Raw genomic sequence first — 72,089 nt, forward strand, 5'->3', positions numbered from 1 at the left:
ACCATTTCATTCCCCTACAGACATTGAAGCCTTTATAATATCTTCCTAGTTTTAACACTACATTACTTTAAGAAAGCCTGTCGTAACATTTCATACATCTTAGCACATAAAATCCCACCTCATTCGATTTGAAATCAAAAGAGAGGAAATCACTGTCATCTAGCACACAATAGCATATGTAATTTCAGAGTGTTTCTTCAACTCTATGCAAGAAAGTTTTCTTTTGCATCTGTGCAATCAGCTTTCTTTCCTAGTAGCAAATTCTTGAGAGAAATCGATTTCTTCTCACAGTTATGCAGCATAGAAGAGGCATGAGGTAAATGGTGATGGAGGGGGTTAAGAGAAGGTGAGGGGAGATCAGCAGAAGATGGCAGCGGTTCAGTGTGAATCTCTATATATCACGGGGGAAAGTTTACACCCAGAGATTGAATCTAAGTAAGCTTTAGCACCACAGACATCTCAGTCAGAGCAGAAAGACAGAAAACCAGCGCAAGAAAACAGCATGGAGCAGTGCCAGCCTTTCAGAGCCTTGAAGACAAAGCCTCCCTCCTGAACCTGAGCAGATAGCGCTTCTCAGCAGCGTAGACCTGCCAGCTCCAGACAGAGCCACACAGAGCCTGCGCAGCAAAAAGCCATCACCCTGCCATGGCATGGACCTGCCAGCTTCACGGAACCAGAAAATCCAGCAATTTGTGAGCAACTCCTTGGAGAAATTTCCACTTCTGCTCAAGGGGTGGCATTGAGAAAGAATCCCGCCCCCCCCCCCCACCAGCTGACAGCAGCACCATCTTGACTTCTGGCAAAGACCCTGCCAAACCAACTGGAGCCTGAGAAGTGGTGCTGGCAGCGATATCATTCAGAAGGGCAAAGGTTTTCCCAGAGGAAGCTTAGCTGGAAATCTGCCCCAAAGGCTAGTGGAAGTTCCTCCCCCTGGGGGGGGGGGCACACTCCTAGTAAACAAAGCCACTCTCAGCTCAACCAGTTTTTTTTTTCTGCTCAATCAAACAAACTGATCAGAAAAACCACAAAGGCAAATCGCAAGAGAAAAAGACTTTTTGAAGTGTTTGGATCCTGATGAATTTAGTGGAGACACAAGTCTCCGATCCCTTCCCCTCCCCTCAAAAAAAACCAAACTGAAGAATACACCCTTTTTATTTCTACCTTTTTTCATTTGCATTTTTATATGTTCATATTTTTTTGCCATTTTAACTCCACCTTTTTTTTAATGCTATGATTCATTGCATTTTTTATTTCCCACTTTCTTTCTGTAATTTTTTTTGTCTACTTGCCTTTGTAATAGTGGTCTTTCCTAGAATCATAGTGATAGCACCGGGGTCAGACTGGATACAAATGATACAGTCACTGCTTTTTAATCTGTTGGCTCTTAACCCTAGTATTTCTTATCTAGGAATTCACAATTGTGTGGAATCTCCTCCCACATTTTTTCTTTTTACTTTTTAAAAAATTTTTATCATTGAACTGTCCTATATACCTTCCTCTTTTCTTTATATATTCTTCTTATTACTCTTCTTATTTTCATGAGTTTATCACATTTTTTCTAAATTTTGTACTCAACTATTTTACCTTTCTATCACTTTAAGTCAATTATCCTTCAGCTATTCCTTTTTTTCATTATTATATTAATCTTACACTCCTACATTACTCTTTTCTTACCAGCCTTATGTCTTTCATACTATTTTTCTATCTCTGGTCCTCTGTTCATCCTTCAGCTTCTATAATGCATGGATCTACAGTTGATGGTTGTTGAGAAATACTGTATCTCTAGGTGTCCAATAATATTGAAGGTGCAAAGGGACTTAAACACAATAGAGATTGGATTGAGAGGGGTTTTTAGGGATCAGAAAACGCTGACTGGTGGTGGTATTAGATTTGTCTGCAAATGTACAAAAAGGGACAGAGAGTGATAATACCAATCTAAAATTGTGACCGTCTATTCTCTGGCTAGCTAAAGAGATCTAGGTTGTTTATATCTTAAAAGTTGTAATATTGTGCAGTATTAATCTTGCTCCCATTTTCAAACGGGCAGAACAAGAAACTCAAGAAAAATGGCAAATCAAGGAATAACATCTCCCACCCAATATAAACAAGAATGGAACAGTCAATGCCAAAACTAAAGGAGAGTCCTCTAAATGCTATACAAATGCAATTGATAAACATGATTAATGAAAAGTTTGAAAACATACAGAAAGAGATATGTGAAGAGGCAATATCTAAAAGAGATGAAATCATAAACAAGGTGATACATGAACATGAGGAAGCCATAATGGGGGCCAGAATAAAGGATTTACAAAGAAAAATGGAAGGATTCATAGAATCCTCAAACAAAAAACTGACTGAACTCCAACAAATATCCAATGAGAGTAAAGCTGCTGAGCTAACCACTCAAATGGAAATCAAAGAGTTAAAGGAGTCCATACATAATCTAAAACAAGAGATGCAAGACATCAAAATGACCAACTGGAAGGAAGGGAGATGAAGAATGAAGTACAAAGTATTGATAGCAGGTTAGGCAATATAGAAGAAAGAAGCTCCGGGGTTGAGAATAATCTAGTTGTTACAGAAAAAGAACAGAAAATGAGTCAAACCAAATCTAGGAAATATGAGAGAACGCTTCAGGAGGTCCAAGGTACAATTAGGAAGCTCAATTTAAGGCTAATTGGTACTGAAAAATGCCTGGAGAAAGAGGTCAATGTTATTGGAAATATATTTCAGGGAATAAGCTCAGAGAAATTCCCAAATATCCAGAAGGGCAGACCCATCCAGATACAAGAAGCTTTCAGAACCCCAAACAGACCTGACCAGAAAAGGACATCCCACTGCCACATTGTAATCTGAACAGGACCAATAGAGACCAAAGAAAGGATCCTAAAAGCAGCCAGGGAGAAGAGAACAATCACCTACAAAGGAAAACCAAGCAGAATAAACACAGATTTCTCAGCAGAGACCATACAAGCAAGACAAGATTGGAAGGATGTATGTCAGGCCCTTAAGACAAATAACTACCAACCAAGAATGCTGTGCTCAGCTAAGCTCTCATTCATAACTGAGGGAACAATTAAAACATTCCGTTCCAAGGAAAAGTTGCAACACTACATAGCAACCAAACCAGCCTTACAGAAAATTCCCAGAGATGTTCTACCCATTAAAAACCAACACAAACGTGATACTGACAAAGAAATGGCACCTAAAAATCATAGCAGCTAAGTACCGCAAGAACTGTCAAGCCACAGGCCTTAATGAAAGCTTTTAAAGCTGGCAGGAACTAGTAAATATTTTTCAATCTTAACTGTCAATATCAATGGACTTAACTCTCCAATTAAACGGCATAGACTGTCTAGTTGGATCAAAAAGCAAGATCCATCTTTCTGCTGTCTTCAAGAGACACATCTTGCCCAAAAAAGCAAGCATTTTTTTTTAAATGAAAGGGTGGAATAAAGTTTATCAAGCTAACAACCCCCCAAAACAGGCTCTATTTGCCATCCTCATATTAAATAAAATAGACTTCAAACTAAAATTAGTGGGAAAAGACAAAGAAGGTTATTACATACTAATAAATGGCTCTCTCCTCCAGGAGGACATAACCACCCTGAATATCTACACACCTAGTCCTGGAGCACTGAACTTCATCAAGCAAACTTTACTTTCACTAAAACCACACATAGATCGAAACACAGTGTTGTTGGTGACTTTAACACATCATTCTCACCTATGGACAGATCAACGAGGCAAAAACTCAACAGAGAAACCTCAGAATTGAACAACAGTACAGACCAACTAGATGAAACAGACATCTGCAGAATATTTCACTCAGCAACATCACAATATACGTTGTTTTCAGCAGCACATGGAACATTTTCCAAAGTAGACCACACTTTAGGACATAAAGCAAACCTGTGCAGGTCAGAAACACTGAAATATCCCAATCAAGGGTCCACTCCACTGATACTTCTTTGAACTAAAGACTACCTCTTACAGATTCTATTGACTCCCAATAGTGCAGCATGTTCACAATCAAACATTAAAGATATGTCTTTGAAGGATTGGGGGTACTAATCCAAATCATTGCAACCTCATAAAGAATTCTTTTAGATACTGGAGATAGGTGATCAGTAAGTGGGGAAATTATTTTCAGCATACCCAGAATATGTCTATTACATGTCCATTTCAGGTGTTTAGGCATTTAACAGATTTTTGAGTTTGTACCTTCAGTTAACAGGCTAACACATGTTGAATTCGGTATCATATTTATGAGCCGATCAAACTTGGTGTAGGTGGGTACATAAAGACTTTAGAAAGAAGCACCAGCATGGAACTCTGAGATATTTTAGTTAATCATCAACTCTCCTGGAAATAAAAAGGAAGAAGAGAAACAACAGAATAAAAGATGACATTGAAGAATTGAATTTACCAATAGATACTGGTACACTTTTAAAAAATTATGAATCTAATTTGAAAGGTAAGAATGGCTCTAAAATTTTTGGTTGATTAACTAAAAAGAATTGATTATGTTGTACAAAGCCCAGAACTTTTTGACATAATTGACAAAATGGATGTGCAAGTTCAAGAAATATATTCATTGTAATCAGCCTAAATACCATCCCTGTCTCCCTTCAATAAGACATCACTAAATCCATCAAAAAGTGATACTCTTTGTCATCTTTTAAACATTCTGTGCTAATGGATGTTCTTTGGAATACTGAAAATGACAGTGGGCCATGTTACTGTTGAGATGGCATTCCTAATATCTGGGGAAATGATGGATCACAGAAGGACAGAGACAGCCCAGGTCCCCAGGTTAAATCACCACAGGAAACAACACTAGTTATCAAAATGGTCTAAACTGTATGAATACTCACAATTTCTAACTTGCTTTTGTTTCCTTAAAAACACAGTAGACTCCACACTGAAACACTACCTGCATATCAATTTAAATAACAAAGTAACCAAATAAATAAAGGGCAAAACCTGACATTGAACTTGACATTGAAGGCAGTTCCCATACCTAAGCTGGACCCAGTGCTCCTTGATCAAAGGAGGATCATAAAATGGCCATAAAATGTGGGTGTATTTTTTTAAAAAATCCCAATAGAAAAAGTATTTACAATGAATATGCTATATTTAGGCTTTAGAATAGCTATAAACAATTAATAATTGAATTCTGTTATTAATAGTTTGACCATTTTTAATTTTCATTCCTTTCATTTTCACTTTTTCCTTTAATCCATACACACTACATACTACCCTCTTTTGCAATAACAAGAACTTTACATCACATGGAAGAATTTTTGCTCTTCACCCACATTCTAACCATCATAGACTCAAATCTAGGACTTCCATTTGGAAAAGCAGTACAAAGATACCATAAAAAACTGAAAATAGACACAATAAAGGCAGTTCTCAGAGGAAAATTTATAGTTCTGAGGGCCTACATTAACAAATTGGAAAAATCACAAACCAATAATTTAATGGTACACCTAAAGCTCTTAGAAAAAAGCAACAAAGCAATCCAGAGTCTAGTAGAAGAAAAGACATTATTAAAATTAAAGCAGAATTAAATGAATTAGAGTCCAAAAAAACCATAGAAAGAATCAACGAAACAAGGAATTGGTTCTTTGAAAAAATTAACAAAATTGACAGATCCATAGCGAACCTTACCAAAAAAAAGAAGGGAACACACCCAAATAAACAAAATCATGGATGAGAATGGTAAGATCATGACAGAAGTTGACAAGATCCAGAGTACCATAAGGAAATACTTTTCAAACCTTTATGCCAACAAAATTGAGAATCTAGAAAAAGTGGATTAATTTCTAGCCAATATTAACATATCCAAAATGAACCAAGAAGACCTAAACCAACTAAACAGACCTATTTCAAGTATTGAAATAGAAATGGCAGTAAGAGGCTTCCCATCCAAGAAAAGTCCTGGATCTGATGGATTCACAGCTAATTTTATAAGGACTTCAAAGCAGGGCTCACACCAATACTCCCCAAACTCTTCAATGAAATTGAAAGTGAAGACCCTCATCCCAAAACCAGACAGGGACTCATCAAAGAAAGAGAACTATAGACCCATTTCTTTGATAAATGTTGATGCAAAACTTCTCAACAAAATACTGGCCAAGTATCTTCAACAACTCATCAAAAATTCATACACTATGATCAAACAGGATTCATCACAGGGATGCAAAGCTGGTTCATACACACAAGTCAAATAATTTAATTCATCACATCCACAGGAACAAGGGCAAGAATCACATGACTGTCTCAATAGATACAGAAAAGGCATTTGACAAGATCCAATACCCCTTTATGCTAAAAGCTCTGGAGAAAGTAGGAATCCATGGAACATTCCTCAGTATAATAAAGGCTGTATATGACAAATCTACAGCTAACATTATAGTCAATGATGAAAAGCTAAAGCCATTTCCTCTAAAATCAGGAAGAACACAAGGATGCCCACTCTCTCCACTCATATTTAATATAGTATTAGAATTCCTAGCCAGAGTAATAAGGCAAGAAACAAGCATAAAGGGGATCCAAATAGGAAATGAGGAAAAGAAATGATCGATGATTTTATTTATATATGAAATCTAAAACGATTGTTGGCATGGAGCAAAGGTGGCTACCAGCCATGGAGTAGAGGATCATGAAGACATACTAGTCCGTTTACACAATTTTCAGTTCATTTGGGGAAAAGTTTCACAAAATCTGTTTTCTGCATGGTGACTGCAGTTAATAAAGCTGTACTATATTCTTGAAAATGACTAATAAAGTAGACTGCTTTACCAAACTAAATGTTTAAAAAAACCACAGTCTCTGTTCTTATTCTCTCAAGTCATTTTCAGACTGGCATGCTCTCCCCCAGAAAACTTAATTATATGAGGAGAAAAAAAATATTTGCATCTTTTCTTGATATGGACATAGTGTCAATATGGAAATCAAATTTTGAGTACTAGGTCTATCTTGTTTCTACGAGCTAAAAATCACTATTGTAAATAATTCACCAAAGTCAGAGGTCATGACAGCTGTAGTAAATGGAGGTTTCTCTTTTATATATTTCTTCACAGATTGACCCTTTTGCAATTTCTTAAACTTCTGAATATACAATCATAATTGATATACTCATTAGCCAGCTTAAATCAGAATGTTCATGGATGTTGACATAAGACTTAATACGATAGAATCATGAGGAAGTCCTGTCCGGGGCTTCCCCTTTCCATCAGGACTGAAAACCAAAAGCAGCAGCTAAATATATTAACATTGCCACCAAAAGCTTGAAAACGTAATGGGCTGATTTTCATAACATCCCATTTATCTTCCCAGTTTGCCTTACGTAGCTGATGAGTTCATGAATAATAAACCTTACCAAAGTGATGACTATACTCACAAAGGTTTCTTCAGCTGGAGTATCCTCCAGTTGTAAATTATCTGGTTCTTGGTATCAGCTATCAGTTTCAAAAATGCTATTCCACATAGTTTTACACTATGATTACACGTGGTTTACTCCCATGAAAAATAACCTAAATATTTGTTCTTTCACTTCAGAGCTACAGCAACTCTCCCAATGTCTAACCTAAATTTTTCTGCAAGGTGTCCAGTTATCTTTACATCCCACAGAAAATTTGATTTATTACATTGAAAACATCATATTGCTTAGGCCAGATAAACAAACTGTGACAAGCATCGCTATAATGGACACCAAAAGACAGAAAACAAATCTAGAAAAATACAATCTCACTACCATAGGACATGGTATCCATTGGTATAAAGCATCTCTGAAAAACCTTTTAGTAGCAGAAAACCGCCTGGGTGCCAAGGGCTCACAACTGAAATCCAAGATATTCAGGTGGCTGAAATCTGAGAATTACAGTTCCAAACCAGGCTGGGAAGAAAAGACCAAAAGATACTATTTTGAATTGGTCAGTCAAATGCCAGACTAAAGATAAGTTTCAAATGGTAAAGCACCATATGTGAGCAAAAACACTGAGTCACAGCACAAATCCATGAGAAGCACAAATTTTAAAAGTAAAAGGAAAGATTAAGTGTTACATCTTTTACTGGTCTATGCTACAAAATAGTCATTAGGTTCAGTTATTCTCATTTGATTTTAGAAATAGCATGTAAGATAATGGAGTGTGCTACTCCAACCCAGGTACTGAGTGGTCCAAAAGGCTGCTCATTTTCAATGGGCTTAAAGAAAAGGTAGATTGTGCTGCAGGTCCAGACTCTTACTTGCTACTCTGTCACTTGGGCCATAAGCACCAGAAGGTTTAGTGCTACTCAAGATGTCAAATAAAGATGCCATATAGAGATACTAGCAGGCCTGAAAAAGGTTCCCAAGATTTTTGGGAACCAAGTCACATTATTTCCCATACAAACCTCTTCCCGTTTCAAGATAAATGTCATGCTGTTATCCAAAGATGAATAAGGTGAACACAGAAAAGCTACAACTTCCTTTATTTACAGAAAACACAAGAGTTCACTCTTACTTGTTTAATGGGTGACTCAAACTGCCCAGTCTGTTAACTCAATAGAAATATACCGGGAGAAACTGCTCAGTCTGAAACTCACATTTATATATCATTCTGAATGGAACAATAATCTTGAATACAACTTTACAGTTTAGGCTAACAAGATACTCTGTCAGAATTTACCTCAAAATATGTGTTGAAAGATAATTGAGTCCAGTTCATAGTGTGAAGAAATTCAATCACAATTAAATCTAATAATGGAGCTGATGAGTCTGATTAAGGTACATTGTATGAATACATGAACATGTCAAAATGAAACTTCTTTGCACAACTAATGGATGGTAATAAAAACTGTGACAACTAAACAAGAAATATTTTAAAGGCAGGGATATTGTACTCAAGAGATAATCCAGTGTTGTTTGATCTGCACAGTTTAAATGTAAATATTGTTTCACAATAAAAATCTTCCAAAGATTGTAATGTTAATAATTCAGTTTGAGCCACTTTTTCTTGAAAAGCTATTTCCTTGAAAAGTACACAGAGAATACTAAAATATGTACCAGTGACATACAAGCATATGCACACACACACACACACACACACACACACATAGTGCTTCATAAGTATATTTGAAAGCATAACCTTTTATTTTTAAGTCACCCATGGTAAAAAAAAATTGTTTCTGTGAGTGTCAAAATTAGCAAACCACTGCTGCATTTCTCCAGAGATGGCTTACTTTATATTACATGATTTATCACTTGAACGTGAAGGGCATTCCAGGGAATCAGCAACATCAGCTTTTGAATCTTTGTCCCAGGGCTTGAATGAACTTCCGTGTGTGCCTTGTGGCATGCAGGTGTCTCAACAACTTACTTGATTGGGTCCCAAGGGCACTCTTGTTTAAAAAAAAAAAAAGGTTAGAAAAAGATATGGTAAACAGTGGGAAAGAAAGGGAAGTTAATTAGACCAGGTGAAAGGCCACCAGATTCTACTTTAACACCTGCAAAACTATGGTGATATTTATATAACAATCTCCTGGGATTTATGGGAGCTGTCAATTTTTAAGACAATCTACCTTTCCTTTATTTTTTACTTCCAGCCATCTGTGAGTAATATGTGCCGAGAGGGGATGATCTGACAAAGCATGAAACACAACAAACAGTAAGACTTTGAGCCTTGTATAACAAAATACAAAAACAAAGATCAAAGACAGAATGCACACTGGATGATTGTTTGGTTTTCTAAAAGAGCAGCCCAAAGCAAAAAGGAAAAAAAAATCTCCAACTTCTAAACAACTAGAGTATCAGCAAAACATAAATGAAAGTATATTTACCTTATGCTTACCATGGAATCTCCTGTGTCACTTTCCTGTTTAAGCCTTTAGCCAGCTGGATACATACTAAACTGGGCAGCCTGCTTTAATTTGTTCAGAATGAGAAATGATTTTGAAGTTCTTGTGGTACATTTTATGAAGTCAAATCAAATATACCAACTCACATGTGTGAGAATCTACAAAAATTAAATATACAATCAGATGGAAATTATGTGAAACAACAACAACTTCCTAGCAAATTTAGATTCTTGTGCTAATAAAGGATTTCCAAACTTTGAAGAGGAAATTTTTACTCTGTATAAAGATATTTTCATAATGTTACTGGGTGTTTATGGTCTTTGTTTCCCCACAAGGTTAATGTGAAATAAAAAAGACACACACTTTTTTTCTGATTATGATGGTAGTGTTCTCACTTAGCCAGGCTTGAAAATACTGCATTGCTCAGTTCTTTTGCCCAATCTTTTATAGAATAACAAAATAACATTTTAATCCTATGCTCTAGAATCAAATGTATATATACAGCTTGAGTCTTTTTCCATCAATTCTCTGAAAGGAACAGTTTCATGTGTCCAGAGAATTGAGATAAGAATGAATAATGTAGTATCTTTGTCACACTAAACACTGTGCTCTATAGTTTTATATTTATTAATACAAAGACCATGAAGCATAAAGTATATAGTATGTGACTTATGAACAGAATTGCAAAATTTAATACGTTGTCATTTTTTAAATTTCTAATCATGGTTTTGTGTGGTTTGCTGTAAACAAAGAACATTTTTCAGACCCGATTTTATCTTTTCTTTTCTTTTCCATATATTTTTATTGTAATTAATAGAAGAGTTACATTATGTTCACCAGATGGAAGGTGCATTACTTCACATACATTGATACCCTTTCTCATGTCTTTGTCCCCATTTCCCTCCCCCCACCACCACCCCTCATCTTGTTTTCCTCCCTTTCCTATCCGATTTCAAATAACCAAATACACATATATACAATATATCAGATAACAAGGTGAAATACTGAAACAATATGAAATAGCCAATGAAAGGACCTCCAGGATAAAGAAACAAAAGCCACATAATGAATGATTGATGTCCTTAATGTACTATGTTATCTCTCATCTCTTGCTATCCCAATTTTATCTTTTAATCCAAATAAACTTTAAAAGAATCTTTTGGTCTTTTTCCTCCTTTCCACTTCAACCACTATTTGATCACCACCTAGATGTTTTGACTTCACTACATCTGTAATTTCTTCCTAATATTTTTGAAGCTAAAGCTAAGTGTACCAATGGACATCAATATACTATTTTATCTAAATATCTATAAGTCATAAATCAAGCTAACAAACTTTTGAATAAGATATATGTAGTCTTTCCTAGTAATCAGAAAAGTCAAGATATGGAACCTGCCCAGATGCCCCTCAGTAGATGAGAACTGAGAAAATGCAGTATATATACACAATGCTTCTCTCAGAAAGAATGACATAGCCTCATTCATAAGGAAATGGAAAGACGTAAAAACAATCACATGAAATGAGATAAGCCAGACCCAAGGGAACATAAACTCTTCATTTGTAATAATCAGCATATGCCCAAGGTAGTCACAGCAGAGGATTACAATAGCTCAATAGCTATGTACATATGACCATATGAGATGATGCTAAGCAAAATGACCTTTAAGATATGGTTGTTATTTTTAATGTATACTGTGTGAAGTTATTTCATGTTTCTCTCATTTTTCCCTCCATTCCCTATGTCATTGTATTTGATTTTGGTATCCAATGTATTATATATACATTTTTCTGAATTAGGGAAGGGAAAGGTGACAACAAAATAGTGAGGCAAAGGACAAACCGTGAACCAATGCAACAGAGATACTCACAAGACAACTTGTTGGAAATGAACTTTTCAACGTGGGGCTGGGAGTGGCCGGGGGAGGAGAAGTGGGAGAAGTCATTTCTTTGAAATGTGAACCAAGTTTTAAAAACCTAACTAGGATTTAGTTATTTTTCAATAAGTAGCTTAAACAATACTTCCAACAATGCCTGGCTTATTGTTATTACAAATCAAAGATTAAAATATTATATCTAGGTGTTAGTGGCTCATGTCTGCAGATCTGAATACTCAGGAGAATGAGATCTAAGAATCATGATTTGAAGTCAGCTTGGACAGGAAAGTCCATGAGTCTCATCTCCAATTAACCAGGAAAATGATGAAAGGAGAGCTGTAACTCAATTGATATAATGTCAACCTTGAGTGAAAAAGCTTAGGGAGGGAGAAGGAAAAGAGGAAAAAACATGAGAAGAGGTATTAAGGCACCTACTACCTGACTAATGTAACTGTAAGCCCTCTATATATTACCCCATCAATAAAATAAAATAAAATAAAATAAAAAACAAGCTTAGGGATACCACCCAGGCCCTGAGATCAAGCCCCAGAACCAGCACAAAAATAAATAAAGGAAAAGGAAAGAAAAAAGAAATTATGGGGCCAAACGAGTCAGCAAAGATAATAAATTTCACTATAGAAATCATGCAAACTTGTTTTACATACCTCAATATATGACATTATTAGAACTACTAATAGATTTTTCAATGCAAAAGTACTAATTCAATGCATGGCTAATGTTTCTAAGAAAAGAATTAAACATAAATAAATATGTGCCAGTGTTGTACCTCATGAATATTCATCAGGTCAGCTTTGCTGTTTTGTCTCCTCAGAAGGGAAGGAACACTTGAAAGTTACTTGAATATGTTTTCTCCCACTAAGAAAAAAGTTCTATTTTAAAAAAATAGTTCTATAAAGAGTATTGACAGCCCAATATGTATTGAAATGGGGAATCACCCCAATGCTAGAAAACAGTACTAGCGAATTTGAGTTTTTTAAAAAGCTCAGTAAAAATGAGTGTCGTACTTTAATTTAAAATAAGGAGAATAATTTATTATTGTAGTTCTGGATAATTTCTAGACAAGAGTTTCTCTTCACAATTTTAAAATTTTGGCCTGGAGCTCAGCTTAGCAGTAGAGTGCCTTTTATGCATGAAACCCTGGGTTCGATTCCTGTGTACCACATACACAGAAAAAGGCAGGAGTGGTGCTTTGGCTCAAGTGGCAGAACATTAAACTAGAGCAAAAAGTGTCCAGACAGTGCCCAGGCCCTGAGTTCAAGCCCCAGAACTGGCAAAAAATAATTTTAAATTTTTTAAGAAAATTGTAATTCAAAGCCAGGCCAGGCAAGGAAGTTGAGACCCTTATCTCCAATTAACTACTTCAAAAAGCAAGAAGTGGAGCTGTGGTTCAAGTGTACAGTGATAGCCAGCCTTGAGCACAAAAGCTCAGAGACTGTACCTGAGTTCAAACCACAGGACTTGTACAAAAAGAAGAAAAGAAAGGAGGTCATTAGAAATTCATTTCCTTGTGTGTGTGTGTGTGTGTGTGTGTGTGTGTGTGTGTGTGCATGCACGTGTGAGGCACTTAACTAAATGTCCTACCACTTGAACCACTTCACCATATCTGTAATCAGTAGTTTCCTTACTTCAGCATTTGTTAATGGATGTGTGTATAATGTGTATAATTTATATTAACTGACTTTCTTCACAAGCACTAACAGATCTTAGCTTTTCTAGGAAGAAAAGGAAAAACATCCCTGACTTGCTGACTATATGAAGAGCAATAACACAGAATATAAAGCAAAACCTTTAGTTGAACAGAAAAAAAATTCTATGAAGGAGCAATTAGTGTTATTTTTCAATAGAATAAAAGAATGGAATTGTTCCTAGTATAGTCCAAGAATGGGACTTGTCAGTCAGAGGTCTGGCATGTTTAATAATTTATTTTGGTAAGAATAAGTGGAAAAGGAAGGGGAAGCAAGAAGACAAGGAAGGGAAGGGAGTAAGAGGACAAGAAGAGAGAAAAAATTAAACAATGAAACATTTTCTACTGAATTATGTATTAAAGACATTCCCATTTTTGCCCAAGAATGGTACATGTTTATAATCTCAGTATTCAAGAAACAGAATCTGGAAGGTAGTAAGCTCAAAGCAAGCCTGGGATAATAGAGTGAATTCCAGTTCACCTTGGGCTACACAGAGGACCCTAACTCAAAAAAGATTAAGAAGTAAAATAAACCGAAGTATTGTGGTTTTATCCATGTAAGCTGTGTTGAATTCTAATCCATCCATAAAATTCTTTCTATCACATTTATATTCTGCATTTGTAAATTCTGTCTGACATAAAATAAGCAATTGGGTGTAACATTAGAAAACTTTTATAAATACTGTTGTAATTGCTCTATATTTCTGAATCCTTCTGTTTGGATTCCAGATAGTGATGTCAAACATTATGAGAGTATATTGCTTTGTAGTGGACGGAAAAATTACATGGCACATGCATGCATTTCAGAGTCTTCTGAAGTTAACTCTTCTACAGATCCGCCCTGTATAACTCAGTCACATAGAATTATAGGTACTTTTAGTTTTTAGATCAGGTTAACACACAAAGATGATCAGTTTCACAAAATAATTATCAGTCAAATTCTTGATTTAAAGAAATATTTAACCTAAATAGAAAGTTGTTACTTATAGTTCCAGATGGATTCTGAAATTATTATATTCCCAGCCACAGTAACAATCCAAAAATAGTGCTACACTAGTAATATAATTCACTCTTTTTAAGAGGGAGAATTCTTAGAAGGCATTAATTCTTTTTAGCTCTAGCTTTTATTTATCTAATAATTTTTTCATTTTCCCAACAAGTATTTATTACATTTCTTTTGTTAATCATAGTTTATTGTCAGAGTGATGTATATAGGGGTTACAGTTACATTCATCAGGTAGTGGGCACATTACTTCTTGAACTTTGATATCCCATCTCATGTTTTTCTTTCATTTTCCTTCCCCCCACCCCAATGGCATGTTAGAGATGTCAATGTGTTCCTGCTCCTATGAGCTGCTACATTTATCCTCCCCCTTTAAAAAGAGACATGGGCCGGGAGTTTGGCCTAATCATAGAGTGCTTGCCTAGCATGCATAAACACCTGGGTTCAATTCCTTGGTACCACATACACAGAAAAAGCGGGAAGTGGTGCTGTGGCTCAAATGGTACAGTGCTAGCCTTGAGAAAGCCCCAGGACAGTGCTCAGGCCCTGAGCTCAAGCCCAGGACTGGCAAAAAATTAAATAAACAAACAAATGAACAAACAAATAAATAAATGAGACATGCTCTCTAACTAGAAAACACTCAGTATACAACAAATAAGACAATCCTATGAAGAGATTCTCTTTTACCTTTACCAGGGCTCATTCACTAAGAATTAAAACTCCTCATGCCAATTTTTGTACTTTATAATGCTTGTATGTACCTGTATTGCCACAATCAAAAATAGTTCTACTTTTGGAATTAATTATGTTTTCTGGTCCAGACATCATTGTTTTACTTTCTCACCTCTTGACTTTTTATAACAAATGTCATTCCTATAATGAAAATTTTAATGTCCCCTAATCTATTTTTTACAATATCAGTCTACTTTTTTTTCCTCCTTAACTAACCAGCCTGTAGTATATGATCCATCATAGTCCATTACTGATTTCTATTCTACCTTAACCTTGAATAGATTCAGGAATCTGTGTTCCTGTCATTATAAACAATCCATGCCCTGGATAACAAAATAAAATAACAGGATTCTATTGATTTATTTCGTTACAAAAGAAGCATCTCCAAAGCCACTTAAGTCATCATCTCGAGGTAATATACTTCATAACTGCATAAAATACTTCCTTCGTTTCCCTATGGTTACAGTAATATTTCAGAATATATCTTTCTAATAAGCTCAGATGTCCACTACTTATTACCTTAAACACTTCAAATGTATTTTTAATTTTCACAGCAGGAATGCTTTTAGTTTCTCATCTTTTAACTTCATCTATAATCTAATCTATCCTTTCGTTCAATGCTAAATCTCCACCCTCCTCCCCTCATGTATGGCTTCATTGTCTTCATACTCCCTCTCAACTTCTACTACTACTTTACTATTTATCTCATTCCAGAGTCTCTTCTGTCTTACTAAGCTTTCTCTTGACTTCTGGATCGCATACCTCATCATCCTGTAATTTGTAAATTACATGAATACTTAACTAATACACAAAAGTCAAACATATCGAGAATCGTGTGATATTGTAATGTGCATAGGTGGTATGCCCATATTAAATGCATCTATTCTCTCAAATATTAATGACTTCTTTTGAGAGCAACTGCATGCCATATATTTCCTGATGTTTTATCTTGAAGATTCTCAGATCATCTTGTTAGTAGCTTTTGCTACTAGGCCAATATTTATAAGCCTTTTCCAACTGGCGTTGCTCAAAATGACTTCCTGGATGGTTAATTTAACTGAAATATTTGGTTAAATACATTATCACATAGTATATAATAACCACAGCTACCTCTATTAATAACTGTTTGAGTGTATATTCCTCCTTCATTTTCATGAACCCACAATTTTTTTTATTTTCTATCCTTCCTTTCAAACCATTCTTTCCTTGCTGTTCTGGGAATCAAACCTAGACTCTTGAGCTAGTAAACAAGAGCTCTATTATTGAGCTTCATCTCCAACTTTCCAACTATTTTATTTTCCCCTCCAAATACTCTTAAGTAATGCCTTTTCAGCATTCTCTTTCCTACACTTCTTTAAGTTTCACTCCCCTTTAGCAAGCCTTTGTGTATGATATTCCATTTTAATTTCAGTCATATCCAGGATTTCATTTAGTACACAGTACTGATGACCTCAATCTATACAACTACTTTAGCTTCAGCCACATTGCCCTCTTGAATTAACAGACTCATGGATTCTACTGTTAATAACCAAACACATTCTAAATAGTGAATTTTTTAAGGAGTTTAAGGAGTTGATTTATGTGTTCTTTACAATAACTCTTTGAGGCAAGCACTATCATTATCTTTATTGTATACACAAAACACCTGAAGCAAAGGGAGCTCACCTAAGGCTATATATAGAATATTAATGGTAAGGTTATTTTAGATGATAAGGTAAATTGTCCATTTCAAACTCCAGCAATACAACTTTGGAGACACTTAAGGCTAAATGACCATCTTCTATATCCTGAATTTGCTGATACTAAGTACAGCTTAATAAATTCTCTTAAATTTTTTTAACGCATCTTGCTAATTAACTTCTTAAGTCCAAGTTAATATGCTATTTTGTAAATATACAAAACCTAGTATAATTTGTCACACATTAAAAAGTATTTAATTTTAGGGCCAGGAATTTGGCCTAGTGATAAAAGTGCTTGCCTAGCATGCAGGAAGACCCAGGTTCAATTCCTTGGTACCACATACACAGAGAAAAAGCTGGAAGTGGTGCTATTGCTATGGCTCTAGCCTTGAGAAAGAAGTAGAGCTCTAGCCTTGAGAAAGTACAAGGATACTGCTTGGGCCCTGAGTTCAAACCCCATGACTGGCAAAAAAAAAATTAAGTATTTAATTTTAGTTGAGTAAATTTATCAAAATGATTGCCATGACATTTTTATCCACTTTGTTGACCCCTATTGTTAGTATATGAGATATCACCTAAATAAATTTTCTTGTCTCCGAGAATAAACTTTTGTCTATTTAATTAATTTATTTATTTTAAAGTTATTTCATTCCTTTTTTGTTTATTTAGTACTAAGGAATTGAACTCAGGGCCTCATGCATGCTAGGCAAGCATTCTACCCAGTTGATGAAACAATTCTTTAAAAAATAATGGACATTTTGTTTGTTATGCTTAAATGAGCCAAAGTAAAATAAATAATACTATATTATTTTGAAGTTATTGTTTAAACATTATGTTGTACAAGTAACAAGTCAAAAGAAGAAATCTTATAGTTCAATAAATGTATTTGAAACTTAGATCATTTTCTCAAAAACATTTCATACATAGTAGGCTGAGATACAGTAGCCCTTAGATTCCAATCTAGATTTCAATTTGATTAATTAAATCTTTAGATATGTAATTAATTCTTTAGATACGCCATTTTCCAAAGACTATTTCCAATATTGCTGAATGTTGGTCAGAAAAAAACATGCATAATTAAACATATATTACATATAGAGAGAATAAAAGGGATATTGTACTTTACCTAACTCATAATGAAGGTGCGTTTCTAGAGGGTAGGATTAAGAGTTGACTCCCTAAATTATAAATATTAATTTCATTTCCACTTTTATAATGCATGGATCTACACTTAATGGTTGTTGAGAAATACTGTATCTCGAGGTGTCCAATAATATTGAAGGTGCAAAGGGACTTAAACACAATAGAGATTGGATTGAGAGGGGTTTTTAGGGATCAGAAAATGCTGACTGGTGGTGGTATTAGATTTGTCTGCAAATGTACAAAAAGGGACAGAGAGTGATAATACCAATCTAAAATTGTGACCGTCTATTCTCTGGCCAGCTAAAGAGATCTAGGTTGTTTATATCTTAAAAGTTGTAATATTGTGCAGTATTAATCTTGCTCCCATTTTCAAACGGGCAGAACAAGAAACTCAAGAAAAATGGCAAATCAAGGAATAACATCTCCCACCCAATATAAACAAGAATGGAGCAGTCAATGCCAAAACTAAAGAAGAGTCCTCTAAATGCTATACAAATGCAATTGATAAACATGATTAATGAAAAGTTTGAAAATATACAGAAAGAGATATGTGAAGAGGCAATATCTAAGAGATGAAATCATAAACAAGGTGATACATGAACATGAGGAAGCCATAATGGAGGCCAGAATAAAGGATTTACAAAGAAAAATGGAAGGATTCATAGAATCCTCAAACAAAAAACTGACTGAACTCCAACAAATATCCAATGAGAGTAAAGCTGCTGAGCTAACCACTCAAATGGAAATCAAAGAGTTAAAGGAGTCCATACATAATCTAAAACAAGAGATGCAAGGCATCAAAATGACCAACTGGAAGGAAGGGCGATGAAGAATAAAGTACAAAGAATTGATAGCAGATTAGACAATGTAGAAGAAAGAAGCTCCGGGGTTGAGAATAATCTAGTTGTTACAGAAAAAGAACAGAAAATGAGTCAAACCAAATCTAGGAAATATGAGAGAACGCTTCAGGAGGTCCAAGGTACAATTAGGAAGCTCAATTTAAGGCTAATTGGTACTGAAAAAGGCCTGGAGAAAGAGGTCAATGTTATTGGAAATATACTTCAGGGAATAAGCTCAGAGAAATTCCCAAATATCCAGAAGGGCAGACCCATCCAGATACAAGAAGCTTTCAGAACCCCAAACAGACCTGACCAGAAAAGGACATCCCACTGCCACATTGTAATCTGAACAGGACCAATAGAGACCAAAGAAAGGATCCTAAAAGCAGCCAGGGAGAAGAGAACAATCACCTACAAAGGAAAACCAAGCAGAATAAACACAGATTTCTCAGCAGAGACCATACAAGCAAGACAAGATTGGAAGGATGTATGTCAGGCCCTTAAGACAAATAACTACCAACCAAGAATGCTGTGCTCAGCTAAGCTCTCATTCATAACTGAGGGAACAATCAAAACCTTCCGTTCCAAGGAAAAGTTGCAACACTACATAGCAACCAAACCAGCCTTACAGAAAATTCCCAGAGATGTTCTACCCATTAAAAACCAACACAAACGTGATACTGACAAAGAAATGGCACCTAAAAATCATACCAGCTAAGTACCACAAGAACTGTCAAGCCACAGGCTCTAATGAAAGCTTTTAAAGCTGGCAGGAACTAGTAAATATTTTTCAATCCTAACTGTCAATGTCAACGGACTTAACTCTCCAATTAAACTGCATAGACTATCCAGTTGAGACCCATCATTCTGCTGTCTTCAAGAGACACATCTTGCCCAAGAAAGCATTTTTTTTGAAAAGGAGAGGTTGGAGTAAAGTTTATCAAGCTAACAGCCCCCATAAACAGGCTCTATTTGCCATCCTCATATTAAATAAAATAGACTTCAAACTAAAATTAGTGGGAAAAGACAAAGAAGGCTATTAGATACTAATAAAGGGATCTCTTCTCCAAGAGGACATAACCATCCTAAACATCTACACACCTAGTCCTGGAGCACTGAACTTCATCAAGCAAACTTTACTTCCACTAAAACCACACATAGATCAAAACACAATGATTGTTGGTGACTTAACTCACCACTATAACCTATGGAGAGATCAACCAGGCAAAACCTCAACAGAGAAACCTCAGAATTAAACAACAGTATAGACCAATGAGAACTAGCAAACACTTGCAGAATATTTCACCCAGCAATATCACAATATATGTTGTTTTCAGCAGCACATGGAACATTTTCCAAAATAGACAACATTTTAGGGCATAAAGCAAACCTGTGCAGATTCAGAAACACTGTAATTATACCCTGCATTCTCTCTGACCACAAGGGCATAAAATTGGGACTGAACACCCATCTCCACCAATGAAAATCCTGTAACTCATGGAGATTGAACAACACATTGTTGAATCACCAATGGATCATCAAGGAGATCAGAACAGAAATTCCACAGTTTACGAAATTTAACAAAAAGTAGCACACAAAGTACCAGCTCGTTGGGACACAGTAAAGTCAGTTCTCAGAGGAAAGCTACAGCACTGAGTGCTTACATTAACAAATTGGAAAAATCACAAACCAACAATTTAATGTTGCACCTTAAACTCTTGGAAAAAGAGCAAATAACCAACCCTAATCCCAGTAGAAGGAAACAAATTATCAAAATCAAAGCAGAATGAAACAAATTGGAGTCCAAAAACTATAGAAAGAGTTGTTTCTTTAAAAAAATTTACAAAATTGACAGACCCGTAGCAAATCTTAGCAAAAAAGACGGGAGCTGACCCAAATAAACAAAATCACAGATGAGAATGGTAATATCAAAACAGAAGTAACCAAGATCCAGAGCATCATGAGGGAATACTTTTCAAAATTTTATGCCAACAACTTTGAGAATCTAGAAGAAATGGATGAATTTCTAGCCAATATTAACATACCCACACTGAACCAAGAAGACCTAATTCAAGTAAACAGACCTAATTCCAGCACTGACTAGAAATGTCAAAAAGAGACCTTCCATCCAAGAAAAGCCCAGACACAGATGGATTCACAACTGAATTCTATAAGGACTTCAGAGTAGAGATCACACCAATACTCCTCAAGCTCTTCAATGAAATTAAAAAATGAAGGCTCTTTGCCAAATTCATTCTATCAAGCCACGATAACTCTCATCCCAAAACCAAAAGAGATTCAACAAAGAAAGAAAACTATAGACCCATTTCTTTGATGAATATTGACGCAAAACTTCTTAAGAAAATACTGGCCAACCGTCTTCAGCAACTCATCATAAAAATTATACACTATGATCAAACAGGATTCATCACAGGGATGCAAAGCTTATTCAACATACCCAAATCCATTAATATATTTCAACAAAACAACAGGAGCAAGGACAAGAATCACATGATTGTCTCAATAGATGCAGAAAAGACATTTTACAAGATCCAACACCACTTTATACTAAAAGCTCTGGAGAGCTTCCTCAGTATAATAAAGGCTGTGTACGACAAACCCACAGTTAGAAATATACTTAATGGCAAAAACTAAAGCCATTCCCTCTAAAATCAGGAATGAGACAAGGATGCCCACTCTCTCCACTCCTCTTTAACATAGTATTAGAATTCCTAGCCAGAGCAATAAGGCAAGCATAAAGAGGATCCAAATAGAGAAAGAGGAAGTGAAACTTTCCCTCTTTGCACATGACATGATTCTGTATTTAAGGACCCCAACTCCCAAACTGCTTGAGCTGATTCAAAACTTTGGCAAGGTAGCAGGGTATAAAATTAACCTTCAAAAATCAACCGCCTTCCTATATGCCAACAATGACAGGAATGAGGCAACAATCAGAAAAGCAACTCCTTTTGCAATAGCCTCAAAAAAATATAGTACCTAGGAATTAACTTAACTGAGAATGTAAGGGACCTTTTTAAGAAAACTTTAAAACCCTGAAAAAGGAAATTAAAGCAGAACTGAAGAAATGGAAAAACCTCCCATGCTCCTGGGTTGGAAGAATTAACATCGTGAAAATGGCAATCTTGCTAAGGGCTATCTGCAAATTCAATGCAATACCCATCAATATCCCAATGTCATTCTTTAAAGAAGTAGAAGAGGCAATCCAAAATTTCATATGGAATAATAAAAGACCCCATAGAGCAAAAACAATTCTTAGCCAAAAGAACCGCGCAGGAGGAATTTCAATACCAAACGTTAGATTCTATTACAGAGCTATAGTGACCAAAACAGTTGGTACTGGCACAAGAACAGGCCTGAAGACCAATGGAATAGAACTGAGGACCCAGATATTAAACCACAGACCTGTGGCCACCTAATCTTTGATAAGGAAGCCAAAAAAATAGAATGGAAGAAAGACAGCCTCTTCAACAAGTTGTGCTGGCAGAACTGGTTAAGCACTTGCAGAAAACTAAAGTTGGATCCTTCTTTATCACCCTGTACCAGGATTTACTCCAAATGGATCAAAGACCTTGAGGTAAAAGCAGATACACTGAAAACTTTACAGGAAGGAATAGGAGTTATATACTAGGTCTCCTTGGCACAGGTTGAAATTTTCCTTAATAAGGACCAAGAAACAAATCAGAGAAAGTCTGGATAAGTGGGACTGCATTAAACTGCAGAGCTTCTATATGGCAAAGGACATAGCTAGCAAACTAAGTAGAAAGCCTACAAAGTGGGAGAAGATCTTCACTAACCATACAATGGAAAAAGGTCTCATATCTAATATACATCAACAGGTCAAAAAATTGAATCACTCCAAAACTAATCTCCAAAGAAACAACCATCCCTTTAAAAGATGGGCCAAAAACTTAAAGAGATTCTTCTCTGAAGAAGAAATAAGACCCATGAAGAAATGCTGGACATCTCTGACCATAAAAAAAATTCAAATCAAAGCAACTCTAAGGTTCCATCTCACTCCCGTTAGAATGGCCAGGATCAAGAAAACGAATAACAACAGATGCTGGAGGGGATGCGGCCAGGAGATATCACTACTACACTGTTGGTGGGAGTGCAAACTCTTTCAACCACTATGGAAAGCAGTATGGCAGTTGCTCAAAAAAACTAAACATACAGCTCCATTATGACCCACCAATTCCACTACTCGGCATTTACCCAAACATGCAGAAACAAGGACATACTAAATCCACTAGCACAACGATGTTCATTGCAGCACTATTTACCATAGCAAAGATATGAAACCAACCCAGATGCCCCTCAGTTGATGAGTGGATCAACAAGATGTGGTATTTATACACAATGGAATTCTATGCTGCTGTCAGAAAAAAATGATATTGCCCCATTTGTAAGGAAATGGAAAGTCTTAGAAAAAAATCATATTAAGTGAAGTAAACCAGACTTAAGGAACACAGGCTCAATGGTTTCCCTCATTTGTCATAATCAGTAGAAACCTTGGACTCCTCTAGCAGAGATTTATAATAGAACAAAACCTAGATACATAAGGCCATATAGTGTGATGCTAAATAAAAGGACCTCTAGGATATAGAAACAAAAGCCATATGATGAGTGATTGTTGTCCTTAATGTACTATTTTATTTCTCATCTCTCTTGCTGTCCCTTGGTTATCTCATATTTTTATATTATTTCACCTTATTATCTGCTATATTATATATATGTGTATTTGGTTATTTGAAATCAGATAGGGAGGGGGGAAACAAGTTGAGGGTTGGGTGGAGGGAAATGGGGCCAAGACATGAGAAAGGGTATCAGTGTATGTGAAGTAATGCATCCTCTATGTGGTGAATATAATGTAACCCTTCTATTAATTACAATAAAAAATATATGGAAAAAAGAAATTGTTAGTAAAAGGCTTGCTGCAAGAGTTTTCTTACATGCAGTTCCCATAACACTTATTTTTTTAAAAAATGCAGTTGACATGGTATTGGAAATATAAACACAACTACATAGACATAAAAATCTGTGACTCTATAGACATGTTTTAATACATAGATTAATATATATCTATGACATACAAACTCTCAGCCTAATTTTAACTGTGTTCTAAAATCTAAATGCCAGTGATTGTATATAGAAATTCCCTTCTTGAATACTTATTTGTTAAATATATGACGTAAAAATCAATGTTAATAAATTCTTTAATAAGAAAATGAAAAAAATCCAAACAGTGGTTTAAGGTTCCGAATCATCAACAATGTGTTTAAACCACAAAGATAAAAAATTAAAATACATTTCCAAACAAATATTTCAAAATCAATTTCTTTCATGTTTACTCATCAATTCTTCATTTCTGGATTTTATGGGTTTCCAGAAACAGTTGATACTTTTGCTTTTGGTATTGAATAATATAGGATGAACCTTCCTGGGGCCATCTGCTGTTCTGTGCCCTCCCATGGCAGTGCTGAAGCCTTAGGAGCTGCATTGTATGGTTTCTTCCTAGGGGAGCAGAGCATTTTCTATCACAAACCAAGCCTCAGTGAGGTCCGTTCCTTACGCATCAGGAAGCCGCTATAACATCAAGCAGGTCAGGATGGTTGTTGTTGTTGTTGTTGTTTCATTATGTGGAATATTACTTGAAGGTGTAACAGAAGAGAAGGTACACTTTTCTTATGTGTCTTTTATTTTTTATGATTTATTTAGAACATTCCTTGCCACATGGATCCTGTATGCTATTTAACACATTATAAGGTTTCTTCCACTTCATTCTATGAGTCACTGTTGATACTTATAGCCAAAATCTGAATAAAGCCACAGTTCTATTTATTATTTTTAATAAGCTTTAGGCAACCAATATAGATGACTTTTTAAAGAAGAAGGAGGCTTCAGAGAAGAAGGCTGCTTTCGACGTAAAAATCAATGTTAATACATTCTTTAAATAAAAAATCCCTTAACTTAATCTTAAAAAATTCAAAATAATAGGAATTAAATAACTATGCTATGAGCACAATAAAAATCATGCTGATTAAGAAAAGATTACAGTCATATATACTAAATTGCAAACAATTTAATGATATATATTAGCATAAAGAATATACTAAAAGCTAGTATGGAGTCTACCCTAGGATTCCTTCTACTCTTCGAAAATGCATTATAATTAAGCAGCAGCATACAGTTTATCCTCAAGATTTTATTGTGCTCATTTTAAACAAAAGATAAAGCTCACAAAAAAGTCACTATATCTTTCCCCTTTTTATTTCCTTCCACATTAAAATGTTTCCATCTCAAATTGTAACCCTTTTGTAAAACAATAATAATAATAAATGTTTCCATCTCTAAATAATCAGCTTTCTCTTAGATCTGCAACTGTGCTCAGCCCGCCAAGCTTCTACATAATCTTTTTTAATATTTAGTATTTTCCAGGAAATCAGCTTAGTCTGCCCACTCATGGCCTCTAAGCTTTCTGTTAATATGCTGCTTTCTTTGGCCATACAGAGAATCCTTTCCCTGGCCTTCTTGTTCAGTGTCACACTTCTTACAGAATACCTTTTGATTACTACAAATATCCACCATGCCTGTAGGAGCTCAATCAGTGCTTCAAGCCCTAATTTTATTATTTACTTTGGTGTATATATACAATTAGTGAATTGCTTCAAAATATTTGTTCATTAGATTCAACTATTTATAGAATGCATACCACAACTCATGTACCATAAATTATGAGATTATGAAAAAAATAACAATGGTCTAGAAATCTCCCAAAGGAAGTAGAGGTGACCTGTTAAAGTTCAGAAGAAAATTTAATATGAAATCACTGATACAGTTATCTCCAGAAATAGTGTATTTTACATATGCTTACATATGAAATCACAATGACCTATCTAGTGGGAAGCTAAGACTGTTCCCAGGATTCCGTCATGATAACCAATGTGCCTTTTGACTCAGCAGACAAGTGAAATAGAGAATTAAGCAGCTAAATAATTTTAGTATAATTTGTCTAACACAATTATTACCTTGTTAAAATAGAAAAGCTATAAACCTAAGAAAAGCAATGCGGAGGAGTTGTTTTCCATCTATTATATTCTGTATATCCAAGGAAACAGACCATGGTGCTAGTAAAAGCATGGCTCAGACACTAAATATTCACTGAAAAAATCAGTTCAAGTTTTCATTTATTCTGAATCAAATACAATCCTCAAATCATTATAAATTCTTTGCCTCTTTTCATTTAAAATATTGTTTCACACCTAGAAGGCGATATCCAAGATGGATGACTCTATAAAAAAAACTATGCTATAACAAACTAGTTAGCCCTATAACTTATAAAAACTTTATTGAGTTCAGGTAGTATATAAAGATTCAACAATAATCCTATGAAAACAAATTGTACAATGTTCTGATCTAGGTAGTATTTATTATTAGAGGTAATCTGAAAGGCTTCTCTCCTCCATGCCAGATGTTAAACATATGCCATCTCTTAATGCCACCGTGCAGTCACAAGCCATCAAGGCAGAGGTCAGCTCCCAGGAAGATAAAGCTTAATAGAAGAGTTACATGTGTATAATTAATTGTATTGTATGCAAGACAGAAATCTTAGGCTATCACATATATTCAGGAACCATGAAAAAATCTGACAAGGAGATTACATTTTACTGAAGAAATAATGGAAGCTTGATAAAAGAATTAGTCAAACATATTCTTCAGTATTATGTCATTGAGCCAGGATTTGAATATTAACAGAGTAGAAGAAAAGTAAATGCTATGGTAAAAATAAAAAGAATGTCATGAGCAAAACCTGTCCTGTACTTAAGTAATTCAGAGATGGCTATTTGACATTCTACAATATAACAGGAAAAGAAGCTAACCAAAGTCAATTGGCTTGAATCTAAACTAAGGGCTATGAATTTTATAAGTAACTGGGAAAAAGACTGTTTCTGAACATGGATACTGAAAATTAGGTCACATCTCTCCTTCTAGAAGTTTTGTCTGGCAGTCAGTAAACCAGACCAATATTAGATAATAAAAGAAGCAAGTGACAGGCTGGGAATGTAGCTTATGGTGGTGTACTTGCCCAACAGTCATGAAGCCCTGGGTTCAATTCCTCAGTACTACATAAACAGAAAAAGCAGTAAATGGTGCTGTGGGTCAAGTGGTAGAGCACTAGCCTTGAGTAAAAGAAGCTCAGGGACAGAGTCCATGTCCTGATTTCAAGCCTCAGGATTAGTTGGGCCGGGGGGCGGGGAGGGGGGGCGGTAATAAGCAAGAGGCAAGTTACTGTGACTAAAGTTAATAAGGACATGGATTGCAGAGTCCTAATATAAATAAAAAGGAGCCAAAACATGCATCATTAATAATTCAGATAGTAACTTAATGATTTTGTTGATCTACCTTGGATAATCAAACCCTGATATTAAGGTACAGCCTTTGATTATAAAGACTGGAAGCTAATATCACCATAATAATTTGATATTCTATGCTGATAATCTGATATGAGCCTCAGAAATAAGGAGAACATGCCACTGTCGATATATCTTGTATCACCTCATTATTGTACGTGACAGATCACTAATCTTTCTTGTTTGATGAACACGCAGCTTGATATCTTTTCTCCACTGAGAATGAGAAAGTGACTGAAGAAATACTTCATCAACTAGCACTGAGGAACGGGAAAGCTAAATGGGATCAATGCAGGGCTCTGCTGCTCCGACCGGTCTCTTCCATGGTTCTCCTGAGTGCCTTCATGAGCTGGCAAAGAATCTTCACAAAGGGTTGAAATGAATTATATATACCAAATCTTCCTCAGAATACTATTGTTTCACATATTCATACTCACTATGTGCCCGATAGAATATGAAGCTCTCATTAATCTGCATATGAACTCAGTGTGAAAAAAGCAATGACAAGACAACTAAAGCAACTCAGTGCTCTGTTATAGCAGAACATAAAACACATTGGGCCTGCCTATTATAAACAGGGAGGATGGGATCAAGCATACAGAAAGTTTTTCCAGCTGAAAGTATATTTAGGTAGCAGTGGAGCAGATGTGCTACTCAGAGAGTGACAGAGAGGAAGAGAAAGTGTTTAGGAAAGGGGCATGGTAACTGTAGAAAAGCAAAGAGGAAAGATGAGAAAGCACCTATCCAAGATGCTCCATTTGTTTCAGAAAGAATGGCTTTGGGGACAGGTTAGGGAAAGTGAGAAAATTAAAGCTGTTGAGGAAGGAAGGTAGGTAATAAGAGGGCTGCACCAGATGACACAGAGCACAGAACTGAAACTGACATTTAATTTGTTTGTCCATCTTTCTCAGGAACTAGAAATAAAAGCTAGGTCTCCTCAAAGTATTCTTGAAATTGCTGTTTCATTATACTGTCACTTAATTGATCAACAAAAACTTGAAACAGCTAAGCTATTGTCAACTTCTCCTTCTGTAGATCTGATCTTGAACAACAACACTATCAACCTGACTGGCATGCTTTTCTCCTTCCAGTCTGACTGGCTGCCACATCCTGCTAACTCTATTTCAGCTATGTTTTGGTTCTATACCCAACCTCCTCATTATCCTACATGACATTGATCTAAATGCTTGGTATCCTTCCTTGATTACTGTTACTTCAAGTCTGTCCTTCAGTCTAACCACCTACTTGCTTTAGAATGTACTTTCAAAATGAGCACTTGTATCATTATCTCCTAGTTCAAAGTCCTGCAGGGACTGATGATTTACCTGAGTACAAGGGTCTGAGATAATGCAAAACCTGGCTCCTGACATGCTACCCACCCATGCCTCTCCACAAACCAGAGTGTGGTTTCCTACTCATACAGTGATGTTTTTTGCCCCTTTTATCAGCTCCCTTTAGAATGTCTTTCTCTTCCTCATCAGAGAGCTAACTTTGGCTGTCAAGGTACTCTAAGGTAAAACTTCCTCTGGAGAGTTTTTACTAGTACTTTTTAATAATATTTTATTTTGTTGGGCACGGTGACTCACACTTGTAATCCTAGCTACTCAGGAGTCTGAGATCCAAGGATCACAATTCAAAGCTAGCCAGGGCACTAAAGTCAGTGAGACTCTTATCTCCAATTAATCACCAGAAAACCAGATGTGGTGCTGTAGCTCAAGGGGTGGAGCAGTAGCCTTGAGCTGAAGACCTCAGGGAAAATGCCCAGGGTTCAAGTCCCATGATTGATCATAATAATAATAATAATAATAATGTCTATTTTATATTCAGGGGGTTACAGTTACAGTTACATAAGTAAGGTAATTAGTACATTTCTTGTCAAACATTGTTACCACCTCTCTGATTTTTCTCCCACTTCCCCCCTACCTTCCCTCTCCCCTCACCTCAAGTTGTAAAGTTCATTTCCATCGTAGTGCCTTGTGAGTATTGCTGTTGCATTGGTTCATTCTTTGTTCTTTGTCTCATCAATCAGATAAGCATATATATAAGACACAGGGAAACAAAATCAAAGCCAGTGACAACAGGGGATAAGCTGTCGAGGGGGGGAGAATGAAAGAAAAAGAAAATAACTTCACATAGTACATTAAAAACAAAACAAGCTAGATGTGATGGCTCATGCCTGTAATCCTAACTATTCAGGAGGCTGATATCTGAGGACTGGGATACAAAGCCAGCCGAGGCACTAAAAAGTCCATGAGACACTTATCACCAATTAATCGCCAGAAATCTGGAGGTGGTACTATAACTCAAGGGGTAGGGAGGTAGCCTTGAGCTGAAAAGCTCAGGGACAGAGCCTAGGCCAAGAGTTCAAGTCCCATGACAGACAAAAAAGAAAAACACTTGCTTCCGTATCTTGGAGTTCATTTTGATTAGCATTATTTTATATGGTCATGCTATTGTGAGCCTCTGCTAGCACTATCCTAGACATGTACTAATTATTACAAATGAGAAAAAACATGAAGCCTATTCTTTGTGTATGACTTACTTCACTTAATATGGTTTTTCCAAGTCTTTGCATTTCCTTAGGAATAGGGCAATGTCATTCTTTCTGATGGAAGCAAAGAATTCCATATGTATATATACATGTGAGTGTGTGTGTTTGTGTGTGTGTATGTACTTATGTGTGTGTGTGTGTAGCATTTTCTTTATATTTGTTCTCTATCTTAGCTATGGTAAATAATGCTTCAATGAGCATAGTTTTGCTGATAGCTTTAGTATGGCCTGTTTTTGTGATCCTTTGTATAAATGCCAAGGAGTGGGACTGCTGAAACATAGGGGAGCTCAATGTTTAGTCTTTTGAGGAACCTCCATACTGCTTTCCAGAATGGTTGAACCAGTTTCCATTCCCACGAACAGTACAGCAGTATCCTGAACACACTCTTTAATGAAATAAAAAAACCAATCCAAAAATTCATATGGAATACTAAGAGACACTAAATAACAAAAAAATAGTAATCCTTAGCAGGAAAAACAATGCTGGAGGAATATCAATACATACATCAAATTGTATTATAAAACCAAAATTATGAAAAGCTTGGTGCTAGCACACAAACTAGTCTAAGGAACAATGGAATAACATTGAAGACCCACAGACCTATGGCCACCTAAACTTTGATACAAGAGCCAAAGTCATCAGATGGAAGAAAGACAGCCCGTTCAACAAATGGTGCTGGCAGAATTGGCTATACATGTGTAGAAGACTGAAGTTAGATCCTTAGATAGCACCCTGCACCTGAATCAACTCCAAATGAATCAAAGACATTTAGGAAAGAACAGACGCCCTAAAATTTTATAGGAAGGGATAGAGATTACACTAGGGCTCCTTAGAACAAGTCGAAACTTCCTAAACAAAGATCCAGAAACACAACAAAACAAAGAAAGGCTGGACAAATGGGGCTGCATTAAAGTGAACAGCAAGCTTTTGCATGGCTAAAATACACCTAAAGCTCAAAAAATTAAACCCCCCAGTAACAAACCCTCAAAGAAACAACCACCACATTAATATGTAGGTTACAAATTTAAAAGAGGGCAGCCTCAGAGGGTGTCTGGGCTATGCATGTGACCGGAGGAGCCCATCTGTGGAGACAGCTGAAGAAGCCAAGGAACCCTCGGAGACTGACATCACTGAGCGCTGTCTGCCACAACATCCTGCCTTGACATGTTCTCCAAAATGGCCACATACCTAACATGGGAGCTGACAGCCACAAGTGAAGACCATGAGCTCCTGGACAATATGAATAAACTAACCAGCTTGAAGTATCTTGAAATGAAAGATATTGCTATAAACATTAGTAGAAACTTAAAGAACCTAAACCAGACATATGCTGAATTGCAGCCTTATCTGGATCAGATCAATGCACTTGAGGAGCAAGTAGTAGGTCTTGAGCAGGCAGCCTGCAAGCTGAATGCATATTCAAAAAATAAAAACTGGAAGGCAAGTATAAGAAGCTGGAAAAACAAGGAAAACTTATTTCTATGGGATAAAACCTTTTTTTTAATGTGGAAGAACGTTTTATAACCTGTGAATCTGAGGCTCATAAATTACCCAAAGCTCCTCAGAAGAATCTATTGGTCATCCTAGAATATCCCAGTGACGGATAAACTGGAGGACTGTGGCTGCTCCTGAATCTTCTTTGAGTCAGTATCCTTCAGAAACTCCTTACATTTTACTTGAATGCATCATAATTCAGAACAAAGACTTTCAAAGTTCAGCATAAACCTGGGCTTGCCAGTATAACCAAATGAGGACCTGTTTTTGTCTGATAGGATTTGATTACTGTATTATTCTTGAGTTCATTATTGTGTAAATAGTTGTTTTACAACTATTTGTTAACAATATTCTAAATTAAAAAGGGAAACAATTGTTTTTTTGTTTTCAAAAAAATTTTAGAAGAGACTTCTCTGGACAAGAAATAAGAATAACCAATGAACACATGAAGAAGTATTTCAACATCTCTGGCCCTAGAAGAAATACAAATCAAACCTACATTGAGATTCTACCTCACCCTAGTTAGAATGGCCATGATCAAGCAAACAAATAATAACAGATGCTGATGGGGATGTGGCCAAAAGGGAATGCAACAACACTACTGGTGGGAATGTAAACTGATTTACTGGTATCCTTTCAATGCCTCAAGGTACTAGGAGTGGCACATCTAAGTTCAAAATGCATCTTGAGCACAAATCAATCAAATGTTGATGTCTTCATCACTGATTTAAAGGTAGCACTAGAAATTGTAAGCATACATAATCTACTTTGGGCCAAAGAAAAATTTTTAAATGGGCAAATAAAAGGATGGATGCATGAAGGAGTGTATGGACAGACACTAGAAAAATGATTTGGCCACAAAGCCCAATACCCAAGAGAAATACATGATACTTTCTATGTTTGATTAAAAGTATAGAAATATACTTATGACCCAGAATGGTTCTGTTGGTCTGAATGGTTGCAACTTCACCTCCATCTTACTGTGGTTCTCCTTTTGAAGATGCTGCAGTTCTCAACATAGTAATTTTTCACATAGCAGACCTAAGATGCTCTTATATGATTTTAATTCACTAATGAGTTCCTTGTTACACATCTCATGAATAGACAATGTGGGGTTTTATCTTCTGTGACCATTGCTGCATGCAAATTCTATCTAGTTCTTCCGCAGAATGTATGAACTCATCCTGAAAGATAACAAGAGATCACGAAGGGAATGGATAGAAGTTTCAATCAAGAGAAAAAATAGTTGTGTCTCTCACTATTATGACCTCTGGCTAAATGCCAGACAAGACACTTTATGTGACCTTTTCAAGTACTGATTAGGTATTTTTAAGCTTCTATGAATGCAAATACATTTTGCCACTGCCCTTCCTATGATGCAGTATAAGGCATTAGCAAAGCAAAATAAATTTGATAGTGAAGGTTTAATTGCACAGTTTTTGCATACACTTTAATAGGCAATGTAAAACCTTCTCAGCAGGTGCATTATGAAATGGAGTGATTTTTTTCATGAATAATTCATTTTTTTATTTTTAAAAAGCACTTCTGCTAAGATAATATTTGCAATAATGCTTTTTGAGAAAGATCGGTGACAATCTTCATGAGGCTGTCACTGTGAATTTGTTTTAGTTCAGATCCAAAAGGTCACTCGCTTGACACATTACAACTGAAAAATGCCATTTCCTTCTTCCCACGTCCACATGTTACATTCCTTATTTTCCATCTAAACTTTACATTACCTAACAAATTTGTGCCACCTCAGAAGAAAAAAATAGAAAACTTCCCGAATAAAGGATCAGAATTTAAGTTCAATAAAACTCCTTAGGAAAATGGAAGTCATCTCAGGAGATCCTACTATAAAATATCCAGAAGACTTTGTATTAAAAGTATCATCTTTAAAAAAAAAATAGCACATTCTCAACCTCCCTTCAGTGATAGTAACATTGTTTAATGGAAAACACATTTGACATATAAGAGCTCTAAATCAGAATTTTTCAACCTACACACACACACACACACACACACACACACACACACACAAATACATACATCAGTGGTAATAGCCAAAAATGTCTGCAAACACTGCAGGAGTCCTGCAGTGTTCAAACAAATCACCCCTCTTTCCCTCTTAGGCATACTTCTCCAAAGATTTGACTTAGACTTTTTCTCCTAAAAAAATGTCATCTTAACCTATCAGGGACAAAATAGATCTGTGTTTCAAACCATAGCCTTGTATAGATTTCGATTAGCAATGAACAAACTGAAGACTATTCAAAGAGGAAGGAACCTAGTTCAGGGGGAGGGTGAAACTGAAAAAACAGGGTGATGGGAGAATTATTACTATTCAAGTAACATCACGCATATGTGCAAATTGTGTATGTGGCTCAAGTGGTACAGAACCAGCAGAGAAAGAATGATATCTTAAGCTAAATCCCTGGAAAATTAATAAAATGTTTTTAAAAGTTGAGAGCAGAACAAGAAGCAGCAGTTAAGGGGATAGATTCCATCAGAGCACATTATATGTATATATGGAATTATGACAAAGAAACACCTTTGTTGTATTAACTGAAAATGGTATTTTCAGGCAAGAATCCTAACAGTATAATTCCTTAGAATGGCTACCTCACAGTTCGACAAAACAAACACCAAGAAACTAGGATTAGAAAGGTGACGATGGTGTCAAGAGGAGAGAGTTAGATAAATGAATGGTGGAAAGGGATGGAGAATAAAGTCATAAGATGCATATCCTACAAACTTTAAAAAAAAAGTAAAGCGAGATACAGTTGGGAAGGATAGAAAAGAATAACAAGATGGGTAACATCAATCCAGATGCATTGTATTTATCAACTGTTTTTGGTGGCCAGGAGTTTGGCCTAGTGGTAGAGTGCTTGCCTAGCCTGCATGAAGACCCAGGTTTGATTCCTCTGTACCACATACATAGAAAAAGCCAGAAGTGGTGTTGTGGCTCAAGAGGTAGAGCTCTGGCCTTGAGAAATCTCGAAAACAGTGCTCAGGCCCTGAGTTCAAGCCCAGGCCTGGCCAAAAATGAAAACAAATAAAATAGAAAACTTTTTCGTTGAACGGTAACTCCTTTGTACAACTACTTAAATATAATAAAAAAGAAACTCATTTGTTTAATTAATAGATGACCATCATCATCATGATTATGATTATGATCTGAAGAAGAATTTCATTATTATAGCCAGGTATGGTAGTGCATGCCTAAAATCACAGCACTTGAGAGGCTGAGAATAGAATGTGAGGCCATCTTATAATACACAGCAAAACACCTCAATACAAAACACAAATGAAATGAAACAAATGTTACTGTTATCTCACATGCAGTATACGATTCCATACTCAAGATTTCTCCTAAAAAAGTCAGAACAGATGATAACTTCATGTAAATAGCATGACATATTCTAGGACAATGTGGTCACAAGCGTGAGCTAAGTAGCGAAGTCAAGAAAAATGAGTAACACACCTTTAGTGAGTGCTGTGGTTGACTGGGAGTCTAGAATTCCTATTCCTGTGTGGTTTCCTCTTATACAAAAGACATTTGAATTATAGGTGATAGATTCCATGCTATGTGCCAAATGCAATAAGAAACATGTTCTTTCTAAAACTTTATTTTTAGGTGGTAAAATGAAATATAAGCCATTTTCTCAATACATATACTCTGTATTTTTTAATTCATAAAATATAAAGTTTGTGATGTTGTATTCCATATTTCTATTTCTTCTGTACTATAATTATTTTTCCTGGGCGGGGGGGGGGGGGGGGGGGGGGGATGGGACAGTGTACATAGGTACTTTAAATCTTGGCTGTTAATTAACAAAGGCCTTAAAAACAAAAGAAAGTTCAATAGATTTCAGCTCAGCCTAACAGTAATATAAAGAATCCCTTCCAGGATATCAAAGAATAGAAGTGACTTTTGTTTTTGTCAGGAGAAGGAAAAAGAAAACAAATATCAAGTAGCCTGTTTAAATAGGCGCTGATCATAACATTTGTCTCACCTTTCCCTAATTAGCCTGATTAGGAGGGCGGAAGAGATATGTTTCAAACCTTGTTGTCCTGGAAGTTGGCAGGAGGGATTGAAAATACTTGTCTAAACTCCGTGCACCGCATGGGTTTTCTATTATCAGTGATCTCAAACCATGGCAATCTGCATCCTCCACAAAGCATTCCCCTCCCCTTCAGTGCCACATTCTCTATTGGCTTTCTTCCCAGAGTATTCCAGTTCCTTCAGTCCAAGAAAGTGGGAATGTTTTCCAACTTGGGGACCCCAACTCCCTGTTCCACACTGTGACTTGGACGCAGGATCTAAAACTGTCTTCTTGTTCACTAACCTTTTCTGTTTCTGCTCCCTGTATTTTCCCCAGTACCTGACTCTTAACAAGCACCTGTGCAAACAAAACCAGTAATTCAATGAAATATTTATTAGAGTTTCAACTCTTTCATTCAGTCCCCTTTTTAAGCTTCTTGGATTCTAACTTCTTGGGAAAAGAAATCTTTAAAACTAGCAAGAGGTTAACCAGGGATTCCATTAACCTATGTCCTGACTTCTGTGAATCCAGATTAGCACTTGGTTACAAAAATAAAACAAAACCTTACTGCAGAATTCTTTTCTTTATTCTACCACATTCCTCTGTCTTCTTCATCATTCTTTTGGTTCTGAGTGATTCCTGAACATAAATCTGACCTATTAAATCTCCCTGGAGAGATTAGGATAGAATCCAAATTTTATTCCATTTTGTAACAATAGGGTACAACTTTGTAAATCTAAGTCCATAGTGATGCTTTGCAGATAGTTGTTAAATTGGTTAAATAAAGGAAGAGGTTACAATATGTGAACATTTACAATGTCATTAGGCACAATAAAAATATAAAAACCACAAATCATTGAATGTGTTCATATGTTTACAAACATGAACTATATGAGACAAGAAATCTACAAATGTCTCTGAATCTTGCAAAACTCACCCAATTCTCATTGCCATCTTCCAAAACTAAACTGCCATTCAGGAATACCCCCTCTTGCATTACTGTATTGCTGTATCAAGAAATTAACATAATATTGCTAGCATTGTCTGACTATGAAAGAGTGTTTAGAAGTTATCTCTCTTATTTCCTTAAGCCGAACAAAGATTTAGTAGCTTTAAAGTAGAAATTACCTACAATGTTTTACCAAAACATTCTCTTAACCTTTGTCAATGTATGAAAGACTTATTCTTGTGACTTTTCCTCCAGTGTTTTGTAAATACAGGTACACATTCAATGATATCTGATGAAAAAATAACATTTAATGAGCTCTGATTGTTTCCTAATGACTTTCTTGGGTTGAATTCATGTAGTGATCATAAAAATTCTATTACTTCGGGCCAAGAGTGTAGCCTACTGGTAGAATGCTCGCCTAGCATGCACAAAGCCCTGGGTTCAAAACCTTCATACCACATACACAGAAAAAACCAGAAATGGGGCTGTGGCTCAAGTGGCAGAGTGCTAGCCTTGAGCAAAAAGTGTCCAAGGAAGTGCCTGAGTTCAAGCCCCAGTACTGGAAAAAAGAAATGTATTACTTTATGATCTCTACTTGAACTGCTAGCAAGAAACTTGAAGTATTTTGCATGAACATATAAAACTCACTTTTGTTAAACAATATCATTGCTGTCATACATGCACAGTGTCAGAGAACGAGATTTATCGATCAGAAGACTAGATGTGAAATCTTTAAGTTAAGGGACAGGAAACCATATGATGTACTAACTGGCTTATATTTTTTGTGTTCTATACTGATTATTCAGCCTAAAAATAAGACACTGGTGGATTCATTAAACATAACAGCTGTACCAACCTAGAATAAAAGAATCATTCTTTGAGAAACTGGAAGTAAGGTGTCTGGAAACTTCCTCTAATATTTTCATTAACTTTCCTAAATCTAAAATGCAATTAAGAGCTAGAGACATAGTTCACATGGCAAGCTAAAGATCCTGAGTTTAATCCTTAGAATCACAACAAAGAAAGAAAGAAAGAAGAAAGAAAGAAAGAAAGAAAGAAAGAAAGAAAGAAAGAAAGAAAGAAAGAAAGAGAAGAAAATGCTTCTGAAATAAAAGGTAGTCAATTGGCTCAAACTTACCTAACATTTATGAAACTCTGGCAATGCCCAATACTATAAAAAAATCAACTTTAGAAAAGTGTAAGGGAAAGTTTTACAGTCTTGAAAACTAGTAATGAAAAATACTTCATAAACAAATTTTGCTATGAATGATTTGAGCTTTATAATGTACTAACTTGGCAAAGCTGAATTACATTCCCCAGAATTCCCTTTATTTATTTATGTTTGGGTTGGGCCAGAAAATAACTGAAGACCTATGCAATGGGAATCCTGTTATGGTCCCCAGCACACCAGACCAGTAAGGCCAGCCTGTCTCAGGACAGGCCTTTTGAGAATGCTGCCCTAGCAGGTTTCACACTCCAGCTTTGCCCTACCAACATCTTAATGATATTAAAGAAACTACTCCTTAAAGAAAAGTTGAAGGCACTTTGAAGAGGGAAAGAACTAAAAGACAGAAGGCACTTTTTTCTAACACACTAGGAAGAGAAATCCGTTCCATCATCTTGGGATAGTGTGTTGCCTTAAGAGTCACTAGATCCAACTCACACTGGAGATGAAGGAGATTACCCGTTATCCAGGGATCGGTCTTTGAGAGTGTGTTTGTTTGATGCCAGCACTGGGGCTTGAATTCAGGGCCTAAACTCTGTCCCTTAGCTTTTTCTGTTCAAAGCTGACTACTCCTTGAACTACAATATCACTTCCAGCTATTTTTTGCTGGTTAATTGGAGACAATTTCAAGGACTTTCCTGCCCTAGGTGACTTTGAACTGTGATTTTCAGATGTCACCTTGCTGAGCAACTAGAATTAGAGGTGTGAGCTACCTGGGTCCCGTTCATGAAGGCAGTTGTAGAAGCTGCTTATAATTTGCCTGTGGCTCTCTAACTCACAGCCATCACAAATACAAAACATGCAGACTTCTCTTAAAGCTCTCGAGTCTCATCCCATTATTACATAAGCTCAAATGTTAGAAAATAGCACTCTCTATGTTAATTTTGTGTATGAATAGAGACTCCTCAAGTATAACAAGTTTCCCACCCCCCCCATGTTTAAGAATTAGACATGCTTATTCCAACATGGTGATGTGTACATGTAATGCTAGCACTTAGAAGTTGGAAGAAAAAAAAGGATATGCTTGTTTCCTAAATTTAAAATCTGAAAAAGCATAATTAAACACTTCTCTTTTATCAGCTAATGTGACATCATCATATGTGTATGCATGTATATACATGTGTATATGTGTATGCATATATATATTTCAAAATTAAAAGTGAACATTTAAGTGTTGAAGAGGAGACAATTTTGTGAGAGCCTAATTAACAATTGTCAGATCCAGTGATTAATCCTGACAAATGTCTTTATCAAATGTTAATGAGAATTCAGAAGACACCAATGTGTTGTGAGAATGGTTGATACATTAAGATTCAGATGCTAAATTAATCTTAATTCTTTCTGTCCTTTATTTTGTGACTAAAATGACATATGTGATATTTTTTAACTGACATCAAGAGACAAGGAGGAGAAACTTTATCATGCTCTCCAAGGTAGTTGGAACTCTTTCTTCATGAGTGATAGAATCTTACTTCAAAATATAAGCAACAGAGAAGTGAGGATTTTATTGGTTCATGTATCTAGCAAAGATAAGTCAATGATGAATGTGTATTTCATATGACCTTTTTAATTTCCCTTTCTTCCAGCTCTCAAAACTACCTCTGTGAAAATGTTAGCAAACTTTACATCCCATCCAGGAACCATAGAGCAGATAGATAGGTCCCTTTTTTTTCAACTGCCAATATTCAAAACATGAGAAAGGGATACAACTGCCCTATCATGCATCAAATGACCAGAGGGTCAAGAAGCAGAGTATAATAAACTCACCAAACTTGGGTAACATAGAACATTAATTCCCCAAAGAAAATTAGGAGCAAGGAAATAAAAGAAAGAGCAATCTTAAAATGGAGGAAAGAAAAATATGGGGTAGGCTGACAAAAATGGATTTCATCATATTACCTTAAATTTTAAGTGTAACTGAATTGTATTAATTATATATTATAAAAACACATCTAAACAGTATAATCATACTAAGATATCCATTCAGGACCCATTACTTGCACAAAGATTTCTCTGCTCTTGAAAATTAATAATCTTTGTAGCCAGGTATGTCTACTATGCATTTAAACTTTCAAGTTCTTATGATTTAATATTTAACATTTTGATTTAAAAAAACAATTATATCTTTGTTCTTTTTCAGAGATAATTTATGTCAGTATAACTTATGTTACTATTGTAAATGTTAATATTGTACTATTGTGTTAAAATGTTTAAATGTATGTCTCTAATTTAAAATTTTCTGTAGAATAACTCTTGAAATGAAAATGCCTAGTACATGCAAACTCAATGTTTATGAAAGTAATCTATATCCCATAAGAAAATGATATCACTGATAGGTTTTTATGTGTTGTTTTGAATAATATTTTCAACATTTTATTTTAAACTAAAATTCATACAAGCATAGAGAAAAAGAATTTAATGGGTTATTTTAAGATGCACTCACTTGTGAGTACCACACAGATCAGAAAGTAAACTGTTGCAAGTCAATAGTAAACCATCCTTGTAATAGAACACAGTAAGTCTCTCATTTCTCCCAATTTAGCCACTATCCTGATGTTTACCACTACTTCCTTTTGTTTCATTGTTTTTTTTTTCATCCATGTATGCATCCTTGTGGTCTAATCTTGCCTACTTTTCCAAGTTTTATTTGTGTTTAAATGTCTTTTAGTCTCTATGTTCCTTTTTTGCCCCTTTATATTACTTGTAGTTTACATGATCAAGGACCCACAGCATTTGATTTATGAAATATCCCAATAAGTTTCTTTTGCAGTTTCTTCATTTTATATCTGTTTATTCAGTACATCCAATGCTTGTCAGAGTGGTTGATACTCTTTATTAAATCATTTTCTGTTTAAAATACTCAATTATACCTACACACACACACACACACACACACACACACATCGTATAGGATGAGAATGGAAACTATCCATAAGAGAATGCTTAATACAGTTTTTATTTAAAAAATAATAAATTTTCCAGGAACTGATGGTTCACACCTGTAATCCTAGCTACTCAGAAGGCTGAAATCTGGGGACCACGATTAGAAGCAAGCCAAGGCAGAAAACTCCCCAGGAAATTCTTATCTCCAATTAACCACTCACAAAGCAGAAATAGAGCTGTTGATCAACATGGTAGAGCCTTAGTCCTCAGGCCCTGAGTTCAAGCCCCATAAATGACAAAAAATAATCTATATTAATGCAAGACATTTTACAACTTAGTTTAGGAATGTCTTATAAAAACCAAACACTTCAAATCATTATAAATGTATTTATCACTTGGTACAGAAGCAGACAGAAATCCCTGCTACTGGGATTATAATAGGCAAGAATATCCACTAAGATAGATGAACATGTTTCCTTACATATGTGAAATTTAGCCAAATTTAGATTATTACTAATTCTAATAAAATTAGAATTCTAAGAAGTTAGAATTCTAATAAAATTAGAAGTGGACTCTAATGTACTATAAATGTGTGCATATTACTTATAATGTACTTGTTTATAATGCATTATAAATAGTGTACATATTAATAGCAACATATAAGATTAGTAATTTATCTTCATATTCATTTTCCAATTGTCATATAGTTTAAAATGGAGAGAAAAGACCTAAAACACATACAATAATCATAACAAGAAACAATTTATAACTATGGAGTTCCTTTAATTTGATTAGGTAAAAATTCAACATGAATAGGTACAAGTTTAACTAGAGCTAAAAGCAGTAATCAAGACATGACAAGCAGTGCATCATCATCCTAATGCAATATCAATATGTTTAGTAGTATGCAAGTGTACACAAGTGTATTGATTAAAACACACTAGATTCAAAAGATCTCAAATAGAGTAATTCCTTAGATAGGTAAAAATCAAATCTCAGCAAAATAAAACACCACGAAGCAGATACTCAAAAGGGTTGTGGTAGAGTTCAAGGGCAGAGGTGAATGAATAAAGAGGACAGGTGGGGAGGGGGGAAAATGTACACAAACATTGGCTGTATATCCTACAAAATTAAGAGTGAGGGAAAGCGTGGATAGGAAAGGGATGGGTGAAGAATGAAAGGGATGCCATTGATAAGGAAATATTATATTCATAAATTGCTTTGTTATATTTTTTGCCAGTCGTGGAGCTTGAACTCAGGGCCTGAGCATTGTCCTTGGACTTTTCTCAAGGCCAGAGCTCTATCATTGGAGCCACAGCACCATTTCTAGCTTTTTTCTATGTAGGTGGTACTGAAGAATCAAACCTTGGTCTTCGTGCATGCTAGGCAAGCACTTTACCAATAGGCCAAACTCCCAGCCACTAAATTTTTTTGTTAAATGGCAATTTGTGCAACTTCTTAAAGATAAAATGACTACCTCAGAGCAAATCTCTCTATTCCAGGCATTCAAAGAGTCCCTTGTGTTTTCCTTAAAACTAAAACTCACTTATACTTTAACGTATATCCACAAAACACTAAAAGACAAAAGCCTACAGCAAAAAGTGACAGATATGTGACAGGCATTATGATATTCATAGAAACTCCATCTTTCAGACAGATATTCATTTAATATTGAACTCTTTTCAGAGGAACTGTGTAAAGATTCAGTCTTTGTCAACTCAAGGCTCCAGGCAGCTAGCATTAATTGAAGAGTTATAAATGATTCTTGTGGTTAAGTTCAATTGACTTCTTTCACTCAAGTATATAGAGAATAGGATAACCTCAAACTATTTGCCAAGAGATAAATCCCCAAATTACTTAATAATAAACAATAATATGTACTATCAAATTTTCTTTGCCTTTAAGACAAAGCTAGAATTAAATAATTTCTCACCACCTCCACAGCTCTTTGTTACCCTATTTGTCTATAACCTTTTCACACTACATATCATTTATCACTTGTTAGCTTACTATATGTAATTATGCTGATTGATAGTTCTGATCCAGTGAAAGCAAACTCCATGACTTTGGGATTTTTATTCCCAAAACACCAAGAATAATACCCAACAGAAAGTAGTCTTTCAATAATTACTTGATGAATAAATGCATTAATTAATAAATTATTTCTGAGCCTATTCTTTATTAGATTATTGCTACCTAAAAAGAAAATGGCAAGGAAGCTAAATTTTTATTCCATATTAAAGTAATCATGTAACATGAGCTGATAGGAGTTTTAAATATATTACTCTGACCTTTTATGGAGATTATAAGGAGCCTGGAATAGCAGTGGAAAGGTAACCAAAATCCATTGGTTAAATATGTAGCAGAAGTTCATGAAAAGAAGTAATTTGAAGAAAAAGACATGCCATACCAAATCTGACTGGTTTCTTTTAATAGTATTTGAACATAAACTAATCTTTAACAATTAGGATAATACTACAGCATTAACACTCATATTTGGTCATTGCTACTTTACATGAGCATTGTATAATGAGCACATGACCTTGTGTACATCCTGAAATTTCTCCCAGGAAAGAAAATTAAGTCCAGATAAATGCAAATACAAATGGGACACATATTGCTTTTGTAGTTTCTGGTGACAAACTGTTTTCAATATCATATGTCTTATGTCATTCTCCATCTAAGCAGAAAAATAATTTATCATTTAATAAAGTGTCATCGAAATTTTCCCAGATTTTATGAATCTATTCCGTTAATTGGAATCAGTCTCTACTTTATGCAATATTTTAGGGATGTTTTAGAAACTATTTCTTATTCTAAAAATTAAATTCGTGAGGCCGGGAGTTTTGCCTAGTGGTAAGAGTGCTTGCCTAGCATGCTCATAGACCTGGGTTCAATTCCTCAGTACCACATACATGGAAAAAGCTGGAAGTGGTGCTGCGGCTTATGTGGCAGAGCTCTAACCTTAAGAAAAGTCCAAGGACAGTGCTCAGGAACTGAGTTCAAGCCCCATGACTAGCAAAAAAAATTAAATTCTTATATAAATCTACCCAAATAAAATAGTCCCACATATTCCAAATGCTTATCATTTAATAAAAGCCTTTAAATGCAGAAATAAGTGACAGAAAATAATGTCTTTGTTAGTTTCTTCATTATTCTTTCCTCAAATTTTAAGCTTTAATTTTCCTACCATAAAATGGTCTACATCATTTTCCCTAATTCCCTTTATAGAATTTCAATAAGAAATACTAGGTAGAGAGAAAATTTGTATCATTAGTCTATTCCTTCAGTATAAAAAGATTTGGCAGAATGGTTTCACATGCTACTGTATATTTTTCTTCATTCACTTTACCTCATTCACCTATGTTCAAAACCAAAGGCAGAATGAAACAAAAGTGAAAAGAGACTCATGGATGTAAAGCAGCCTAGAAATAGAACCCCTGCTTGCTTTTGAGATATGCAAGTAACTTTCAAGCTGTAAGCTCAAGGAGAATAATAAAGCATCCCCTGTGTAACTGCATCATTTAGCTGTCAGTTACATGTGCCTAATTCACCTGAACAAAGCACCTGAAATGAAAAGCTTAATTAGAAGCCTTCTCAGAGGCACACCATAGAGGAAATGCAATCTGAATCAACAAAATATGAGGTCAGATCAGAATATTGTTATATGACTGAGATTATTCTTTCATGTTTAAAAATACTCACATAAATCATACGTAATGGAAAACATTTTCTGCCTTCATTTACATGGATGGTATTGCTAGTGTCATTTTAAATGATGTGCCGATTTCAAGTGAATAAAGGTACAACTGAGCTGTATACCTTTATATGTTTTAACCATACTCATAAAATCTGAAAATAAGGAATTCCTATTTAAACTTACAGACATTAGAGGATAGTTCATCTAAAATACAGTAACCACCATAAACCTGCATTCCGTATATTTTCTGTGATTTTGTTTTTTTCTGTGATTCTTTTCAGACAGGATGCACAGCAGTTTTTCTGTTGAAGATAAGATGCACTTTCCAATGAGAGGCAATATCAGGAAACACATCAAGAACTACAACTAGGGCTGGGAATGTGGCCTAATGGTAAAGTGCTTGCCTAGCATGCATGAAGCCCTGGGTTCAATTCCTCAATACTACATACACAAAAAAAGCCAGAAGTGGCACTGTGGCTCAAGTAGTAGAGTGCTAGCCTTGAGCAAAAGAAGCTCAGAGACAGTGCCCAGGCCCTGAGTTCAAGCCCCAGGACTGGCAAATTTAAAAAAAGAAACCTACAACTAAATATAATCCAAACTAGATGCAAAATTCCATTTCTTGCCTGTATCACTAGAGAGTAGACTTTCTAACTGCAATCTCTCCTCTTCCCAATCTCAAAGTCTACAACATCTTAGTATTCAATCTGCTCAGAGCAATCAAATACCTATTAAAACTTTGTCTCCATTGCTGCCAAATGTGTCAAGTTTTTATTCTGAATTACTTTGAAATTTGACTATCTTTCAAATATTGGGAAAACAAGAGTCATGTCATTATGGCATGAGATTAGCAGAAAGTAAACACAGAAAATTATCACAAATCACTACATGATCTTAATAAAATGTATGTTTGGGGAAATGCATGTTAAATAATATTCTTTCTTTGTTATTGTATTTTATTATCAGAATGATGGATAGAGGGATTACAGTCATATTCATCAGGTAGTGGGTACATTACTTCTTGAACATTGATACCCCCCTACTTTCTCTTCCCCCAATAATATTCATTCTAGGTAAACCATTACTATCATACGCACCCTACAAAATATATCATGTTATCCCATAAGCAAAAAATCAACTTCATATGCCCACAGATAATTAATCCTTACTAAACTTAACAAATGAATCAGAATAAAAAGAAAGCCAGGAAATTTGCAGAAAGTTTGCTGTTTAAATTCTATTTTAATGTGAATTCTTCTAAGCCTAGTTTATAACATCTATAAACATATGGCTACCAAAGTAAAATTGCTATTGCATAAATACATATTTGTTTTCTAATTTATGCTTGATATGATAATTCTCATTTGATTATTTAGATGCTTTCTAAGTATATTATGGTATATATCTACCAATATATAGTAAGATGTCACCTAAGAATTACCTCTAGCACTAATATTCATTCAAGAAGGAAGAAATAAAGTAATTTAACATGTATCTTTTCCTCTTGCCTTATTTCAAAGAAAATTTTAAAAATAGCCCATATAGTATAATAGACTATTTCAATTTGTTCTTCTTACTAGTATTAATTTCCTTATAATGACATGGAATGTTTTTAATACATCCTTTACCCATCAGGTACAAATTATCCTATTCCAAATCAAAACATTGTTTGAGGACAAACTGTTCTTAACAAAATATCTGTTTCTTATCATTACCCTTCATCTCAAAACTGCAGTTGGTGATGCACGTGTCTCTTCTTCCTACCTTCCCACGTAAGTTATTTTTAGTTATTATTTACATTACCGTTATTATAAAGGTGATGTACAGAGGGATTACAATTACATGTATCAGGTAATAAGTACATTTCCTTTCATTGCATCTTCCCTTTCCTCACTTTCTCCCAGTTCCTCCCTCCTGTCTCCACCCACTGGTCATTTAGTTCATTTTCATCAGTGTCCAGTGAGTTCCACTGCTGCGCTTTTTCACCCTTTTCCCTTCAGGTTCTGTACCCTTCCCCCCATTCTCTCAAAGATACACCTACACGCATGAATACACCATACATAAAGAAAAGAAGACATAAACCTAAATTTAGTGCTTCTCAACTGGCATGTTGAGAGAGAGAGAGAGAGAGAGAGAGAGAGAGAGAGAGAGAGAGAGAGAGAGAGAGAGAGGGAGGGAGGGAGGGAGGGAGGGAGGGAGGGAGGGAGGGAGGGAGGGAGGGAGGGAGGGAGGGAGGGAGGGAGGGGGGGGGGGGGAGGGAGGGGGGAGGGAGGGAGAGAGAATTGATCCTGGTGCTTGAAAACAGGTCCTGGTGCTTGAATTCAGGGTCTAGGCTCTGTCCCTGAGCTCGTGCTCAAGGCTAGTGTTCTAGCACTTGAACCACAGCTTCACTTCTGGGTTTTTGAAGGTTAATTGAAGAAGAGTCTCATGGACTTTCCTGACCATTCTGGCTTTGAACCATGATCCTCAGATCTGAGTCTCCTGAGTAGCTAGGATACCAACATGCGGCCATTTCATATTTTTAGATTGGATTTCACTTGAATGTGGGTAACTGAAAGTAGAAATAAGAGTAGAAAACTGTATTGCACATTGTTTTATTTCATGTCTTAATGTTGCATCAATTGTATCTAGATAACTAATTGGAACTTTAAAAAATATTCCTACCATCTGACTCTGTCACCTCCCCAACACACACACACACACACACACACACACATACACACACAGAGTCTCTCTTTTAGACACACACATACAGACACAAATAACTATGAATGGAATGGAATTATTCTATGTTTTTATTTTATTTTAATATATAGAGGGGTTACAGTTATATTCACCAAATAGAAGGTGCATTACTTCTCACACATTGATACCCCTTCCTCATGTTTTTGTCCCCATTTCCCCCAACCCCTTGTATATTTATATTATCCAGAGAAGACTAGAATAATTTTGTATGAAACACTATTACAGAATATAGAATAATGTCTGTGCAACTTAGGGACTTACATAAAATTCCTTGAAGTAAAAGTGGGATAATTAGTAATTATGAAAAAGAAATTCCTTGATGGACATAGAACTTTATGATAAGCTAAAAAGAATTTAAAACTTATTTAATAATTATCTATGTCACTGAAAACTATTATGTCTATTTACAAACATGTAATGAATAACAATTGCTTATACTGGCTGAGCGCCATCAACATATTAGCTTTTAGAGTGAATGTAAAGACGAAGTCCCATTCTTGTGTCTATTTAATAAATATTGACTTTTTGTTTAGGCATCATACAAGATTTATTGACATGACAATTCCATATTCTCTGAAAAGAATTAAATTTTTTATTAGGCCCCAAAGTAGAAAGCAGTGTCAATACTGGTCTTGGTTACATGCATTTATCATGAAATTCATTCATACACCAGACTGAGGGGTCAATAAAGCAGTTTGTTGTGTTTCTCTTTTTATACAAACAGGATGGAGAGAGCTAAAAATTCTTTATCAAGCCAAAAGTGAGCAAAGGACTTCTGAGTTAGATGATATTCTGTTCCAGTAACTGCCTTTCAGAGGACACAGACTCTAAAAACAAAACTGAGGAGCGACTAGTACAGTACAGTCACTGTGTTACCAAGTTAAGGACAGGGTAGGCAGAGGTCCAACACTCTCACCTTGACAAAGAAAAGCAACAAATTAGTTTATACACACACACACACACACACACACACACACACACACACACACACACATACACACACACACACACCCCCTCTGGACTTGTCTGCAGTTTTATCCTAAAAGATTATAGATAACAATTTTAAAGAATTTTGTTTGGTTGGTTTTTTAATCTCTGACTTAAAATATAGTAAAAAGAAAAAAAACCTAAACTTGACTTGAAATATAATCTCAAACAATAATCAGTAAGTAAGATGTCAGGAGAAAATAAGAGTTACTACTGAGTGTACCCAAAGACAATATTGCCACCGTGGTCTTTTGTTTATTTGCTTATTTATTTGAAATCATATGTACAAATTTTCACATTATGCTCAACACATATTAAACATTTAACAAATGACTTCTTTTTATAATATACATATTGCGGTAAATTTCTAGCAAAATAATATTTGTTAAGCAAAAACTCTTGATAAAGCCAAAAATGATCTGAGAAGAAACGACAACATGAAAACATTATTGTTGTACTGTCTTGGTGAAAGGAAAAGGGAGACTAATATATATATATACATACATATAAATACATATATATATATATACAGAGAGAGAGAGAGAGAGAGAGAGAGAGAGAGAGAGAGAGACTTACTTCAAAGAATAGTTTGATTACTATGTAATCAAAGCCAAGGACTTCTATGCTAGTCTAACAAAGAAATGACTAACCTATAACATTGCCTAGTACAGAATAAGTGCTATGTAAATACCTGTTAATTTATTAAGAAGGAACCAGGGGAATCATATAATTGTGTATTGCTAGTGATCAATAGGTATATTAATTTTTGACTGGAGTAAATGTGTTTAAACATGAAAGCTGTAAAACCAGTTAGGTAAGCAGTGTTTACCCAGCATCTAGAAGATATGCTTTAATTTTGTGGCATCGGTTTGTATTCAGTTCTGAAGTGTCTTAATAAGGAGAAGAATTAAACTGGGCTTTATAACACTATGCGATGATATATATGCTCATTTTTCTCTCTCACCAAATCAGATTTTTAAGATCTTTTTGTGTTATGGAAACTTTTACATAGGTACATAAAGAAAAAAGCAATATGATTTAATAACTAGTCCAGAAAAGTGATTCTCAAACAAGATACTACACTAAAAACTAAAGCTAATAAGAAGATTTTCACTCCGTTCCTGTTCATGAACTCTCCAAACAGAATAAAGACCAATAGAAATGGTTAGACGAGAATATCACTCGCTATTTGCTTACAAAGATGTTTCCTGGAATATAAGGTAGATTTAAATTTTTTGTTTCCAACTTTTATTTATGTACTTGGAAAACTCACTTCAAATATAGATTATTATTTGATACAAATAAAATCAAGCTAATGTTTATGTCAGTGCGGTGAACAAAAGTTTTAAATTCTTTGACTATGACATTTTAGGTATGTGTAGTATTACTACTGTAATACATTAGTGAGTAATTGAGAGAGCAATTTAAAAATCCAAATGAAAGTTCAGGACTAGACAAATGAGTTCGTTTTTATTTTCTTTAAAAATATTTTTGACAGCTGTAGTCAGATCAGATCAATTCCACACAGATAAACTATCACTCAAATTGAACAGTAGTAATTTTTTAGAACAATAAAAGAATTTTATAAAGAAATATTTTTTCAGATGCTAGTGATCCAAGTCAGAGACAAATATACTATATACTGAGCTACAACTTCAACACCTGTGTTTTAATTTTTGGCACACACTGGGGATTGAACCCAGGCCCTCACAGATATTAGGGAAGTGCTCTGCCACTGAACAACACTCTCAAGTTCAATTTAGCATTTTTTCTGAGTTACCAATACTGTGATTTATTTTTCCTAGCCTATTACTGAATCTCAGTCTGTATGGACATGATCAGCCACTCATCCTACTTCAAATAGATGAAGTGACATTGTCCAGATGATGATAGCATCGCTGGGAACTTACACTCTTCAGGACACCATGCCTATGTGAAGTTGAAATTTTCAGACATTCTAATGAAATGTATGAATCCTTGTCAAATAAGAAGTGGTGATGTGGCTCAAGTGGTAGAGCTCTAGCCTTGAGAAAGTCCGAGAATAGTGCTCAGGCCCTGAGTTCAAGCCCCAGAAATGGCACCAAAAAAAAAAAAGAAATTATATGGTATTGTGAGGACTGTGGATGGTACAGTCAATAGATTCAGAAGTAAGTAGCACATAGGACAAGCCATAAAAGGGTTCATTACATATTTAATACTGTATGTAGTACTGAATATGGTCTATACGCACATATACATATATATGATAGATGACAAAATGAGAATTTACTTTATCTTAAAATTAAAATGGCATTTTTAATTAAAATGTATATTCTGTTTTTGAAGTAGAAATCAAAGTCCACATTCTACCACTTCAAGAAAACACTACATAAAGGGTATATAATAATCTGAAAGTCATTACAAAACAACACACATACAAATTACTGACACTATAAAAAGCTAAAAGTGAAGCTTCTAGGTAAGGAAAAGTAGGCACATAGATAGATAGATAGATAGATAGATAGATAGATAGATAGATAGATAGATAGATAGATAGATAGAAGATAGATTTTTTTTGCTAATCCTGGGGCTTGAGCTCAGGGCCTAAGCACTGCCCTTGGGCTTTCTCCTCAAGGCTAGAGCTCTACCACTTGAGACATAGCACCACTTTTGACTTTTTCTACATATGTGGCACTGAGAAATCGAATCCGGGTCTTCCTGCATGCTGGGCAAGCCCTACCAGAAGGCCAGACTCCCAGCAGCCAAAAAGTAGGTATGTTTTTAAAATAATTCCCACGTAATGGGTATAAGCTTCCATAAGTAGAATAATCTTTGTCTACTGTATAGCCACAATACAATATTAATAATAATAACCTATATTTCATTTACGTGAAAGGAATTCCCATTTCAATGTCTTCCCATAACCTTCAAATTGTAAGTTATCCATAACTCAACTCATTTTCCCCCACCCCTGACTCCTGACTTCCCTCCCTGCCAAGTTATAAAGCTTATTTCTCCCAAACTTAGCTTAATTTTAAAATATTTCTTAAATAATCTTGACATCTTATTATTAAAATCTCTTCTTCCAGACCATTAAGATCTGTAAGAACACATATCAATATCTTAACTTGTCATATATTGCCCTTCAAAACTTTATGACTTACCAATCCACACCCTTATATCAAGCTCAAGCCCAAGACTGGCAAAAAAATAAAAAGAAAAATTAAAAAAAAAAGAAAATCACCTATTAATGAGAGGTTTCATAATGTCATGAACGTCAAGTTGTTGAGAAAAATGAAGAATTCTGGTTGATCAGATGGATGCATGTGGGAGCTTCCATTGTCTTATCCAAGGAAATCCTGGATCTAATATCTAAGTTAGATGGAACAATGATTAAAAACAATGTCCAATTGCATACGCTTGTAACATATTTATCCTCCCTGGAGAATTTTCTTTAAAATATAAGAATATACAACATTTAAAAAATACAGACAAGAACAAAGTTAATATGATACTACATTTATTTTTATTTTTATTTTTGTCAGCCTCCTGTGCTCAAGGCTAGCACTCTCTACCTGACCCACAGTTCCACTTCTGGTTTGGGGGTGGTTAATTGAGAATGAGAGTTTCACAGGGATGTTTCTGCTGTGCCTGGCTTTGAACTGCTATCCTCAGATCTCAGCCTCTTGAATAGGACTACAGGCGTGAGCCACTGCTATAGGGCTGTATTTATTAATGATGCTATACATCTCTTTTTTAAAGATTTACAGTACAGATATAATCAAATCCCTTTGTAGTTCTCTAACAATCATAAACAGCTATAAACAGAAAAGAAAAAACACCTTCTCTTATTTTTACTTTTTACCAGTCCCAGGGCTTGAACTCAGGGCCTTAGCATTGTCCTTGAACTTTCTCAGTGCTAGCACTTTACCACTTGAGTCACAGCATCACTTCCAGTCTGGAATTTAAACACTATTGTGAAGGTGTTAATTGATCTATATGCTAGATATCATTTTAATTAAATACAATAATTTGGAAAAGAGAAATTTTAAATTCATGTGGAAAAATTTTAAAGGCCAAGAGTAAACAAAACTAATTTTGAAAAGCAAGAAGAGTCTAAGCTCAAGATATCAAGATTTATTTGTGAAGTCATAGTCATAAAGACAGTGTTTATTTGATCCAAGGTGGAAAAATTAACTAATAGAGAAGAATAGAAAGCCCAAAACTAGACTTGGCTATACTTAACACATGTATTTAATATATGGTGGTATGCAAAAATCAAAGGCAAAAAAGTCTGTGGGCAGAAAAAAAAAATGGTGTTCCACAACGATGTTCATTTCAGCATTATTTACCATAACAAAGATATGGACCCAACCCAGATGCCCCTCAGTAAATGAGTGGATCAACAAGATGTGATATTTATACACAATGGAATTCTATGCTACCATCAGAAAGAATGACATCACCCTATTTGTAAGGAAATAGAAAAAAAAATCATATTAAATGAAGTAAGCCAGACCCAAAGGAACACAGACTCAATGGTTTCCCACATTTGTAATACACATGTAGGATTTTCCTAGCAGACGGTTGCAATAGCCCAAAACCTAGGTACATAAGGTCAAATAAGATGAGACTAAATGAAAGGATCTCTAGAATATGGAAATAATAGCTTTATTTTGTGTGATTGAGATTCTTAATGTATTATGTCATTTCTCTTCTCTTTTTTGCCATTATAGTTAATCTCATATCGTTACTGTATCTGACTTTGTTATCTAGTATATTGTATATACATTTATTTGTTTATTTGAAATAGGGAAGGGAAGGGGGAAAACAAGATGATTGGGAGGTGGTGGAGGAGGGAAAGGGGGACAAAAACATGAGAATGGGTATCAATGTGTGAGAAGTAATGCACCTACTACCTGACAAATGTAAGTGCAACCCCTTCTATATATTATCCCAACAATTAAAAAAATGGTGTTTCAGTAAAATTTTATGAACTTAGAGTAGAAAAGAATTTCCTACTTCAAATATTACATCAGCACAGGAAACAAAAGTGCTGAATACATTTGACTTCATTAAAACTAAAACTTGTACACAACAGCAGACATTATAAAGAAGGTAAAATACAAGCCCACCTTCCAGGAAGACATATTTACACTACATACAAGCTTCAAATCATTCCCATGTAGGATGCTCTACATCCCCACAAATCAACATAATAAACAATCATACAGGAAAGTGAACAAATGATGTAAACCAACATTTCTCAAATGAAGAAACACAAATGGCCAATAAACAAAAGAAGAGATGTTTATATTCACGGAATAAAACAGCCCCTTCTATGACATCCAAAAAGATATCAGAAACCAAATTCATATCAAGGGTCCAGAGGTATAATTTCTTTAAAGTACTTTGAGAGAAATGTAAAGTAAAAAATACTTTAAAAGATAAGCTGTTTATACAAACTTAGTTCACTTGAAAAGTCTAAACTAGGATATCTTAATCTGACAACTGAATGAAGCTTATGAAGGTCAAATTTTCAGATTTCTAAGTATGTATGCATCCTTTTTGTTGTAAAATACAGGAAGTCTAAGCTCCACATAGTTCTAGTATAGGCTGTTGGAAATTGAAATTTCAGCTGTTATTTCAGTCATAGGAAGTGTTTGAATTCTTCATGATTAATGAATTCTTACAACCACTTGTAAAATATCATATTAATGGAGAAATAGACAAATATAGGGAAATTTCCAGCCCATTTTTAGCAAAGAATCTTTATCACATAAAGCTTTATTTGCCTCTCTTATTCTGAGTTTACTGGAAGTGAGGCCTTTTTAAAAATTATTTTAATAACCTCTATGTGTTTCTAATCAGAAATAATATTACTATTGAGAAGAATAAATCCCGCCTTTGTAATGTTCAGTTTGTATTTCCAGAAAAGGAAAGTGTTTAAGCTTTGCAATAAAAAAGACCCTTTTTTAACTTAAAGCAATATACCCCTATAGAAAATATTCCATAAAACCAGGTACACTGAGCCCATACCTATCATTTTATCATTTCAGCACTCTGGAGGCTGAGATCAGGAGGATCAATAGTCCAAGACTACATAAAATATGTTATCTCAAAGGGAAATATAGCCTCAGAGCAGAAAAATATGCCATCTACTGATAAGAATTCACAGTGATAAATGCAGGGAGAAGATACAATCTTTAATATCCTTATTCAATATGTCCAAAGGTACTTCGACATGTTAGAACCATGTACACCTTACAAATAAGGTGGCACCAATTAGGGAAGGGGTTGGGGTGCTAGGGTGACTTTTATGAGGTGTTCCTGGAAGCAAGACAAAGAAAATATTTAATTGGTTAAAGTGAAACAGTAGCCTTAAAGTTTCTAGTTTGAGGTTGGTGGATAGTTTCAGACGTGTTAAACTTCAATCTCACATTCCTGGGTTAAGCAGTGGTTCCTATTCTGAGTTGGATTTCAGTCAGATTACTAGATACTCAGAGCCCTAGAGCCTCGTCAGTCTGCTGTTCCCACTCCATTTCATTGTTTCCGTAAGAGCTAAAGTTGACTACATATGTGATTAAGATGATGCTTTTCCCTCAAAATATATTTCAGTCAACCACCTACGTATATACTTACTAAAATAAACAATCAGCACAGATAATAATACAAGTTCTAGGATTTTTCATTCATTTCCCAAATATAGCAATTTGCGCATAAAATTAAGTTTAAAAGTTAAAAAGTAATTTTAAAGTAAAAGTATTAGCTGTTTTCAGAAATTTACATGAATTCAGCTGTGAAGCTATATGGAAAGAACATATTTTTAAGTCAAAGTTTAGTATAAAAATCTCCAAAATTCTTTTCCAAAAATAAAATATAAGCTAATTAATGCCATTATTCATAATGTTTTCAAAAATATGAACAGGAATAAGTAATAAAGAATTTTAAAACAGTTCTCATAAGTTAGACTTATTTTAACATGTTCTCAAACCAAAATTAATCAGAAATTTGGTCATGGCAGCCCCCAAGTGGATACATCTTTGAACTGCAATGTAAATACTAAACATTTATTAAGTACTTACCTATTAAAGATATAACAAATGCATGTAATACTATTGAAAGCTAAAAAAATAGAATGTCCAATGAAATTAATTAATATATCCTCATTGATAAAATATTTTGTAAAATACAGAAAACCATAAATTTGATTTCCATCAAATCTACATACATGAATAAAAGGCATTCTAAAATAAATATACTTCATTACATATCATTTGAATAGATGTTAATATTTTAAATGTAAGCATAGATAGATGTCGGGGCTTTAATCCAGCATCCCAATATTTGTAAGTATTCAATGATCAAAAATACAACAATAAAGCAAAAGTCACATGTTCTTAGTACTCTAATACCACTAATCTTTGTAGAAGTAGCTCTAGTAGTCTGAACGCTGGACAACCAATGCAATCGAGCCTTGACCCCTGGAATCTGTAAATGTTACCTTAGAAAGAGAGTCTTGATTAAGTTAAACTCTGCATATGGTAAGATTATCTTGTATTATCCATATAGACTCTACATGCAATAAAAAAAATGTCTTTTTAACAGACAGGGAGACAGATATTTTACAGATTGAGAAGAGGGAAACAGACACAGAAAATGGAAGGCCTTGTGAAAACAAAGTCAGTGACTGGAACAAGGCAAAAAAAAAACGAAATGTCTATGGCTGCCAGGCACTCAAAAGCTAAAAATAAACTCGCTTCCATTTCAGCCTAGTGTTACTAATTTTGGACTTCTTACTCTCATATCTGTAAGAGAATAGATTTCTGTTGTGTTTTTGTTGGGGTTTTTTGTTGTTTTGTTTTTGCCAGTCCTGGGGCTTGAACTCAGGGCCTGAGCACTGTCCTTGCACTTTCTCAAGACTAGAGCTCTACCACTTGAGCCACATGACTTCCACCTTTTTCTATGTATGTGGTGCAGAGGAATGGAACCCCGGTCTTCATGCATGCTAGGCAAGCACTCTACCACTAGGCCAAACTCCCGGCCCATGTTTATAGGTTCTTGTTACACAGCACAGATTGCCTTTTTTCTTCATAATCCTCTTGCTCTGTCTTCCAAGAACTGGAATTGTAAGTGTATGCCACCATGAATAGCTAAATTTTTATTATCTTGAGCCACCAGTTAATGAGCATTTGTGACAGTACAGCTAATACAATTGTGAGAGTACACTACAGATATTATATCTTATTTTCTCTTATTACAAATGGTGAAATGGAATTGAGCCCCATATAAAGCCTTTCCTACCTTTTAGTTTCTGACTAAATGCTACAAATGAGAGACTCAGATATATACTCTAAAATATTTCATTTAATCTTCACAAGAATTACATGAAGTAGATATTTTATCCATTTTGGAGATGGAGAAACTGAATTAGAAAATCCTAAATGAATCGGCCAAAGTCATTTACTGGCTTCTTTCTGGGGATTTAGCATGATTATGTGAAGAGACTGAAGAGATTTGAAAACTATAGAAAAGCAAACCTATATTATGTTTAAGTTTTAATTTCACTTTTTACATTATTTTGCTACAATTCACACATTATGATTATTGATGAAAGCTTATCGCTAATATTTGTTGTCACTCGCTGAAGCCTCGACTTAAACCTGAAGTAGAAGAGACATAATAAAATAGTCAATATGAGAGTATTAAATAAATCACATGCCTTAAGCCAGTGTTTTGTTTTTCCAAGTTATTTACTTTAAAGGCGTCAGGTATTTATTCTTTTGTTTTAAGTACATCGAACAAATCAAAGTTTAATTTAAGAAGTTAAATTCCTTTCTAAATTCACTATTTGTTAAATTAAACAATAATTTAATTTTTTAGTTCATAAAACAACTACTCAAATTCTATTTTGATAGGACAAATATCAAAATATTGACTTGGAAATTATATAAGAAAGCTGCACTTCACAAATTACATCAATCACATTTTAATAGCTTAAATTTGGGATAAGTCTTGCAGATTATAGCAGATGATTGTTTACTGATGACTTTTTTCTCACTAGGTCATACATTTATAGTGAAATCGTAATAGCATCTTCTCTTTGACCAAGTACAGAAATATCTTCACATTTCTCCATTCTTTTTTATGGTAAAAGTTTATTTCAGAAAGAAATATTTCTGTCATTCTGCAAAAGGTAATTTTAGACTTAAGAATTAAGTGTCGGGGCAGGAACGTGGCCTAGTGGTAGAGTGCTTGCCTAGTATGCACAAAGACCTGGATTCAAGTCCTTAGTACTCGATATATAGAAAAGGCCAGAAGTGGTGCTGTGGCTCAAGTGGTAGAGCGCTGCTTTAAGAAAGCCCAAGGACAGTGCTCAGGCCTTAGTTCAAGCCCCAGGACTGACCAAAAAAATTTAAAATTAAGGAAAAAAGTGAAAAGTGGAATTAAGTGCCATTAGATTTTGTCATTATAGTCCATTAACATTTGTTTAACTGTCATATTCTTTATCATTCTCTGACCTATGATATTATATTTACTTTCTGCATTCAAGAAAGCTTTAATTCTGGGGCCAGGAGTTTGGCCTAGTGATAGAGTGCTTGTCTAGCATGCACAAAGACTTGGGTTCAATTCCTAGGCACCACATACATAGAAAAAGGCAGAAGTGGTGCTGTGGCTCAAGTGGTAGAGCTCTACACTTGAGGAAAGCCCAAGGACTGTGTTCAAGCCCTGAGTTCAAGCCCCAAAACTGGCAAAAAAAAAATGGAAGAAAGCTTTAATTCTATTGGCTACTTATTGACATTGTCCATGAGGAATTGATATTAAAACTCAAACAATAAAATTCAAACTTTACATGTAATTATTTTAGAAAATCAATTCTTTAATATATGTTCAGTTATTATGATATAACATACTTTTGTTTTCTAGTAGAAGCACTTTTGAAAAACTAAGCATGGCAGATTCTATCAGTGCCAAATGGAGGTGTACGTGATAATTTCTCTATTATCCAATTATTGAATTTGTTGCATTTCAACACCTATTACTAAGATCAGACAATGAATTCCAAAATTTTGACCATTTATCCTAAGTAATTTAATCCTTTTATCTTCCTCATACCTCACAGCAGGCATGTTTCAACTTGTTTTGTTATGAAAAGTGGAGTTCTAATCAGTATAAGACAGAACCTTATTTTATAAAGAATACTCTCTTAATTGTTAATAGCTTTGAGGTGCATTTGCATATCTTATCTACTACCATAATAGTTAAATTCTTGCTTTGAGGCTAGTCAAATTGTTCATTAGTTATTATAAAATTTTGTTATTACAAATTTTTCAGATAAAACCTAATTTGTTTTACAGTGTTATTGCAATTATTCTTCATTAAGGGGTGATAATTTATATGTGTGAAAATGTTTTGTTCTAAAACTTTTTTTACAGTTTCTGCAGCACTGGAATTAATAAAAACACAAAATTTAGGAAAGCATTCAGATAGTTAATTGTTCAAATTTCTTATAATTTCGAAAGTTAAGATTGTCACCTTACCACTTTAAATGCTTTACATCTCAAAATCAATACACCAAGAAGGAGGGTGTGATGTTGGGTATAATGATCTTAGCCAGACTACCAACAAGAAGCTGGGCTACCACTCCACAACCCGAGTCTATTATATGTCATCCCTGCTGGGCTCAATCACCAGCCTCCTAAACGCTGGAACTTCAACTGTGTGCACATATCTGACACTCTATACTCTAATGAAGAAGAATACCTGAAATACACTAGATTCAGGGGATAAGTCAGTGTGATTCCTTGGAAAAGTGAAGCTCAACAAAACAATACATCAGGAAGTGGGTCCTCAAAAGGGATGGGATGGGATCAAGGGGAAAGGTGAACAAATGAAGAGGAAAAGAGGGGGTGGAGCTGTAAACAAGAATCCAATGTATGTCCTACAAAATTCAGAGGGAAGAGGTGGGTAGGTAAGAATGTTGAAAGGTGTGACATTTATCAAAATACATCTTACAAATAAACTTCTTTTTAGCACTACTTAGAAATAATTTTTAAAAACGAAATTAAAAATAGGGCTGGCATATAGGATGAGGCTCAATGAAAGGACCTCCAGGATATGGAGCCATATAATGTGGGATTATTGTTCTTAATGTACTATGTTATTTCTCACCTCTTTTGTTGTCCCTTGATTATTCTCATATTCTTGGAGTATCTTACCTTGTTATCTGGTATATTGTATATACGATTGTTTATTTGAAATAGGAAAGGGAAGGGGGAAAACAAGATGAAGGGAATGGGTGGGGAGAGGAAAATGTGGACAAAAACATGAGAAGGGGTATCGATGTGTGTGAAGTAAAGCAGCTTCTATCTGGTGAATATAACTGTAACCCTTCTATTAAATACAATAAAATAAAGATGTGTATGACAAAAAAAAGAGGAAGCCAAAAAAATAGGGCTGGGAGTTTGGCCTAGTGGGAGGCCCAGGTTTAATTCCTTGACACTACATACTGGGGGGGGGGGGGCAAGATGGAAGTGGTGCTGTGGCTGGCTCAAGTGGTAGAGCACTGTCCTTGAGAAAAGTCCAAGGACAATGCTCAGGCCCTGAGTTCAAGCCCCATGACTGGCAAAAAAAGTAAATAAATAAATAAATAAAACAAATTAATTAAAAATATGACAAAAAAAATCTATCAAGCTGAGCACCAATGGCTCATACCTATGAATCCTATTTCAGGTTGAGATCTGAGGAATGTGGTTCAAAGCCATCCCAGGACAGAAATCCCCTAAGACTCTTATTTCCAACTAACCATGAAAAGGTCACAAATGGAGCTGTGGCTCTAGTGGTTGAGCACTAGCCTTGAGCAAAACCCAAGCTCAGAGACAGCACCTAGGCCTTGAGTTCAAGTCCTGGGACCAACACAAAAACAATCTGTCTATGTCAATATGCACAATTATAGAGACACAGTTATATACACACACACACACACACATATATATATATATATATATATATATGTGTGTGTGTGTGTGTGTGTGTGTGTATTCTGCTGATTCTGTTTTCCTGGAAACGCTAACACAACAATGTAAGAAAAGAAAACAAAACTGGAATTTTTTCTTTTACAATTTTCTAATTTTGAAAGGACTTTGATGATGAAAATTACATTTATGATACACCTCACAATTTTCCAGTTGCATTTTTTTAACTTAAATCTATTAATTGGGTACTGTGGTTCATGCCTGTTATCCTAGATACTCAGGAGGCTGAGATCTGAGGATCAAAGTTCAAAGCCAGCCTGGGCACTAAAGACAATGAGACTCTTATCTTCAATAAACCACTAGAAAACCAGAAGTGGCGCTGTGGCTCAAGAGTCAGGATGGTAGCCTTGAGCTGAAGAGTTCTGGGAAATACCCAGGCTCAGAGTTCAAACCCTATGACTGAAAAACAAAACAAAACAAGAAACCCTTAAATATAGCTGAGCATTGCATTTCAAGTCTGTCATTCTTCCTATTTGATAGCTAGAGATCAGGAAGATTACAGTTCACAGACAGCTCAAGCAGAATATTCATGAGGTCTCTATGAACAAACAATGAAATGATGAGCATAGTTGTTCACATCTGTCATTCCAGGTGTGCTGGATCATGGTCCAGGCCAGCCAGGGCAAACACGCGATTCTATGTGAAAAATAACCAAAGTGAGGTGGCAAGAGCTAGTGAAAGAGGAAAATAAATTTTCGTTCACTTTATCTCTCAAGGGGATTTTGATTTTGTTAGTTCTAAAGCTTTAATGGCTCATACCTGCAATCTTAGCAACTTGGTAGGCTGAGGATGTAAGAAATGCAGTTCAATAGAGATTCCCTTCTTGAATACTCGTTTGTTAAACACATCATTTGAAATATGATGTAAAACTCAATGTTAATAAATTCTTTAATAAAAAAATAAAAGAAATATAATTCAAGCCCAACCCACACAGCAAAGTTTGTTCGCCTTCTTAACCACAGCTGGACACAGTGGTACCCAACTATCATCCTAGGTTGTGGGAAAATGAGATGGGGAGAGAGAAATTTGGTTTCAGGATATCCTGGGAAGAAAATTTTATGAAACCTTCCCATCTCAATGGAAGAATTTGAATATGGTGCCATGTTCATTTTTTCCCAGCTACTGGGGAAATCTTCAAATGGGCACATCATGGTCTAGATACAATAGGAGGTGAGACTCTACCACAAAAATAGCTAGCACAAGGACAGGGAGTTTGGCCTAGTGGTAGAGTGCTTGCCTAGCATGCATCAAGACCCCGGTTCGATTCCTTGGTACCAGGTACTTAAAAAAAGCTGGAAGTGGTGCTGTGGCTCAGTGGCTCAAATGGTAGGGCGCTAGCCTTGAGAAAAACCAAGGTCAGTGCTCAGACCCTGAGCTCAAGTCCAGGACTGGCAAAAAAAAAATAGCCAGCACAGCCGGGCACAGTGGCTTACGCCAGTAACCCTAGGTACTCACGAGGCTGAGATCTGGGGCTCGTGGTCCAAAGCCAGCCCTGGCAAAAAAGGACCTGAGACTCTTATGTCTAAGTAATCTCTAGAAAACGGAAAGTGGGGCTTGGCTCAAGGGTAGGGCAGTAGCCTTGAGCTGAAGAGTTCAGAGGCAGCATCCAGGCTGAGTTCAAGCCCCATGACCCTCCCCCCCCCCAAAAAAATAGCCAATTCAGCAGATCTCCTGCCTAGCAAATGCAAGTCCCTGAGGTCAAAACCCAAGTACTTCAATAAACCTTTTTTTTTTTTTTTTGCCAGTCCTGGGCTTGAGCTCAGGGCTTGAGCACTGTCCTTGGACTTTCTCAAGGCTAGCACTCTACCAGATGAGCCTCAGCACCACTTCTGGCTTTTTGCTATGTATGTGGGGTACCAAGGAATCGAACCTGGGTATTCGTGCATGCTAGGCAAGCACTCTACCACTAGGCCAGACTCCCGGCCCAATAAACCCTTTTTTAATATAAATGGTCTCTTGACTCATACAATATGATGAAGTACTTATTATCCCCTAAAACTTAGGTAGTCAGTAACTGGTAGCTCCTCGGGGAAGATGAGATCTTGAAGATCATGTTTTGAAGGCAGCCTGGGCAGGAAAGTCCATGAGATTCTGATCTCCAATCAACTAAAAAAGACAGACATGGAGCTGTGACTCAAATGGTAGAGCACAAACCTTGATCAAAAAAAGAGCTAAGTGATAGCACCCAAGCTGAGTTCAAGCCCCAGTACTGTACCAAACACACCACACACCACACACACACACACACACACACACACACACACACACACACCAGGTAAACTTATAATTTACTACTACTACTTCAAACCTTTCTGAAATTTTAAAGAAGAGAGGAAATTAGGGACAGAAAATAAGAAGGAAGGAAAATAAGAATAAACATAAAAAATAAGCAAATACAGTAGGCTCAATTTCTTTAAAAGTTGTATTTAAACTACCATTTGCAGTTAAAAATACTTTTTTTTTTTACAGTCTTGGGGCTTAAATTTAGGGTGTGCGTACTGTCCTTGAGCTTTCTCAAGGCTAGTGCTCTGCCACTTGGGCCACAATACCACTTCCAGCTTCTTCTGTATGAATAATCAAAGCCAGGGCTTCATGCATGCTAAGGAAGCATTCTAATACTAGGCCAAACTCCCAGCCCTAGAGTGACTCGATTCTCTCATATAAGTACTTGGCTTTGGTCTCCAACAAACAGTTGGCATGCCATACATCCATATGAAATACTTTCTGCAGTTTTGTCCACAAAGGAAGGATCAAAGAAAATACAAAGACCTGGGCGCTGGCAGCTCACATTTATAATCCTAACTACTCAGAAGGCTGAACCAGCCTAGGAAGGAAAAACCTTGAGACTCTTATCTGAAAAAAAGAAAAGAAAGCTAGAAGTAGAGTCGTGGCTTGATTAGTAGAGTGCTAGCCTTGAGCAAAAAAGCTCAGGGGGGAAGTGGCACTGTGGCTCAAGGGGTAGGGAGGTAGCCTTGAGCTGACAATACCTAGGCCCAGGGTTCAAATCCCACTACAACTATCGACCATAAAAAAAAAAAAAAAGAGAAGGAAGATGGCACCGAGACAATAGGGACACTGCCTAGCTCTCTCTCACAAAAAGAGAGAACGAGGGAGTCCCATGAGCCAACTACCTTAAGAAACCCACAACAACAAACTCAAAAATCAACGGAGAAGGACTCAAACCAGAAAAGAAATCCAGATAAAGCTCACATCCAACTTTCTCAAAGAATTCTGAACAGGAGGAACGCTCCCCCACCTCTCGCCACGGGATCAAACTCCAGAAAGCCTCGGAAAGCCGCGAAAAGCGGCAGCTGGCGCTGGCTCAAGCCGCGAAAAGCGGCTTGAGCAGGTGCGGGCTCCACGCCGGGAAAGCGGCGGCGGGCGCGGGCTCCAAGCCATGAAAAGCAGCGGCAGTGGAGGGCGCCCGGCCAGGAGCCCAACTGCTACAGAAACCAGCACAGAACTGGGCCAGCGAACGGCTGAAGTAGCGGAACCCAGACACGGAACCAGAACAGCAAGCAGCGGAACCCAGACGCAGAACACAGGCGGCGGCGGAGACCCGAGGGGAGTGAAAGACTCCCCACCACCGTGGAGCACCCACAGATGGACGCAGTGGCGTGAGTAATACAGCGCATCCCCAAACACATCGGGAAAGCGGGTGCCAAGCAATAGAACTTAACTCAGACCCCAACACCCCGCCCGAGAAAGACTGGCGGGAGCAGGGGGCAAGGAATTTAGAATCCTGTCCCTCCCCTCAACAGCCCCATCCCTCAGGCCATTGACTGGAGATTGACAGGCAGACTACCTAAGACCCAGCACCCCACCAAGGGAGGCGGGGCTGTCCCAACTCCCACCCGCCCAACGGGCTCAACCCCCAGCCCTCTGACTGGAGACTGTCAAGCAGGTGGATCCTAAGACTCAGCACCCCACCAGGGGAGGCGGAGCTGTCCCAGCTCCCACCCACCCACCAGGCTCCTCTCTCAGGCCACTGGATCTGGAGAGTGCAGGGCGCTGGGACCCTGCCTTACAACAGTGGGTAGGGGGTGCGGGAAAATAGGATCCAGCATCTGCCCCCTTCAATTCTTCAGTGGGGCATCCTCCAGCTGGGAATCCTGAGCAAGACAGCACCGAGGGGCCCCCCACAGTCACAGACTCTGGAAACACAGCAGGGATCTGAAGGGCCGACCAGCACCCAAGCTCCCCTTCTGAGAATCAAAAAGGCCCGGCTCCGCCCTTGGAGCCCAGCTGGGCCCCGCCCCTGGGAACAGAGGGGTCTCCTGCTGGTCCTGCTGAGAGCCCCTGAAACTCTCAATCCCCAGACCCTTGGCTTGGGGCCGCCCCTGGAAGCAGCACAGGAAAACGTCTGCCAACCGCCCTCAGACGGAAGCTCACAGATCCATCCCATGGTCCACTGTGAGGCCACTGGTTGGGCTAAGAGCTAGTCGTGCAGCAACACATAAGTTTTATTCTAATACTTTCCAAACTTTGTACTCAAATACGCTACCTACTTACCCCCTGACCTCTCTCATTCTATTTTTCTATGTCTGGACCTCTGTTCGTCTTTCAACCCTTATACTGCATGGATCTACACTTGATGGCTGTTGAGCAACACTGTATATCTAGGTGTTTAATTATTCTGTAGGCTCAGAGGGACTTAAAGACAATAGAGATTGGATTGAGAGGCTTATTGTTTTAGGTATAAATCGCTTATCAGTGGATGTATTAGACTGGTCGGTAACTGCACAAAAAGAAAGACTGATAACACCAATCAAAACTTGTGAACATCTAAAGTCTGCCAGCTACAGAGGTCTAGGTTGGTTATATCTGAAAAACTGTAATCGTGTTTACTATTAATCTTACTCCCATCTTCAAATGGGCAGAATAAGAAACTCAAGAAAAATGTCAAATCAAGGAATAACATCCCCCACCCAATATAAACAGACAATGAAACAGTCACTGGCAAACCTAGAGGAGAGTCTTCCAAGTGCTATACAAATGCAATTGATAAACATCATTAATGAAAAATGTGAAAATATAAAGAAAGAGATAAGGGAGGAAGCCATAGCTAAACAAGAGGAAACCATAAACAAGGTGATAAGTGAAAAAGAAGAAGCCAAAAAGGAGCCCATAATATAGGTTTTTCAAAGAAAAATGGATGAATTCATAGAATCCACAAATAAAAAGGTGACCGAACTCCAGCAAATGTCCAAAGAAAATAAAGCTACTGAGCTAACCACTCAAATGGAAATCAAGGAGCTAAAGAAATCCATACATGATCTAAAAGAAGAGATGCAAGGCATCAAAAATGAGCAATTAGAAGCAAGGGAGATGAAAAATAAAGTAGATAGCTTTGATAGTAGGTTAGACAATGCAGAAGAGAGAATTTCCGGGGCTGAAGATAATTTAGTTCTTATAGAGAAAGAACAGAAAATGAGTCAATCCAAATCTAGGAAAAATGAGAGAGCGCTTCAGGAGGTCCAAGATACAATTAGGAAGTCTAATTTAAGGCTAATTGGTATTGAGGAGGGTCTGGAGAAAGAGGTTAATGGTATTGGAAATATACTTCAGGGAATCATCTCAGAGAATTTCCCAAATATCCAGAAGGGCAGGCCCATCCAGATACAAGAAGCTTTTAGAACCTCAAACAGACCTGACCAGAAAAGAACATCCCACCGCCACATTGTAATCCGAACTGGATCAATAGAGACCAAAGAAAGGATCCTAAATGCAGCCAGGGAAAGGGATCAATAACTTATAAAGGCAAACCAATCAGAATAACCCCAGATTTCTCAGCAGAGACCATGCAAGCAAGAAGTGACTGGAAGCATATATGTCATGCCCTTAAGTCAAATAACTACCAACCAAGAATACTGTACCCAGCTAAGCTCTCATTCATAACTGAGGGAACAATAAAAACATTCCATTCCACTGAAAAGCTGCAACAATATGTAGCAACAAAACCAAAACTACAGAAAATTCTCAGAGATGTTCTACACATAGAAAACCAAAATAAATGCAATGTAGGGAAAGAAATGGCACCTAAACATCACACCATCTAAGGACCACAAGAACTGTCAAGACACAGGCCCTAATAAAAGCTTTTAAAAATGGCAGGAACCAATAAATATCTCTCAATCCTAACTCTCAATATCAATGGACTTAACTCCAATTAAACGGCATAATCTCTCTAGTTGGATCAAAAAGCAAGATCTATCATTCTGCTGTCTTCAAGAGACATATCTTACCCAAAAAAAACCAATCATCTTTTGAAAGTGAGAGGCTGGAATAAACTCTATCAAGCTAACGGCCCCCATAAACAGGCTGGAGTTGCCATCCTCATATCAGATAAAATAGACTTCAAACTAAAATTAGTAAGAAAAGACAAAGAAGGTTACTACATACTACTAAAGGGATCTTTCCTCCAGGAAGACATAACGATCCTAAATATCTACACACCAAATCCCGGAGCTCCAAACTTCATCAAGCAAACTTTACTTACACTGAAACCATACATAGATCGAAATACAGTGATTGTTGGTGATTTTAACACACCACTCTCACCTATGGACAGATCAACAAGGCAAAAACTCAACAGAGAAACCTTAGAACTGAACAACTATATAGACCAACTAAATCTAACAGACATCTGCAGAATATTCCACCCAGAAACAACACAATATACATTTTTCTCAGCAGCACATGGAACATTTTCCAAAATAGACCACATCTTAGGCCATAAAACAAACCTGGACAGATTCAGAAACACTGAAATTATTCCCTGCACGCTCTCAGACCACAAAAGCATCAAATTGGAACTGAACACACATCTCCACCAACGAAAACCCTGTAACTCATGGAGATTGAACAACACATTTTTGAATCACCAATGGGTCATCGAAGAGATCAGAACAGAAATCCAACACTTTATGAAATTTAACAATAAGGAGCACACAAAATACCAACTCCTTTGGGACACAGCAAAGGCAGTACTCAGAGGAAAATTTATAGCGCTGAGTGCCTACAACAAGTTCGAAAAATCGCAAACCAGCAAGTTAATGTGTCACCTTAAACTCCTAGAAAAAGAGCAACAAACCAACCCTAATCACAGTAGAAGGAAGCAAATTATTAAAATCAAAGCAGCATTAAATGATTTGGAATCCAAAAAAACTATAGAAAGAATCAACAAAACAAGGAGTTGGTTCTTTGAAAGGATTAACAAAATTGACAAGCCCTTAGCAAATCTTACCAAAAAAAGAAGAGAGCATAACAAAATAAACAAAATCACAGACGAAAATGATAAAATCACGACAGAAATTACCAAGATCCGGGCCGGGAGTTTGGCCTAGTGGTTAAAGTGCTTGCCTAGCATGCATGAAGACCCAGGTTCGAATCCTCGGTACCACATACATAGAAAATAGCCATAAGTGGTGCTGAGGCTCAAGTGGTAGAGGTCTAGCCTTGAGAAAGTCCAAGAACATTGCTCAGGCCCTGAGCTCAAACCCAGGACAGGCAAATAAATAAATAAATAAAATTGAAAGAACTATTTAAAAAAAAAAGAAATTACCAAGATCCATAATATCATGAGGGAATACTTCTCAAACCTTTACGCCAACAAATTTGAGAATCTAGAAGAAATGGATGAATTCCTAGCCAATATTAACATCCCACACTGAACAAGAAGACCTAATCCAACTAAACAGACCTAATTCTATTACTGAAATAGAAATGGCAATAAGAGACCTTCCACCTAAGAAAAGTCCAGGGCCAGATGGATTCACAGCTGAATTATATAAGGTCTTCAAAGCAGAGCTCACACCAATACTCCTCAAGCTCTTCAACGAAATTGAAAATGAAGGTTCTTTACCAAACTCATTCTATGAAACCAGTATAACCCTCATCCCCAAACCAGACAGAGATTCATCAAAGAAAGAGAACTATAGACCTATTTCTTTGATGAACATCGATGCAAAACTTCTCAACAAAATACTGGCCAACCGTATACAACAACTCATCAAAAAAATTATACATTATGATCAAACAGGATTCATCACAGGGAGGCAAAGCTGGTTCAACATACGCAAATCAATTAACATAATTCAACACATCAACAGGAGCAAGGACAAAAATCACATGATTGTCTCAATAGATGCGGAAAAGGCATTTGACAAGATCCAACACCCCTTTATGTTAAAAGCTCTGGAGAAACTAGGAATCCATGGAACATTCCTCAATATATTAAAGGCTGTGTATGACAAACCCACTGCTAGTATTACACTTAATGGTGAAAAGCTAAAGCCATTCCCTCTAAAATCAGGAATGAGACAAGGATGCCCACTCTCTCCACTCCTCTTAACATAGTATTAGAATTCCTAGCCAGTGCAATAAGGCAAGAAGCAAGCATAAAGGGGATCCAAGTAGGGAAAGAGGAAATAAAACTATCCCTCTTTGCAGATGACATGATTCTGTATTTAAAGAATCCTATAGACTCTACTCCCAAACTCCTTGAGCTGATTCAAAACTTTGGAAGGGTAGCAGGCTATAAAATTAACCCTCAAAAATCAACTGCCTTCCTCTACGCCAACAGTGAGAGGAATGAGGCAATAATCAGGAAAGAAACTCCTTTTGCAATAGCCTCAAAGAAAATAAAGTACCTAGGAATTACCTTAACTAAGAATGTAAAGAACCTTTTTGATGAAAACTTTAAAACCCTAAAAAAGGAAATTAAAGCAGAACTAAGGAAATGGAAAAACCTCCCATGCTCCTGGATTAGAAGGATCAACATTGTGAAAATGACAGTCTTGCCAAGGGCTATCTACAAATTTAACGCAATACCCATCAATATCCCAATGTCATTCTTTAAAGAAATAGAAGAGGCAATCCAAAATTTCATATGGAATAATAAAAGACCCCATATAGCAAAAACACTTCTTAGCAGAAAGAACAGCACAGGAGGAATTTCAATTCCAAACTTTAGACTATTACAGAGCTATAATTATCAAAACAGCTTGGTACTGGCACAAGAACAGGCCTGAAGATCAGTGGAATAGAACTGAGGACCCAGATATTAAACCACAGAACTATGGCCACCTAATCTTTGACAAGGGAGCCAAAAAATAGAATGGAAGAAAGACAGCCTCTTCAACAAGTTGTGCTGGCAGAACTGGTTAAGCACCTGCAGAAAACTAAAGTTGGATCCTTCTTTGTCACCCTGTACTAGAATTAACTCCAAGTGGATCAAAGACCTGGAGGTAAAAGCTGACACACTGAAAACTTTACAAGAAGGAATCGGAGATACACTAGGCCTCCTTGGCACAGGTCGAAACTTTCTTAATAAGGATCAAGAATCACAGCAAATAAGAGAAAGGCTGGATAAGTGGGACTGCATTAAACTGCAGAGCTTTTGTATGGCAAAGGACATAGCTAGTAAATTAATTAGGAATCCTACAGAGTGGGAGATCTTCACCAACCAAACTACGGACAAAGGCCTCATATCTAAAATATATCAACAACTCAAAAAATTGAATCACTCCAAAACTAACCTCCAAAGTAACAACCATCCCATTAAAAAATGAACCAAAGACTTAAAGAGAGTCTTCTCTGAAGAAGAAACAAAAATGTCCTACAGACACATAAAGAAATGCTCAACATCTCTGGTCATAAAAGAAATGCAAATCAAAACAACTCTAAGATTCCACCTCACTCCAGTTAGAATGGCCAGAAACAGGAAAACGAATAACAACAGATGCTGGAGGGGATGTGGCCAGGAGGGATCACTACTACACTGTTGGTGGGAGTGCTAACTTGTTCAACCACTATGGAAAGCAGTATGGCAGTGCCTCAAAAGGCTAAACATAGAGCTCCCCTATGACCCAGCAACTCCACTACTTGGCATTTACCCAACCATCCAGAAAGTAGGGCATACTCAATCCACTAGCACAACAATGTTCATTGCAGCATTATTCACCATAGCAAAAATATGGAACCAACCTAGATGTCCCTCAGTTGATGAGTGGATCAACAAGTTGTGGTATTTGTACACAATGGAATTCTATGCTGCTGTCAGAAAGAATGACATAGCCCCATTTGTTAGGAAATGTAAAGTCTTAGAAAAAATCCTAGTAAGTGACATAAGCCAGACTCAAAGGAACTTAGGCTCAATGGTTTCCCTCATTTGTCATAATCAGTAGAAACCTTGGACTCTACTAGCAGAGATCTGCAATAGAGCAAAACCTTGAGACATAAGGCCAAATAGTATGAAGCTAATTGAAAAGACCTCCAGGATATTGAAACAAAAGCCATATAATGAATGGTTGTTGTCCTTAATGTACTATGTTATCTCTCAGCTCTTTTGCTGTCCCTTGGTTATCTCATATTTTTACAGTATCTCACTTTGTTATCTGATATATTGGATTTATTTGTATTTGGTTATTTGAAATTGGATAGGGAAGGGGGGAAAACCAAAATGGGGGAGGGGGTGCAGGGGAGGGTAATGGGGACCAAGACCTGTGAAAGGGTATCAATGTATGTGAATTAATGCACCTTCTATCTGGCAAATATCATGTAACCCTTTTATTAATTACAATAAAAAATATTTAAAAAAGAAAGGAAGAAAGGAAGGAAGAAAGAGAAATAGTAAAAGTATTGCATGATAATTTTATCAATAAATGCCAGTACAAATCAAAAAAATTAATAAATAATAACAGGTTAACACTATGTTATATGTGGTTCACACACATTCATTTCAATCATAAATCTGATAAGCCATTTAGTGCTGGGAAAATGGCCTTGCTTTTGAGGTTATAGATTGTTCATCTATAATTACAATAACTTCCTGGTGGTCAATTGGGAAGATTTAATTTAAAATTCACTTAAGGAACTAACATAATTCCTAGTACGCAGTTAATATGTAATTACGTGTGTTGATAATAATACTATTTCTCCTCAGATTTATGGCAGGAGTGTCAGCATGGGACTCTAAGTCTCCCCTGCGGTGTTCTGTGGTGCTGTTTCTGTGACAAGGAGCTATGTCATAGGTGAGAGTATACTAGAGGGGGGTGGGCCTCACCACATTTTCTAGGAGCACTGGCATTACCACGTACACACAGCTCTGAAAAATATAAGCAGGTTTCTAACTTGCTTAAATAGCTTTCTTGGCCAAGAGTCCTACACACTGCCAATTGGCAAGGCAGTGACTTTCCATTCAAACTTGGCTGCAGCACCAGGATTTAAACAGAACGCTAGGAGGAGGGCAGAGGAAGTAACGTGCTCCATGCAAAGGGCAGTCTTAGACTCCTTGGCACCACAAGAAAACTTGGAAAGAAGAGACAGATTCTGTACATGGACTACAGTATTTATTCTTATGTAATGAGTTTAAAAGGAATTGCAAGTCAATATCAAAGAAAAAAATAAAAATCCTCCCAGCTATCTTCCATGCTCTGTTTAGTCGCTTTTATGGAGACCTTCATTTGGATGCTCTCATACAAGGAGAGTGAATCTGGATATTTTCAATCAACTAAAAGATATTGAAGTCAGTCATCCTATATAAGTTCTTTTCTTCTTTTAAAACATAAAATACAATGCAACATCCCATTTGATATTTTCATCATTCTCAAGAATAAAATAAGAAGAATCAGCTGGGTGCTGATGTCTCAGGCCTGTAATTCCAGCTATTCGGGATCTAAGGATCAGGGTTTGAAGTGAGCCTGGGCAAGAAAGTCCATGAGATTTTCAATAAATTGCCAGAAGGAAAAAGAAAGCCAGAGGTTGTGCTGTGGTAGAGCACTAGCCTTGAGCAAAAGACTAAGACCAAACTGAGACACTTGAAGAGATGAATTTTCTAAATATTTCTTCAGAAAACAGTGTCCCAAAACACTGGCAAGAAACCTCTTCATTATGTGTACATGACTTACTTCCAAAAGTGGTTCTATGGGAGATGTAAAGAAATGTACAAAACATTGAAAGAAAGAATGAGTGAGGGAATTATGGAAAATCATGGACCATAAACTTCATTCTAAACATCACAGAAGACCCTGTAAAAGATATTGACAACTTGTTAGCCAACTAGATTAACAATTACATTTGTTGAAGAGAGTGAAAAAAAAAGTAGAAAGAAAAGGGAAGGAAAAGAAAATCTGATCTTATTGATGGAATTAATTAGCATGAGATAGCTCTGTGTTGGAGGGAGGGGCACAGATAGGAGTCACAGACTCTCCTGGACCCTTTGCAAATATACATAGATAGGATGCTGC

At 36.2% G+C, this 72,089-nt stretch overlaps 1 pseudogene; it reads left to right on the forward strand.

Annotated features, from left to right (window-relative positions):
* The first annotated feature begins 7,715 nt into the window (after window positions 1–7,715).
* Window positions 7,716–31,291, forward strand: LOC150064178 (uncharacterized; annotated as a pseudogene).
* Window positions 31,292–72,089: the final 40,798 nt, after the last annotated feature.

This window comes from Megascapheus bottae, chromosome 4, assembly GCF_031878675.1.
Source record: "Megascapheus bottae isolate mThoBot1 chromosome 4, mThoBot2.hap1, whole genome shotgun sequence".
NCBI lineage: Eukaryota > Metazoa > Chordata > Mammalia > Rodentia > Geomyidae > Megascapheus > Megascapheus bottae.